Source organism: Lithobates pipiens, unplaced genomic scaffold (assembly GCF_037356315.1).
Source record: "Lithobates pipiens isolate NorthernLeopardFrog02 unplaced genomic scaffold, aLitPip1_a1.2 Scaffold_28, whole genome shotgun sequence".
In the NCBI taxonomy this organism is placed as follows: Eukaryota; Metazoa; Chordata; class Amphibia; order Anura; family Ranidae; genus Lithobates; species Lithobates pipiens.
In genome coordinates this window covers 181,737,784-181,809,872 of record NW_027507789.1, presented here as the reverse complement: position 1 = coordinate 181,809,872, position 72,089 = coordinate 181,737,784, and the positions used below count along the sequence as shown (strand labels likewise).

The following is a 72,089-nucleotide window of genomic DNA, read 5'->3' as shown; positions in this document are numbered from 1 at the left end:
ATACGTAGTGTGATAATGCTCAATACATAGGAGCTTCAACTATTAACCCATGAAAGGTGGCCTGTAGGTCGACTCCATCGACCACTCATTTTCGGCTCATCATGTACATTCCTCCAGTGTGCAGGTCACCCGACCAGTGACTTGTATTCTTGAGAATACCGGTATTCGAACCAAGGAGACCAGGTTTTGTGATGTCGTGCTACAGCTTCCTCTGATTGTGCCTTAGTATCTTCCAGTTCACATATATGGGAAACCTTCAACAACCACTCCCTCAGAGAAGGGGTGTGCGTGGTCCTCCAATATAGAGGTATAAGCGACCTAGCCGCATTTAATAGGTGCCTTGACAGAGAATTTGCGTGTTTTTTCAAAGAGAAATCAGAAATGTTGAGAAGACAACATGCAGCATCTAAGGTAATTACGGTCTCCGTGATTCGATACACCAACCTCCTAACATCATCCCAGAATGTACTAATTCTATCACAACTCCACCATACATGAAGCATGGTACCCCTCTCCTGGAGACAACGCCAACATAAATCGCTGGATTGGGGGTACCATTTATGAGTCTTGTCAGGTGTGACATACCAGCGGGTAAGTATTTTATATGCAGTTTCCTGCATTCTTGTACTGATAGAGCATTTGTGGGCTAATATGCAGGCCTTCTCCCATTGAGCATCTGAGAAGTCTATTTCCAAATCTGCCGACCATCTCTCTCTAAACCGATCTCTCGGTCCCGTTGCCAGATGCTGCAACCAATCGTATGCGGTAGAGGTAGTGTTTAATACCTGTTCCCCTTTAAGGCACACCGACTCCAACTCCGTGAGTTCTCTAATAAAATGTTCCCTACGAGGTGACTTGTTAACAAAGGACCGTATCTGAAAATACGTCCATAGAGGCAGTAAAGGGATGTCATTATCCGACTTCAACCTTACAAAGTCCTTCATCACCCCCCTATCAAAGCAGTGCATAGCTAAGAGTGGAAGTCGTCTGTCAGTGGGCCTTAGTGTTTGATTCCCCAGTCCTGGAGCGAAGTCAGGGTTATTTTGTAACGGAGTAAGCGGGCCTCCAGGGGATGAGAGCACGTGTTGTTTAGCCAACTGATGGAAAACTTCAAGGGTGGTCCCTATTAAAGGGTGTTTCGACATTGCCAGGGGGTACATGGCCCTAGGGGTCCATGGGGAGAAAGACAAAGGTACCGGAACTGATTCCCTCTCTAACATCACCCAATCCTTTGCAGCAGAATGACAATGCCAGTCCACTATTCTTGCAATATGGGAAGCCCGGTAGTAGTTCCGAAAATTAGGTATTCCCAGCCCACCCAGACTCTTGGACTTCATCAGTAGAGAGAATTTGATACGGGGCGTTTTATGGGCCCATAGAAATCTCAGTAATATGGCCTGGAGAGATCTAAAAAAACTCTGCGGGATCCTAATGGGTAGGGCTCGGATTAGGTATAAAACCCTAGGCAGGACGTTCATTTTGCATGTGCAGGTTCACTTTTTTTGCACAACAAACCACCTCTAATTTAGCTACATACACTCACTGGACACTTTATTAGGTACACCTGCTTGGTAACACAAATTGCTAATCAGCCAATCACATGGCAGCAACTCAATGCATGTAGGCCTCTAGACATGGTGAAGACGGCTTGCTGAAGTTCAAATTGAGCATCAGAATGGGGAAGAAAGGGGATATAGGTGACTTTGAACGTGGAATGGTATTTAAAAACTGCTGATCTACTGGGATTTTTGCACACAATCATCTCTGGGTTTACAGAGAATGGTTCAAAAAAGAGGAAATATCCAGTCAGTGGCAGTTGTGTGGATGAAAATGCCTTGTTGATGTCAGAGGTCAGAGTAGAATCGGCAGACTGTCTCGAGATGATAGAAAGGCAACAGTAACTCAAATATCCACTTGTTACAACCAAGTTATGCAGAATACCATCTCTTAATGGACAACACATCGAACCAAGCTGATGGGCTAAAGCAGCAGAAGACCATATCAGGTGCCACTCCTGTCATCTTCTGTAAGAACAGGAAATTGAGGCTATAATTCACATAGGCTCACCAAAATTGTACAATAGAAAATTGGAAAAATGTTGCCGCATCTGATGAGTTTAGATTTCAGCTGCGACATTCACATGGTAGGGTCAGAAATTGGCGTAAACATGAAAGCATGGATCCATCCTGCCTTGTATCAACGGTTCAGGCTGGTGGTGGTGAAATGGTGTGGGGGATATTTTCTTGGCACGCTTTGGGCCCCTTAATAGCAATTGAGAATCGTTTAAACACCCCGACCTACCTGAGTATTGTTGCTGACCATGTCCATCCCTTTATGACTACAGTGTACCCATCTTCTGATGGCTCCTTCCAGAAGGATAATATACCATGTCACAAAGCTCACATCATCTCATTACTGGTTTCCTGAACATGACAATGAGGTCACCTCCACAGTCACCAGATCTCATCCAATAGAGCACCTTTGGGACGTGGTGGAATGGGAAATTCACATCATGGACGTGCAGCTGACAAATCTGCAGCACCTGCGTGATGTTATCATGTCAATGTGGACCAAAATCTCTGAGGAATGTTTCCAACACCTTGGTAAATCTATGCCATGGAGAAGTAAAGCATCTCTGAAGGCAAACAGGGGTCCAACCCGGTACTAGAAAGGTGTACCTAATAAAGTGGCCATTGAGTGTATATGTAGTTTCGTACATGCACAGAAATATTGATGTACACTTTGGCCGCACTTTCTGAAAGTGACTACTAAGTAAGTGTACTTCACCATAACCATAAGACTAGGTTTAGTGTTGTAGTAAGCAAAGGTCCTACCCAATTGGCATGCAACACTGTTTGAAAATAACTTAACAAAGATAAAGCACAGGTTGCAGGGAATGCCTTTAATTTGACTTCAAACTCTGTGCCCCTAACTATTGACTTCTAATAGCACCATTAACCTACCAAATAGCTTCTTCCGCAAGACATAGATTAAAGGTAAAAAGTGAAAAAGGTTCAAAGGGCAGAATATCGAGAAGTAGACTATTGTGGAGAAAAGTAATTATTAGCGGGACAGAGAAACAGAGCCATAAACAGATGTTCTGCCATAAATTGCAGGGTCCGTAGTAGAACAGGCTGTTCCTATCTCCCAGAGGATGACCCCCGTATTATCCCCATCAGACAGGTATAATAGAGGGTTGGTGTCTCCGTGGCGTCAAAGCCTACCTGCTGATAACTAGGTTGGGTTGGTGACATCATGGAGCTGGCAGTCATGTGATCACCCAACGTGTTCGTCTAGTCCGGCGAGCTTGCAGGCATCACTAGGAAACAACCTGCATTTCTCAACAAGGAACTCATTTGTTTAGCAAATCCATTGATCTTGTAACGTATCTGGCAGAATATGCTGAGACTGCAGGGAAGCTTCGGAAATCTCGGCACTGCCCGTTTCCAAACAGCTCTTTATGAGCCTCTGCCTAAATCACCGAGCCATTCGCATGAGACCCTGCTTTCATTTCTCTGAAATTTTGGTAAAAAGGTGGATTCTGGTGACATTTTGCCATACTTTAGAGTCAACAGTGGAAGGGGGGAATTAACCACTTGCTTACAGGGCACTTAAATCCCCCTTCTGCCCTGACCGATTTTCAGCTTTCAGCGCTGTTGCACTTTGAATGACAATTGCACGGTCATACAACGCTGTACCCAAATTACATCCCCCCCCCCCCCAAATAGAGTTTTCTTTTGGTGATATTTAATCACAGCTGATGTTTTTATTTTTTGCTAAACAAAGAAAAAAAAGATGGAAAATGTTGAAAAAAAAAAATCATGTTTCATATAAGATTTTACAAACAGGTAATTTTTCTCCTTCATTATTATGCACTGATGAGGCGGCACTGATGAGGCGGCACTGGTGGGCGCTGATAGGCTGCACTGGTGGGCACTGATAGGCTACACTGATGGGTACTGATAGGCACAGTTAAGGCGACACTGATAGGCACAGATAAGGCGGCACTGATGGGGACAGATAAGGCGGTACTGAAGGGCACAGATAAGGCGGCACTGATGGGCACTAATAAGATGGCACTGATGGACCCTGATGAGTGGCACTGATAGGCAGCACTGATGGTCACTGGTAGGTGACACTGATGGACACTAGGTGGCACTGATGGGCAGCACTGTTGATGAGGCACTGGTTGTGGGCACTGATAGGTGACACTGTTGGCACTTATAGGTGGCACTGTGGGCACTTATAGGTGGCACTGTGGGCACTGATGGGTGGCACTGTGGGCACGGGTAGGCAGCACTGTTGTCTACTGCTAGGTGGCACAAGCAGGTGGCACAGTTGGGCACAGATGAGCTGGTGGCAGCTCTCCGGGATCGGGATTGATGTCCCTCTCACAGCCGCCAGTGATTGGCTTTTTTTTTCTCCTCACGCTGTCAGCACAGACGAGAAAAAATTGCAGCTTACCGGCTCTGTTTACACCACATGATCGTCTGTCATTGGCTGATCATGTGGTAAGGGGTCGGGATCGAGCCCTTACTCTGAGTTGTGATCAGCGAGTCTCACAGACTCGTTGATCACAGAGCACGCCGCACATGCCCTGTAGGAGGCACGCAGGCCGCTCGGGCATGGGAGGATGTTAATAGACATACTCCCGGCAAAACAGGTCCGCTCTGTAGCCATCATTTGGTCAGAGCGCGGATCTGAACAAGTTAAAATATAACTATAGGATGGAATGGAGAGGGATTAGAACAACTGTCAGTTATTATTGCTGTCTGTATCCCCATTAGGGAGATTCACCCTCTTTATTTGTCCTGTTTACCATTATCATCAAAAGAGATAGTAAAAAAAACAAAAAAAACAATTGGGTTGTCCCTAGAAAAGTAACAGAGGGGCAATTTTCCAATGGGGAAGTTCTGGTGACCTGAGGTCCCCAAATAATTCCCTTAACTACTTCCCAAGCACATTTACTGCAGCAGAGCGGCCCGGCGTATCTGTACATTGTTTGCACTTCCTGGTCTGGGGCACGCGCGCCCCCCGACGGCGACCTGCTCCTGCTGTGATTGGACACAGCTGGAAACAATCAGTTCCCGTGATCCCACAATTGCTCGGAGGAATAACAGAACAGCGCTCTGCCTATGTAAACAAGGCAGACCGTTGTTCTGTCACAGAGGAAGAGAGAGATCTGTGATTAAACACATTTAACCCTTTGATTGCACCTGATGTTAACCCCTTCCCTACCAGTGTCATTAGTGCAATGACAATGCATTTTTTTTAGCACTGATCTTTATATTGGTGTCACTGGTCCCCAATGTCGCAGTCCCACTAAAAATCTTGAATTTCCATCCTTACTAGTAAAGGAAAAAAAAAAAAAAACAGGTCCCTAAATCTAGCACATAGTTTTAAGAAAAAGTGTGTAGCACCCAAAGTAAATGAACAGCGATGAGATGAGAATATTTTGTTATAAATAGAAAGCGCATTGAATTAAAGTCCAAAAAAAATTCTAAAGTGAAAAAAAATATAAACATATGTCCAACCTTGTGGATGGAAATCAACAATAAAAAAACAATGTAGTAAAGAATATAGATTTAAATGCACACTCCGCGCATTGAAATAAAGTCCAAAAAAAGTGTTAAAGTGAAAAAAAAATATATAAGTCCAACCTTGTGGATGGAAATCAATAATTAAAAACCAAGTGAAAAATATAGTTTTAAATGCACAGTCCTTTGATAGGATCGAAAATATTAAGTTATTGGTGAAAACACAATAGTTCTGTGCAAAGATGTGCACAAAATTTTGGTGGTGACTTGAAAGTGAAGAGGTGATCCACATTTATAAAAATGATTGTGTTGGCTTGTAATTTTAACATAACATTTTTATCATTTTTCAACATAAAAATAAATGTTAGTTAATTTACGTTGATATTTTAAGCACCTTACTTAACCACTTTCCGCCCGGTCAATAGCAGATTGACGTCCGGGAAGTGGTTCTGTTATCCTGATTGGGCGTCATATGACGTCCTTCAGGATAACAGCCGCCGCTCGCCCGTGGGGGTGCGCATCGCGATGATTGGTGGAGCGGTGTTTCAGTCTGACACACCGCTACACCGATCTTGGTAAAGAGCCTCCAGTGGAGGCTCTTTACCACGTGATCAGCTGTGTCCAATCACGGCTGATCATGATGTAATCAGGAAAAGCCATTGATCGGCTTTTCCTCACTCTTTTCTGACAGACGCAAGTAGAGGAGAGCCGAGTGGCGGCTTTCCTATCAGGGGGGGTCTGCACTGATTGACCCCTCGGATGCCCACACTAGACCACCAGGGAAGCCCCCAAGACCACCATCGAAGTGGGCAACATGGGGATGGCCAGGTATGTACTCCATGGCCATCCACATGTGCAAATGATGCCCAATCTATGCCAGTCAGTGCCCACAAATGGGCACTGACTGGCACCATCATGTACCAAATAAAATCAGTGATACCCAGCAATGCCACCCATCAGTGTCATCAGTGCCACCCATCAGTGTCCAGCAGTGCCAACTATCAGTGCCAATTAGTGCCTATCAGTGCCCATCAGTGCACATCCGTGCCACCTATCAGTGCCACCCATAAGTACCCATCAGTGCCACTCATAAGTACCCATCAGTGCCACCTATGAGTGTCCATCAGTGCCGCCTATGAGTGTCTATCAGTGCTGCATACCAGTGCCACCTATCAGTGCCCATCAGTGCCGCCTATCAGTGCCCATCAACAGTGCCCTTCAGTGCCACCTCATCAGTAGCACCTCATTGGTGCCACCTCAACGGTGCACATCAGTGCCACCTTATCAGTGCCCGTCAATGCAGGCATATCAGTGCCCGTCATTGAAGAAGAAAACATACTTATTTAAAAAAAAAATTTAACACATTTTTTCAAAATTAGCGGTCTTTTTTTATTGCTGCGCAAAAAATAAAAATTGCAGAGGTGATCAAATACCACCAAAAGAAAGCTCTATTTGTGGGGGGGACGTCAATTTTGTTTGGATACAGCGTTGCACGACCGTGCAATTGTTAGTTAAAGCTTCCCAGTTCCATATCGCAAAAAATGGCCTGGTCATTAAGGGGGTAAATCCTTCCGGGGCTGAAGTACAAATTACTTTTCTAAAAGGCTTTAAAAAACGTTAATACATTCTGTATTCTATGTTCTTTACTGATATACTGTATACAGTGTGTGTTTCAGTTTGATTTGTAAGCCAAGAACTCTTTCTTTTCTTTCTTTGTCTTTTTTCACATGTTTACATTTACATTTGATGCTGCTTTAATAATATTACATTTGTACTTTATAAATAAGAAATGTTCATTTGTTTTGAAAGCCTGTTTCATGAGACTATTCCTTTTTTTTTAAAGCATATTAATGTATTATTTTTATATAAAAAACCTTCAAACATATATCAAATACATTTGAAAAATTTGTTTTACCAACTTAAAATGAATTTAATAAATAAACTGATGGTGCCAAATAAGTACCTGAAATAAATAAGTTAAAGTGGAGGGCCACCCTGAAAACGAAAAAATATAAAAAATTCCAAAAAAATATAAAAAAAAAAAAATGAAAAAAAATTTTTTTGTTTACTTACCAGAAATGCCTGTTGCTAGGCACTTTCTCCTAATCTTCCTCTTCCTCCTCCGCGGAGATCTTCTGTCTTCTCCCTTCGTCGCGGCGTCTTCTGGGTAATGAGTCGCGCTGTGTTCTGGGAACTGTGTGTTCCAGAACACAGCGCGTCCCATTCAGAAAGCGCTGCGGGACTCGCGCATGCGCAGTAGCGGCGGGACTCGCGCATACGCAGTAGGAAACGGGCAGTGAAGCCATCAGGCTCCACTGCCTGTTTCCCTTACAACGAATGGCGGCGCCGGGACCCGAGAGCCGAGGGACGGGTCGGCCTCGGGCGGCCGACATCGCGGGCGCCCTGGACAGGTGAGTGTGTTTATTAAGTCAGCAGCTGCAGTGTTTGCAGCTGCTGACTTTTTTTTTTTTTTTTTTTTAAACGGACCTCCTCTTTAACCACTCAAAGACCAAGGCTCTTTCTGAGATTTGGTGCTTCCAAGTTAAAAACGTTTTTTTTTTTTGCTAGAGAATTACTTAGAACCCTCAAACATTATATATATATATATATATATATATATATATATATATATATATATATATATATATATATACATTTTATATATATATATATATATATATATATATATATATATATAATTTTTTTTATAACACCCTAGAGAATAAAATCGCGGTTGTTGCAATCCTTTTCATCGCACCATATTTGTGCAGCGGTCTTACAAGCGCACTTTTTTTTAAAAAAAATAAGTCAACAGTAAAGTTAGCCCAATATTCTTTTATATTGTGAAAGATAATGTTACGCCGAGTAAATTGATACCCAACATGTCACGCTTCAAAGTTGGTTCTCCAACCACCCCCCTCTGTGTACTATGGATAGATTCATGCATTGCATGAATCTATCCATGGCCGCTGTAGCCACCCCCCATTCATGCATCCGGCACAGAACCGCCTCTCAGCCAATCAGGAGGCCCAGATGTAATACCAGGCACCTGATTGGCTGAAGGTAGACGCGATCTCGTTGGCCACCTAGCAAAGCAGGAAGAAGACACGCATGGAGGACACGGTCCCATCGCTGTGCTACCCGTCCCACAGCTCGCCGCTTGTCCCGCTGCCTGACCCACCACTATGATGAGGTAATTGTCGGGCAGACAGCGGGCGGGCGGGGGGCACAGTGGCTGTGTATTATGGGCACAAAGACTGCAATTGATGGAGCACAGTTGGCTGCATTTGCGGGGCACAGAGGCTGCATATGATGGGCAAATTTGGCTGCATATGATGGGTACAGTTGGCTCCATATGATGGGCAAAGGTGGCTGCTTTTGCTGGGCACAGAGTCTACATATGATGGGCACAGTGGCTGCATATGATGGTCACAGTTGGCTGCATAAGATGGGCACAGTGGCTGCAATTGGTGTTTTTGTTTAAGTATTTTTCTGAAATTTTTAGTTCGTTTGCGCCCCCCAAAAAATGTTGAGTGGCTGCATATGATGGGCACAGTTGACTGCATATGATGGGCACAGTTGGCTGCATATGATGGGCACAGTGGCTTCATATGATGGGCGCAGTTGGCTGCATATGATGGGCTGAGTGGCTGCATATGATGGGTACAGTTGGCTGCATATGATGGGCACAGTGGCTGCATATGATGGGCACAGTTGGCTGCATATGAAGGGTACAGTGGCTGCATATGATGGGCACAGTTGGCTGCATATGATGGGTACAGTGGCTGCATATGATGGGCACAGTTGGCTGCATATGATGGGCACAGTGGCTCCATATGATGGGCAAAGGTGGCTGCTTTTGCTGGGCACAGAGTCTACATATGATGGGCACAGTGGCTGCATATGATGGGCACAGTTGGCTGCATAAGATGGGCACAGTGGCTGCAATTGGTGTTTTTGTTTAAATATTTTTCAGAAATTTTTAGTTCGTTTGCACCCCCCAAAAAATGTTGAGCACCAGCCAGCTACAGCCACCAAGAGTTTGTGTAAAACCCCCGGACACCATCACCGCCATAATATGTACTATGGTATACTATATGTACTATGGTATACTATGGTGGAAGTGCTAACACCTTTGCAGGGCAGTGGTTGGGGGGGGGGGGGTGATAAAAATGCAAATTTTTAGTTTCCACCAAACACAAGTATCAACAAGACCTGAAATAAAGCATCTCAATGAGTGTGTCATAAATCTGGCAAGTCGACTGTTGGCTGTCAGAATAAAATAACCTGGTGGCTGTGCAGCTGCTTTATCACTTTGCGCACCCATCAGTGGACCTGGGACCGGCATTGCAGGTGCCGCCAGGTAGAGGGAAGGGAGATCAGCAAATGTCCACTCACTGATCTCCCCTTCCTCTTAATGACCCAGAAGTGGCGTGTAAAATTGGATGAAAAACTTCAGGGAGCAGACACTAGTACTGGCGTCAGGCCACTGTCCGATACTGGGTCAGCAGTGGCATCCATTGTCATATGTTTTTATGATTCATTTTATCTTGGCTTTTAACATACAATTCCAATAAATACTACACTATGGAGACTTCATTTGGCTCCCGGTGAGCTTTATTTTTTACACCTTCCCAATGGCGGCCCCCAAATTTTTTTGAGGGGCGCAAAAAAAAAGAAATCATTATTTGCTGCCACTGTGCCATCAAACGCTGCCACTGTGCCATAAAATGCTGCCACTGTGCCATCAAACGCTGCCACTGTGCCATCAAATGCTGCCACTGTGCCCTCAAACGCTGCCACTGCGCCATCAACTGCAGCCACTGTGCCAAACACTGCCACTGTGCCCAAACACTACCACTGTGCCATCAAACACAGCTAATGTGCCAAACGCTGCCACTGTGCCAGATGCTACCACTCTGCCATCAAACGCTGCCATTGTGCCCTCAAGTGATGCCACTGTGGCATCAATTGCAGCCACTGTGCCCATCAAATGCAGCCACTGTGCCCATCAAACACAGCCACTGTGCCATCAAACGCTGCCAGTGTGCCCATCAAATTCTGCCAGTGTTCCCATCATATGCTGCCAGTGTGCCCATCAAATGCTGCCAATGTGCCCTTGAATTCCCCCAGTGTGACCCCCGCCGGCTCGCCGCCTGCCCGGCACTTATCCCGTCTTGGTGGGGCAGCGGGCGACGGCGATGAGCGGGGTGCTTCATGCGTCTCCTGCCGTCCTCATCTCCCGTCCTCTCCTACTGATAGGTGTCCAATACTCACGCCTGTTGTTTCAGCCAATTAGGTGACAGATAACAGACCCGAGCACCTGATTGGCGGAGAGGCGGTTTAGTGTTATCAAAGCAAATAGTCATTCGCTTTTCTAACACAGCTGAGTGACCTAGGAGCGGCTACTAGCATGGCACTCACAGGTCACCTTTTTTGACACCTATTAGAGCCTATGGCTCTAATCAGGTGCTTCAAAAAAACACCCCCGCTGCTGGAATTCAGGCATCCTGTGGCCGAAAAGGGGGCGGGCGCTTGAATAGGGGGTGGCAGTGGTGGCCATAGATAGATTCATGCCATGCATGAATCTATCTATTGGTGATAGAGGGGTGGCAGGAGAGAGGGGGCGATGCCTGTGCCGCCACTGAGCCTTCCCCCACAACAGATGGCGGATCTACACTGAGTGCGTGTTTGCTGCTGTAAGGGCAGCCAGCTTTTCAAGTGAGTGTCCATTTCACAGGGGTGCGATGGATGATTCCGGAGCACTGTACTGGATCACCTCTTCATTTTTCAAGTCACCACCACATTTTTTTGCACATCTTTGCACAGAACTATTGTGTTTTCACCAATAACTTAATATTGCTGATCCTATCATGGGACTGTGTATTTAAATCTATATTTTTCACTTGGTTTTTAATTATTGATTTCCATCCACAAGGTTGGACTTATATATTTTTTTTTTTCACTTTAACACTTTTTTTGGACTTTATTTCAATACGCTCTCCATTTATAACAAATTATTCTCCTTTCATTGTTGTTCATTTACTTTTGGCGCTACAAACTTTTTCTTAAGATTATTTATAGTTTTGGTATATTACTTATCTGTGTCAGCTGCCGCCCCACCACAGCCCAGAGATACATCTTTTTTATTTCTATCCCATAGTTTTTAGATGCGATAACTTTTGTGCAAACCAATTAATATGTGCTAATTAGGATTTATTTTAATCAAAAATATGCAGCAAAATACAAATTGTCCTAAATTGATGAAGAAATTAGATTTTTTACATATTTTTATTGGGTATGTTCTATAGCAGAACGTTAAAAAAAATAAAAATAATAATAATAATAATAATAATAATAATAATAAATATATATATATATATATATATATATATATATATATATATATATATATATATATATATATACATATATATATATATATATATATATATTTATTATTATTATTATTTTTTTTAATTGTTGCTCTTTTTTTGTTTATGGCGCGCAAAATAAAAACCGCAATGGTGATCAAATATCACCAAAACAAAGCTCTATTTATGAGAAAAAAGGATCATCAATGTCCTTTGGGTACAGCATTGTACGACCGCGCAATTGTCAGTTAAAGTAATACAGTGCCGTATCGCAGAAAAATGGCTTGTCGTTAAGGGGGTAAATGCTTCTGGGGCTGAAGTGGTTCATTTGCAGGGATTTCCTCTCACTTCCTGTTTAGCTATGGCACAGGAAGTGAAGGGAAATCTCCGATATGGGACACAGATGGCAAAAAAAAAAAAAATCCTCTGGCTCTATCAAAAATGAAAAATGAAAAAAAAAATTGCCTATAGTTTTACTTTAAGGTGATGGTTTACTAGGATGCAATGAACTTTAAATGGCTCCTGATGTTTACTAAAGCTACTTTCAACTATTTTGAACTTGTTCCTGGGCCAAAAAATGTATCACTTTAAATTATTATTTAAACTTTTAAAGTTTATTAAAGCCTCATTATTTTACTTTTTTTTTTCTTTTTTTTTTTTTTTACGGTAATTAAAAACAGATACAAAAAGAAAGAAAATTAAACATTTTAAAGCAAGAGTGCACAAATAATATACATACTGTATACACAGAAAAAAACCCACACAAAATAAGAAAAAACCTATAAACACTTAAACTTAAACACTTACGGTAATAAAAATGAATAAACTACCCTAAATACAGCTCTCAAAAAACATTCTTTAAAAAAAAAATTTTTTTACCGTAAATTTTACAAAAATCAGTTTCACTGAGATCAAACCACTGATTTCTAGTCTCTTCCACAGTAAAAAAAAAAAATGACACACACTGCAACCAAATTGGGGTAGAATTCAGTTAACCACCGTAGCTGTATGGAGGCTGATTTACTTATGGCTTTTTACACTCACTTCAAAATGTGATTAGCTAACCGAGATATTAGCATGGCTCATGTCTCCTACCTTCCCTCCTCCGGGAGTTCCCCGCCATGCTGTGGCTCTATCCTCCGATCCCTACATCACTGCTAAATTCTGTAGTGATGTAGGTGATGGAGGAAGGAACCACAGTACATGGAGTGGAACAAAGGCATCCCATACTTCTGTAAGTGTGCAATGCCCAAGACACTGACTAAGTGCCGATTCACACAGGGGCGACGCGACTTGCAGCGCGACTCACAGACGCGACCTGCACACGACTTCAGCAGCGACTTGCAAAACGACTTCTGTATAGAAGTCAGTGCAAGTCGCCTGAAGTCGCCCCAAAAATAGAATAGGAACCTTTTTCTAAGTCGGAGCGACTTGAGTCGCTCTGATTAGAACGGTTCCATAGTACAGAACGGAGCGCGACTTGTCAGGCGGCTAAGTCGCCTGACAAGTCGCGGTAGTGTGAACGGGCACTGAGGCTGTGGCACAGAAACAGAGGACAGGTGGGTCCTTTTAAAGTCCAAATCCAACCAAAACATTAACATTAGTTCGGTCCATAAAGGGCGCAGGGCCGGCCCACCCAAAGTTCACAAAGTTTGTTTGCCAAAGAAAAAAAGCTACTTTAACCACTTGCCTACTGGGAACTTTTACCCCCTTCCTGCCCAGGCCTATTTCGCCGTTGCATTTTGAATGAAAATTGTGCGGTCATGCAACATTGTACCTAAATAAATCTTTAGCATTTTGTTCACACAAATAGAGATTTCTTTTGGTGGTATTTAATCACCACTGTTTTGTTTTGTTTTTTTGCTTTTTTTTTGCTGAAGAGACAAAAAAAGAGAACATTTTGAAAAAATAAATAAAAATGTCATAGTTTGTTATAAAATTTATCCGCAATAAGTATAGGCGCAAACACTTGAGAATATACCTTATTCTCACAAGAGTATTATAAAGTTCATAAACAAGTCCATGGGACTGGGGAATGCACAATATATATACAATATATATAGAAAATTAAAAAAATGATATCTAAATAGTCCATGCAGGAAGGTCAGCCTCCAATGAAGAACAGAAGCTGGGTTCCAGCTGGGCTGAAAAGACAAAGAGAGAGGCGCCTCTAAGTGCAGGATGTAAAACAATTTATTGGGCACATAAATTGGCAACTCACATGTCTGTCAGTATAAAACAGGCACATCAATGTAAATCCCACATTGGGTAATCGGCAGACTGGCAGCTCCTAAAGCCCCATACACACACTATCAGTTTTTCCTTCAGATTTACCAAAACCATATAACATGAGGTCAAACCTTAGGAGTTTCAATTTGTATGCAATCGGACAGGCCCTTCCACTACATGGTTTTGGTAAATCTGAAGACAAAAATCAACCGAAAATCTGATGTGTGTATGGGGCATAAGGGTCCAGCTCTATAAACACTGTGTTCCTGAAAGATCCCCACCAGATGGAGGGCCGGTCGTACGCTGAAGAGGCTCAGAACGAGGCTTGAACAGCAGATAGGCAAGTGTCGTGGGGAGATAACATCACCGCTTGCCAGAACTGATAGGCAGAACTGATCGGCACTGAGGAGCACTCATGGGCACTGATAGGTGGTACAAGTGGGCACTGATAGGTGCCCACTTGTACCAGCTATCAGTGCCCATCAGTGCTCCTCAGTGCCCATCAGTGGACACTGGTGGGCACTGATTAGCAGCACTTGTGGGCACTAAAAGGTGGCAGTGGGTGGCACTAATTAGCAGCACTGGTAGGCACCAAGGCAGGGACCAATGTCCCTGTAACAGAAGCCGGTTAACGACTATATACCTTTCTCCTCACACTGACCGTGAGGAGAAAAAAAAGCCGATAACCACCTTCTTTTTACTTCCGTGATCAGCTGTCATTGGCTGACAGCTGATCACCTGATAACGGGCCTGCTGTGATTGGCCCTTTACCCGGTGATCACAGAGCATGCCGCCCACGTGCCACAGGGGGGGCACAAGCAGGGCAAGCACGGGGGGATGTCCACTGACGCCCTCCTGGCACTGGAAGCCCATGCTGTAGCCATCATTCTGCTATAGCACAGGTGGAAAGTGGTTAACATGTTAAAAACGGTTAGTCATGTTACAATTTCTTTCAAAAATTATCTATTAGGTCCGTAAATGTTTGAAAAACATGTGATTTGAGGCTGAGGCTCCAATTGGTTTGTTTCAGGTTGTCTCCAGGGTGCAGAGCACTGTGCCCCCCTGAACCCTCCCACTTTTGAATTTAGTGAATCAATATACGTCATCGTGTCCAGGGCTGGTGCAAGGATTTTTGACACCCTAAGGCCTAGGCGAAACCTAATTTTGCCACCCCCATTGGCTCCACCTACTTTGCCCTGCCCGTGTGACAGGAGGCGGCGCTATACAGGAAGCATAGACTCTGCTTCCTCTAGTGCTGGCTCCAGTGCTGCGCTGTGCCACTAATTACAATACCGGCCAGACGGAGCAGCTGCCTGGGATTGAGTTAGTTACATGCTGCAGCCTGCAGACCATGCAGCCACGGAGGGAAATCAGTGGCCGAGCGCCCCTAGGCAGCAGTGCGCCCTAGGCAGCTGCCTAGCTTGCCTAGTGGTAGCGCTGGCCCTGATTGTGTCACTTCCAGTTTCTGGCTTCTCGTCCCGTGGAATGCAAGGTGTCCTCTGTTAAGTGTGGACCTGGAGGGGTTTTATTTGTGCCTCCCCAAAAAAAATTTGCACCAGGCGCCAACTGATTTTGGAATAGAGAGAGGAGTAAATATATCTGTCAATTTTTTTACTGCTGCCTGTGACCCCGTTGGGGAGATTACACTTAATTTCCTGTTAATTTCCATGTGACAGAAGAAAAAAAATAGGAGGGGAGCGGTTGTCACCAGGACAGGAAGACACAGTAAAATAAAAATACCTGGCAGAGCTTCTAACTCTTCCCATTAATTAATTCCCAATAAAAAGGTTTTCCATTCCTCTCCCAAAATGTAAATTTTTTTTGTTTCACAAATAACTGTAAATCTGTTAACTAATAAATGATATAGACCAGTAATACCAGTTCTTTATGTAAATGGTCAAAGGAGGACCTGTCACCATTTCAGCACCCAGCCCTTCATATAAGCACAGGAATGGCCCAAGGGATTTTAAATCCCTTGTTTATCTCCCAGTCCTACCCCGCCCTCAAAGGCAGACTCTGTATGGGCGCCAGTTTCTGCCAAATGGGTTTTCATCACCAAGTTGTCTCCCAAGTGCATCTATTTCCAAGGCAGTTTCATTGATAAGATGATAAAATCAATGTTTAGGGAAAGATCTGACTCAATAGGAAAGGCTTATTAGGCAATCTTATTCTCAGGGATGTTTTCTCACTCATTGGAGGTAGCCTCCCTATTGGTGAAAATATTTTTTGGGGATTTTCCTTTGTGTGAGGAGTTGACTGTCTCTGGAATAAATTTATATATAGGGATATAGAGCTATAGATGTACTATAAATACTATAGAACAGTAAGGCTCCGTGCACACTGAAGCTGATAAACTGCAGTTTATTGGAGTTTGGGCGTTTTTTGTAAAAGCCCATAAACTCCACTCTATGTTAGCCTATGTGTCCATGCACACATGGACGTTTTTCAGCTTTAATGAGCAGTGGAGTTTATGGGCTTTTTTCTGAACGCCAGAAATTCGCGTTCAAAGTGCCGTTTATCAGCGCCAAAAAACGACAAATGCTGATAAACGCTCATAAACGCTTGTAAACGCTCATAAACGCTCGTTCATTAGTGTTCGGCATTCTATTTTTCAATGCATTGTGGGATTTTTGGAGTGTCCTCTGTGTATTTTTATAAAAAACGCCCATTAACGCTAACGCTGTAAAACGCTCATAAACGCTCATAAACGCTAGTATAAAACGCTGTTAAAAGAAGGTTTTTCAACCAGCGTTTTCTGCCAGCAATCTGGCGTCCAGAAATAGCTTTTTTGAGCTTCAGTGTGCATGGAGCCTTAGCACAAAAAATATACTGTATGTGCCAGTATATATATATATAATTTTTTTTATTATAAATAAAAATATATTTATAAAAATACAGTATTGTGCAAACATTTTAGACAGGTGTAAAGCCTGTTTTAGCGTGCACACCCTAAGGCTCCATGCACACTGGAGCTCATAAACTGCAGTTTAATGGAGTTTGGGAGTTTTTTTTAAAAGCCCATAAACTCCACTCTATGTTAGCCTATGTGTCCATGCACACATGGATGTTTTTCAGCTTTAATGAGCAGTGGAGTTTATGGGCTTTTTCTGAATGTCAGAAATTCGCGTTCAAAGTGTCGTTTTTCACCGCCAAAAAACGACAAACGCTGATAAACGCTCATAAACGCTTATAAACGCTCATAAACGCGCATTAATTAGTGTTCGGCATTCTATTTCTTCAATACATTGTGGGAGTTTGGAATGTACTGTGGGATTTTTGGAGTGTCCTTTTTTGGAGTGTATTTTTATTGAAAACGCCCATAAACGCTAACGCTAATAAACGCTCATAAACACTAGTACAAAACGCTGTTAAAAGCAAGTTTTTCAACCAGCGTTTTCTGCCAGCAATCTGGCGTCCAAAAAAAGCTTTTTTGAGCTTCAGTGTGCATGGAGCCTAATGCAATAGGCTGCACACACCTATGAAATCAGGTGCTAATCATCAATTTCATACAGTGCCTTGAAAAAATATTCCTACCCCTTGAAATGTTCTACATTTTGTCATGTTACAACAAAAAAAAACGTAAATGTATTTTATTGGGATTTTTAGGTGACACATAACTGTGAAGTGTATGGAGAATGATAAATGTTTTTCAAAATGTTTACGAATAAATATTTGAAAAGCGTGGTGTGCATTTGTATTCAACCACTCTTTACTCTAATAACCCTAACTAAAATCTAGTGGGACCAATTGCCTTTAGAAGTTACCTAATTTAGTAAATAGAGTCCATGTGTGTCATTTAATCTCAGTATGAATATAGATGTACTATGAAGCACTCAGAGGTTTGTTAGAGAACCTTAGTGAACAAACAGCATCACGAATGCCAAGGAACACACCAGACAGGTCAGGGATAAAATTGTGGAGAAGTTTAAAGCAGGGTTAGGTTATAAAAAAAAATATCCTAAACTTTGAACATCTAACGGAGCACTGTTCAATCCATCATCCGAAAATGGAAAGAGTATGGCACAACTGCAAACCTACCAAGACATGACCGTCCACCTAAACTGACAGGCTGGGCAAGAAGAGCATTAATCAGAGAAGCAGCCAAGAGGCCCATGGTAACTCTGGAGGATCTGCAGAGATCCACAGCTCAGGTGAGTGAATCTGTCCACAGGACAACTATAAGTCGTGCACTCCACAAATCTGATTTATTATGCAAGAGTGGCAAGAAGAAAGCCATTGTTGAAAGAAAGCCATATGAAGTCCCAATTGCAATTTGTGAGAAGCCATGTGGGGGACACAGCAAAAGTGGAAGAAGGTGCTCTGGTCAGCTGAGACTAAAATTAGATTTTTGGCCTAAAATAAAAACTCAATGTGTGGTGGAAAACTAACACTGCACATCACCCTGAACACACCATCCCCACCGTGAAACATGGTGGTGGCAGCAGCATGTTGTGGAGATGCTTTTCTTCAGCAGGGACAGGGAAGCTGGTCAGAGTTGATTGGAAGAAGGATGGAGCCAAATACAGGGCAATCTTAGAAAAAAACACACGATCGGACTTGCCGGCAGACTTGGTCCAGCGGACAATCTGGAGGTGGAGGTCCACCGGACTTTCCGAACGAGCGGACTTGCACACACACGAACGGACCTAGTCTGCCAGACTTCCCAATGGACTTTCGGCAGAGGTCCGATGGACTTTCCAAATGAAGGGACTTGCCCACACATGGACTAAAGTCCGTTCATTTTGAATGTGACTACAGGTACGGACGGGATTAGAGAAGGAATTCAATCTCTCTGCTTTCATACGCGAGATTGACACCTTGCGAGCCCCGTTGCCTTGTATGGATTTTAAGGGTAACCCCCTACGCCGAAAAAACAGCATGGGGGGGTCCCACCAAATTCCATACCAGACCCTTATCCGAGCATGCAGCCCAGCCAGTCAGGAAAGGAGGTGGGGATGAGCGAGCACCCCCCCTCCTGAACCGTACCAGGCCGCATGCCTTCAACGTGGTGGGTGGGTGCTTTGGGGAATGGGTGTGCCCTGCACCCCCCACCACAAAGCGCCTTGTCCCCCTGTTGATGAGGACAAGGGCCTCTTCCCGACAACCTAGGCCGTTGGTTGTCAGGGTCTGCGGGCGGGGGGCTTATCGGAATCCGGGAGCCCCCTTTAACAAGAGGGCCCCCAGATCCCGGCCCCCCACCCTATGTGAATAAGTATGGGGTACATGGTACCCCTACCCCTTCCCCTGGGGAAAAAAAGTCAATAAAAAAACACACTAGACAGGTTTTTAAAGTAGTTTATTAGGCAGCTCCGGGGGTCTTCTTCCGACTTCAGGGGTCTCTTCCAACTTCTCCATGCTTTCTGGCCTCTTCTCCCACTCTCCGGTTCTTCTTCCGGGCTCCTCCACTGCCTTCTTCCAGCTCTTTTACTAGCGTTGGCCCGGTCTTCTCATTCGTCGTCGCCGTTGTTGCCATCGCTGCCGCCTTCTTCTTCTTCCTTCTTCTCTTCTTCCGATGTTGACACAACGCTCTCTCCTGCTGTAATGCTGTGGACACGCTGCGTATCGACTTATATAGGCATCGGGGCGGGGTCACTGGGTGATGTTACTCTGTGACCCCGCCACATATGACGTCACATTCCCAGCATTCTCTGGCCGGCCGGGCTGCGTGCTTGGATAAGGGTCTGGTATGGACTTTAGGGGGACCCCCACGCCATTTTTTCAGCCTGGGGGTTACCCTAAAAATCCATACCAGACCTAAGGGACATTGTCGCCTATCTCTCGCGCTCGCTGCAATAGGGAAATGTGTTTTTCCTCTTGCAGCCAGCGTGAGATTAACAGTACCCTGCTGCCGAGAACCAGAGCGATAGGATCGTGCTGGAAACATTCTCGCGGGCAGGTGCTGTAGTTGCCATCGCGTCGTAGTTGGTCCGTCGGACCAGCATACAGACGAGCGGACTTCCCGACAGGAACTGGGTCCGGCGTTTTATTTCTAGGTCTGCCAGACTTTGGGGAAGAAAAAGTCAGCTGGAACACACACATGATCAAATTGTACGACGGATTCCAGTCCGCCGGACTAAGTCCATCGAAAAGTCTGGTCGTGTGTACGCAGCATTAGAGTCTACAAAAGACTTGAGATTGGGGCGGAGGTTCACCTTCCAGCAGGACAACGACCCGAAACATACAGCCAGAGCGCAATGGAATGGTTTAGATCAAAGCATATATATGTGTTAGAATGGCCCAGTCAAAGCGCAGACCTAAATCCAATTGAGAATTTGTGGCAAGACTTGAAAATTGCTGTTCACAGACGCTCTCCATCCAATCTGACAGAGGTTGAGATATTTTGCAAAGCAGAATGGGCAAAAATGTCACTGTCTAGATGTGCGAAGTTGGTAGCGACATCCCCAAAAAAACTTGTAGCTGTAATTGCAGCGAAAGTTGGTTCTAACAAAGTATTGACTCAATTTAAAACCATTTATCATTTTCCTTCCACTTTACAATTATGTGCCACTTTGTGTTGGTCTATCACATAAAATCCCAATAAAATAAATTTACGTTTTTGGTTGTAACATGACAAAATGTGGAAAATTTTAAGGAGTATGAATACTTTTTGAAGGCACTGTGTCTTCTGTGTAAAGAACCAGGAGACCTGGTCTGGCCCACACAGAGCCCTGATCTCAACACCATGGAGTCTGTCCAAACTTCCTCCATTGCCGCCATTGCTATGGCAACGTGCAATACGAGTCCTCTGTGCTTTGTACACACTGCACAGGCACGAGATCGGGAGGTGCATGCTGGGTAGTCAGCTGCACCATATCCCGAAAGAAACTCCACCATCCCAGAAGATGCTGGGACTATGACATCACAAGGGGCGGGGACATCACCCAGTGACCCCGCCCATTGTCCCTATATAAGTCGCTGCACAACGCGTCCCTGTCATTGCGGCCAGAGAGAGCGTCGAGTCAACATCTCAAGGAAGAAGAAGAGAAGGCGGCGGCGACAGAAGACCGGGCCACCGCTAGTAAAAGAGCTGGAAGAAGGAGCGGAGGCCCAGCAAGAAGAACCGAAGAGGGGGACAAGTCCCCCGAAGTCGGAAGAAGAGGCGGCGGCCACAGAAGACCGGGCCACTGCTAGTAAAAGAGCTAAAGGAAGAAAGCGGAGGCCCGGCAAGAAGAACCAAAGAGGGGGACAAGACCCCTGAACTTGGAAGAAGACCCCCGGGCAGCGACGAAGAAGGAAGCCGGGCTCCTCCGCTAGTAAAAGAGCTAGCAGAAGATAGTGGAGGAGTCCGGCGGGAAGACCACCAAGACGGAAGAAGACCCCCCGGAGCTGTGCAATAAATTACTTTGAAACCTTGTGTTGTGTTTTTTTTTCCCCAGGTGAATGGGTAGGGGTACATTGTACCCCAATACTCATTCACATAGGGTGGGGAGCCGGTATCCCGGATTCCGATAAGCCCCCCTACCGCAGACCCCGGCAACCAACGGCCAGGGTTGTCGGGAAGAGGCCCTCATCCTCATCAACATGGGGACAAGGTGCTTTGGAGTGGGGGGCCACAGGGCCCCCCTTCCCCAAAGCACCCCCCATGTTGAGGGCACATGGCCTGGTAGGGCTTGCTCGCTTGTCCCCACCCCCTTTCCTGACCTGTCGGGCTGCGTGCTCGGATAAGGGTCTGATATGGACCTTTGGGGGGACTCCCACGCTGTTTTTACGGCATAGGGCTTCCCCTTTAAGTCCATATCAGGTGACGGGGCCAGTGACGTGTCAATCTCGCCGCCGAAGGTGGCGACATTGACTTCCTTCATTAGTCCCGGCTACCTGGAGCCGTGTTCAAAATGAACGGACTTTCCTCCGTGTGCGGGAAAGTCCGTTCATTTCAAAAGTACAGCAGACTAGCACACAGACGGCCGGATTGTCAGCCCGGCGGACAATTTTTGAGTCAAAACTACTTTCTAAGTCCGCTAGACTTTTGAGGAAAAAAAGTCCGCTGGAGCCCACACACGGGTGGATTGTCCGGCGGACTCTGGTCCGGCGGACTTAGTCTGATCGTGTGTACGCCGTATAAGTCATTCCAAAGGTGTTCTATCGGGTTGAGGTCAGAACTCTGTGTAGGTCAGTCAAGTTCCTCCACCACAATCTGGTTCATCCATGTCTTTATGGACCTTGCTTTGTGTACTGGTCCAAATCATTTGGTGGAGGGGGGATTATGGTGTGAGGTTGGAACTCTTAAGATGTCAGCATACCAAGACATTTTGGACAATTTCATGCTCATAACTTTGGGGGAACAGTTTGGGGATGGCCCCTTCCTGTTCCAACATGACTACACACCAGTGCACAAAGCAAGGTCCATAAAGACATGGACAAAACATTCCCATAGACACACTCCTAAGCCTTGTGGACGGCCTTCCCAGAAGAGTTGAAGCTGTTATAGCTGTAAAGGGTGGGCCAACTCAATATTGAACCCTACGGACTAAGACTGGGATGCCATTAGGTTTGTGTGTGCTGTCGTGTTGCATGTTTTTATTTATTTTATACAAGTGTTTTATATGAATTTCATTGTGATTAGTTACAGTGACAATAAAGAATATCTATCTATCTAAGTTCATGTGCATGTAAAGGCAGGTGTCCCAATACTTTTGACAATATATTGTATTTTCCATGGCAGAGAATGCAGCATAAAGAATGAGTCTCCACAGGACCTGGGTAGGTTTTTTTTTTTCCGTTGATCCTAATATCATAGAACGAATAGGAGACTTTAAGAGTGAAGTTGTGTCTCTGCATACATTTCCTCCTATATGACTCGTCTGTGTGTTTTTTGTGTTAATCATGATATATAAGTCTTGCTGCATGAGTAAAGGCTTGAAGCGGCATGAGTAGGAGGAGGGGCGGTGTAAGTGCACCTTGTTATATGGGTGTGGGGAAAGTGTAGGGCACAGGCACACGCCTGCTTTTATGACCCTGTGTGTGTCACTCTCTGACTGGCAGCACGACACAGGAATGCGCTCCATACATTGCTGTATATATGTCCTACGCAAACCTAACTTACCTGTCTGCCTTTGATGCTGCAGAGTATTGTTAGTCAGCCTTATACTATGTGTCCCTTTGTGACAAGAACTACAATAAAGGTACAAAGTGATCCATGGTGGAAGTACACACAACAAAGGGCTATATCTAAACCTTAATAATGCAAAAATACGTTATGTAGCAGAGTTGTCACCCTAAATGTGTGTTCTCATGGTGGACTACAAGAGGAGGTGTTCATGCAACAAGTGCCAACCCATCCTGCATCATCAGTCTGCACTGAGATTATGAATCCCTGTCAATCTGACCAGTGATGGGCTGTCTGGAGGAATCTATCTATCCATTTATTTATAACTCTATTATCTATCTATCTATTTATTATCAATCTATAAATCCCTCTATATATGTATTTACCTCTCTATTATCTATCTATCTATCTATCCATTTATTTATAAGTCTATTATCTATCTATCTATCTATCTATCTATCTATCTATCTATTTATTATCGATCCCTCTATATATTATTATCAATCCCTCTATTTATGTATTTACCTCTCTATTATCTATCTATCTATCTACTGTATCTATGTATTATATATCTATCTATCTATATATCTATCTATCGATCCATTTATTTATAACTTATTATCTATCTATTTATCTATTTATTATTGATCACTCTAAATATTATTATCGATAATATATGTATTTACCTCTCTATTATCTATCTATCTATCTATCTATCTATCTATCTATCTATCTATCTACTGTATCTATTTATTATTTATCTATGTATCTATCTATTTATCTATCTATCTACAAAAATGTGAGGGGTGTACTTACTTTTGTGAGATAATGTATCTATATATCGATTTATTGATCTATCTATCTCTCTATATATGTAGTTACCTCTCTATTATGTATATATCTATCTATTTATCTCTCTGTTATCTATCTATTTATTATCTATCTATCTATCTATCTATCTATCTATCTATCTATCTATCTATCTATCTATCTATCTATTTATTATCGTTCTATCTATCGCTCTAAATATGTATTTACCTCTCTATTATCTATCTATCTATCTATCTATCTATCTATCTATCTATCTATCTACAGTTGTGCTCATAAGTTTACATACCCTGGCAGAATTTATGATTTCTTGGCCAATTTTCAGAGACTATTAATGATAACAAAAAAACTTCTTTCACACATGGTTAGTGTTTGGCTGAAGCCATTTATTATCAATAAACTGTGTTTACTCTTTTTAAATCATAACAGAAACTACCCAAATTACCCCAATCAAAAGTTTACATACCCTGGTGAGCAGTTTGAATGTCTATTAAAGGTAACCCTCCTCAGCTGTGATCTGTTTGCTTGTAATTAGTGTGTGTGTATAAAAGGACAATGAGTTTCTGGACTCCTAACAGACCCTTGCATCTTTCATCTAGTGCTGCAATGATGTTTCTGGATTCTGAGTCATGGGGAAAACAGAGAAGGAGATAAGATTCTTTCTAAACAAGGTGTTTATTTGGTACATGTAGCCCCTGAGGATATCTGTTCGGACAAAAGGAGTAAATTGGAGCTTTAGGATTTTTTCTTTGCATATTTGGGCAATTTTATTTTCAGTTTGCTGTTTTTTTTATTTTATTTTTCATATCTCACACTGTTTTTTTGCATTCCATTTGTAGTGCTACCCCCTCAGGAGCCGCTTGGTAATTTGGGTTCTCTGATCTGCGTCCTTACTCCAAGAACAACCTCTCCAACACACCTGGTTGAATGAAAGTCACTTCAATCTCTTATAAGAACACAAGTATAGATATCTTTAACTTGGCTGTGATGTAATACCAGGAGATAGACACAAATGAAATTGTAAATGAACTAATTGTATTGGTACATATAAGAGCAAATGACGGTAGGAGTATACATAAGCATACAAAGAGTGAAGATTCAGACACAGTCTGTTAGTGTATTCACTATGCCAGAGTAACTTAGAATAGAGTTCTGTACCACTAGACTGGTGCCAAGCCACAAATCAACAAGTCAACAATGAGCAGTGCATATAAACATTATTTGCAGTGTGGGTAAGAATACTTATATTTTGGTACGACATCCCTGAGAGAGCAATGCAATGGGCAACGGGCAACGGGCAATGGGCAAAGGTCTTTGTGTAGCAACTGTAAAGGGGAAATCTTTAGTCTTTACTCTTCAGCCAGCTAGTGTTGGGGCTCAGTTGTACCAGTGGTGCACTTGAGAACAATCCCGGTCAAACATCAGCAGTGGTCCCTCTGATCAGATGTCCGCTCACTTCTGAGTTGCCTGGGGTGACTCCAGTCCTCAGCACAGCATATCCTGGTAGTGGCTTAGTCCCTCAGCATGCAGGTCACACTCAGAACTCCCGAGATGTAGGCACAAAGCATGGTAGCAGGTCCTATGCTCCCTCACCGCACACTGCTCTATCCCCAGACCTCCAGTGAATTGTCCGGAAAAGGTCCTCAGTTCTCCTTCTACTGCAGGACATGGTGTGGGCTGTAGTTCAAGACCCATTACTTCCATTGAGCAGGGCTACTAAGGAGACTACTACTCTCATGATCCTCCTCCAGTCTTTTCTGATTGGTCACTCTGCTGCTTGCCAGGAGGGAAGGGGAAGCAGGAGCAAGTGGGGGATCACACAGCCCACTCTGACTGAGTGAAGCGAAAGTGGGGGAGAGGAAGCTGCAGCCATACAAAGTGTAGGTGGGGTGCAGCACGGTGTGGCAGGAATAACACACTCAGGCCCAGTGCAATGAAAGGACCTGTATTGAATTAATGCAGTGGCAGTTCACAAATAACCCGGTGGGAAGGCAGCCCAACCTAGAACACTCACTTCCAACAGTGTATAGAGAGCAGGTTTCAGCCGAACTGACAATGCCTATAGAGAGGGGAAGAATGCGGCCTGGCCATCTTGGACTCAAACAGGCAGGTATCCAGAGGAGCTGCAAGCGCTAAGCTTCTCAGGAACCTTTCCCTGCTGCTAATTCTGTCCCTACCAGGCGTGGTACCTGTCCCTACTCTACCAACATGCAAATGCACATCAAGCCTGGGAGCCAGGGCCTTAAATAGACTCTGCCTGACCCAAGATGTCTGCTAGAGTCACATGGGGCGGCAGCATCTAATTGAAGGCTTACCCTGTCACCCAGGAAATCATGAAGGAACTATGTTCTTCCTGATTTCCTCTTCAACTGCAGTGCATTTGCAGTAGAGCACCACCTGCAGTGGAGAAAATAAACTGCACCCGTCTACAAACACAGCGGCGGGGGAGAACAGGCGAAGCAGAGAACAGCACAGGAGCACAGCTACTAGCACTCGGTATAGCATGGTCCTTTATCCCATAGGGTCCCGACACGCTTACAAACACATACACACATATTTTGGCCAATTTTTTTTGACAGTGTCTAATTAATCTACCAGCATTTCTTTGGGGTGTGGAAGGAAACCGGAGTACCCGGAGGAAATCCACACAGGCACAGGGAGAACTTCATGCAGATGGTGTCATGGTCAGGATTTGAACCAATGACCCTTTTGCTGCTAGGTGGAAGTGCTAACCACTACACCACTGTTCTTAAAGGAGAATTAACCCCAAAAAAATGTAATTAAATTCACAAGCAACTTTTTTTTACCACTACTATTGTTTAGATTGGTTTTTAAAATTTACAAATGCAGCAATTTATAATTTGGATGAAAGGTTTAGCACTGGGAAACACTTTTTGAAAGATTAAAAAGTAAATTTTATATACAACTTTATAGATCAGACCAAAATGAGGGACAAATGAAGAGGAAAGCGGGACAGAGGGACATTGCTGCAAATCAGGGACAGTCCCTTGAATTCAGGGACAGTTGGGAACTATGGAAGAACTACTGTAACTGAAATTGCTTAAAAAAATATAATGCTGGTTCCCATAGAAAGGCTTCAGAACACACAACGATACACTGCAGTATGCTGTGTATGGGGCTGTAGACCATTCAGAGTGCCCATGCTGACCTGTGGCTTCAGCCAAAAGTGCCTACAATGGCTACCTGAGCACCAGAAATGGACTATGAAGTAATGGAAGAAGGTGGCCAGGTCTGAATTCAAAAATGGTTTGAGAGAGAAACACGAGTTTGAGGTGTTGACTTGACCTTCAAATTATCCAGATCTTAATCCAATCGAGCATCTGTGGGATGTGCCAGTGGCGTAACTAGAACCTTCAGGGCCCCGATGCAAGAAACCATGAAGGGCCCCCCTGATCCCCAGACAGGGCCCTTTCCTCCAAGCCCAGTGGCGGAACAACATGGCCCGGTCGGAAGTGGGTGGCTGCATATAACCGATTTCTCAATTTCCCCTGCTTCTCCTCCTCTCCCTCCCGCAGGCATATATACACACACACATATATATAAATGCACATATACACACACATATAAACACATGCACATACACCTACATACTTACATGTACATGCGCACACACATGCATACACACACATACATGCACACACATACATGCATGCTAACACACACATATAAACACACATACATACAGATAGCCTTTTAAAAATTGGCAGTGCTTTACCTTACCGCTTCCTGACGGGTACTGCACCGTAGGGGGAGACATAGAGCATAGCACACACTGCTTTCACTTTAGATCAATTCAGTGTGACGAGCTCCCCGCAGTGCCGATTACAGTTCGGCTGAGGATCAGTCTCAGCCACCCTTGTTCCTCCTCCTATCGAGGTATACAGGGGGCCCTCAAGGGTCATGGGGTCCGGAAGCCAAGGTGACCCCTATACTTCCGCCACTGGTGTGCTGGAAACACAAGTCCAATCCATGGAGGCCCCTCTTTGTCTCCCTGCAAAGGTAAAGCATAATGGGCTACTAGCCCATTATGTGTCATTTACCTGACACAGGAGTCAGCGATGTCACCGCTGTCCCCTCTTCCACGGAGCGTCCATCTTCTTCCGGGTTTCGCTGCTCCGGCCACTCACAGCGCCGGAGCATCGATGACGTCACTCCCGCGCATGCACACGGGAGCCGCCACTAACGGCATATCGCCGTTAGCAGCAGCATGCTCAGTGCGCCTGCGCGCCGCTGTCTACGTAGACAGCGGTGCCTGTCTTTTTTGCAAATATCTCCTAAACCGTGTAGGTTCAGGAGATATTTCATGGACCTACAGGTAAGCCTTAATCTAGGCTTACCTGTAGGTCAAAGTGGTCTGTAAGGGTTTACAACCACTTTAAAGAGTCTTCTACTGGAGGCTTGGTGGCAGATACCACAGCATACCTTCGGAGGTCTAGTGGAGTCCATGCCTCAATGGGTTATGGTGGGTGGTCATAATGTTATGGCTAATCAGTGTATATTGCATGCATATATAATTTTGTCAGAAGATTTTTGCTGAAATGATTAGTATAGTAACCGGACCTCTTTAACTATTTCTTACAATACGTAGAGTTTCTCATTCCAAATCATAAAAAAAAAAGTCGAGAAGGAATATCAGTCTAGGAGACACGTGATCTAGGGAGCATGTTGTGAGCCCCTGGATGGATTTACTATTGTCAGACAAATTTAATGACTTCTAGTGGTTTACTGTCAGCCAGCAGTACTGTACAGTGCAACGTGTCTTACCTAACCTGTTCTGTAATATTTACAACCGGCTTGTACTTTGCTGGGTTTTAGTACACACCCAAAAGCATGGATACCAGCCTCCCTTAATAGCACTTAGATGGGATCAGACTTACTTCCCAGAGGGGATTGCTGTACATCCTATTGTACTGTAGATTTTATCTTCTACTCAAGGAAAACTCCAGACAGATGTAAAAGCTTTAATTAATGAAGTTGTGGACTTATCAAAAAATAGTAAATTTAGTCATACATGCAACAAGGGTACATGCCTGAATTTATTTTATTATCAAACTCCTATACAGCAGCACTTAGCCTGGGAAAGGGAAAGTGATAGGGTCAGTATGGCCCTACTGTGGTGCACATGTGCTGACAGTGAACAACATGCTGACCTGAGAATAGAATGAGCAGAGAGATTACTTCACTAGTGTGCTGCTGCTCCGTCAGTGTCCAATCAGGAGGTTGGGGGTGGAAGTTGAGGACCGGATCCTGCTGTTTGACAGCAGTGTTTGGATCATAGGACTGGCTACACAATATTATAAATCCACACAAACACGAAAGCCTCTTGCGCTTGGGAGTGGACTCATACAATGCACATAGGCTATATCTCAGTCCTGACTTGTATAAATGCACTTCGTCTTGCTGCCCTCTTAAAGCGGAGTTCTGCTTAAAAAAAAAAAAAAAAAAGAAAAGTCAGCAGCTACAAATACTGTAGCTGCTGACTTTTAATAATCGGACACTTACCTGTCCCAGGGTCCAGTGATGCGGGGGAACGAAGCCCCGCTCGTCTCCCCCTCCTCTCTGCATTGTAACTGTGGGCGCCTGGCTGTGGCTTCACAGCCAGGCGCCCACTGAACAAATGCGTGAGCCGTGCCGTGCACCGTGACTGGCCGGGCAATTATTTGGGACCTGTGACGTTTCCCAGATGATTGCCGAGAGGGAGGGGGAGAGAGGTGATCTCCCTTCTGGTGCCGCGGTCCTCTCCGAAAAAAATGACATGCCAAATGCGGCATGTCAGGGGGTCACCTCCCTTAAGGCTGGGTTCACACCACAGCGATGCGGGAACGCCGCGAATCCACTGCGTTTTCCCGCATCGCATTACTCCCGCCGGCAGTTCACACTGCCCTATGCGAACGGCTGGGAGTGTCAATGATATGTTAATGACACCCCCAGATCCGTCCACATATCGCAGTGCGATCTGCCGACTCGCACAGGAATCGGATCGCATGGTGTGAACCCCCATGCGATCCGATTCTGTTGCGGACCAAAAAAAGGGTCCCGTGCGAGTTTGCTGCGGGAGCGATGCAAATTCAGCCATACTATCTGTATGGCTGAACTCGCATCGCTACAGAGATCGGATGTGATTTGCGGTGCGAATCACATCCGGATCTCCCCCCGCAGCAGTGTGAACCCAGCCTAAAGCGGAAGTTCCATTTTTGGGTGGAACTCCGCTTTAAGATTGGGGAAGTCTGGAACAACTGAAACCACAAAAAGACAGAGAGGGCACACAGACCTAGTGCAATATCCCAAAACCATTTCTTTATTAAAGTAAAAATTGTAAGTAGCTCCAAAAACTAACGCATTTTGAGGACTGGCCTCTTCCTCAGAGCCAAAACTTTTCATCGTCTTGTGAGTATATTACTTCCCGTTTTTACATTAATAAAGCAATGGTTTTGGGATAATGCACTAGGTCTGTATGACCTCTCTGTCTTTTTTGTGGTTACAGAATTAAAAAATCCTTTGATGGGTAAAACATTTAATTTTTTTTTTTACTTTTTATGTAGCTGTGTGCCTGGATTTCAGCATTAAAGTGAACCTGTCAGCCATTTTGAACTTTAAAAAGCATACGTCCTGGATATATTTGATTTTTATCACACATAAAATACTGAAGGTTCACATTCTGCCATTGTATGTGTTAGGGATTGATAGGGACATAGTTACATAGCCAGTCAGGTTGAATATAGAGACTAGGCCATCTAGTTCAACCAATAAAAGAGAAAAAAAATCATACAATCCTATGTACATAATCTATACCCACAGTTGAGCCAGAGGAAGGCAAAAAACTCCAACAAAGCATGATCCAATTTGCTCCAGCAGGGGAAAAATTCCTTCCTGGTCCTTCGAGAGGCAACCTAATTTTCCCTGGATCAACTTTACCTATAAATGTTAGTATCCAGTAGGGCTGGGGAAAAAATTGATTTAAATCTTTAATCGAGTTGAGAGGTCAAATCGATTCAAAATTTCAGGAAATCACCAGGACCGGACGCTGCGGACTAGGCAAAAACCGCGGCCTCGCCCTGAAAACTCCTGCCCGCAGCTCCTCAGGACGGGCGCAGTGTCCATCAAAAAAAATAAACTCGATTTGAATCGTGAATCACGTTTTTTTTTATAAAATCACAGATTTTTATTTTTTTTACAAAATCGCCCAGCTCTAGTATCCAGTTATAATATATATCTTCTTAGGAAAGAATCCAGGCCTTTTTTAAAGCATATAAGATCTATCATCACTACACTAATACCTCAAGTTGAATCAAAAACCCCTTTCTCCTACCCCTTTGGGACCTCTCCGGAGATATCACTGCATCTGATTTCCCACCTCTGCCCTACTGCCTTGGCCAGTACAATGAAGTCCAGAATCTAACCATGACCATGACTCTTTCAGACAGGGGCTTTGCTAGGTCTACAAAAGATCTGGGGCAAGAGCTCATAACAGCGAAGTAAAGAAAGTCATACGCTTGGCGGGCATGCACATGTATATACTATACACGTGTGTGTGTGTGTGTGTGTGTGTGTGTATATATATATATATATTACATTATATATTATAAATTATCATTACATCAGTGTCCCCAGAGCCTCCCTCTTACATCAGGGTACCCAGAGAACTCCCCTTACATCAGAGTCCTCAGAGCACCCCCGCCCCCTACCTTACATCAGAGTACCCAGAGAGCCTCCTCTTACATAAGGTTTCCCAGAGAGCCTCCCCCTTACATCAGGGTTCCCAGAGAGCCTCCCCCTTACATCAGAGTCCCCACTGTCATGCGGCCTGGATCCAGAGAGGCCGTGGCCCAGTGGTTGAGAACCCCTGCACAGACTCTGGGCTATGGGCCCCAGATTCGAGGCTATAGCCCCAGAAACCACCCCCTAGTGATGCCACTGCTTTCAGACATCCTCATGTCATTATGATGGGCATCCCATTGGCAATATATTGTGTGTGAAAAACAGCACGGTGAAGACATTAAATGCTCGCGCTGGTCTGGATTCTACCAGTATCTTAAAGTGACTCTTTAAGACACTTCCTCATATCACTATGGACCTTTACCATTTGCCTACTGGGCACTTTCACCCCCTTCCTGCCCTTTCAGCACTGTCACACTTTGAATGACTTTGCATCTTACAACAATGTACCCAAATGAAACTTTTTTTTTTTTTTAGACATGTAAGGTCTTTACCCTCTTTTGGTCTAATTAGGACCTGCAAGGCCAAAGATAGCTGACATCCTTTAATATGTGGTGGGTTGTGAGCCATAGTGGGTATAAAGATGGTGAAAGTCATTGAATGACAGACACTTTTTGGATGCAAATTTTTTTATTTTCTTTTGACAGTCATTTTTATGTATTTTGGGGGAAAGAGGACAAAGGCCAGGACACCCTTAGATAGTTTCAAACTCAATTGGCAGACTCTGAGACTTCAATAGGAGCACAGTCATGCAGGGAAAGGCCACAACAAGAAGCCACATCTGCACTTGCAGGAATGCTGTCTCCTATGGTAACAGTCCTTTAACAGTTCCTAACCCAAACGTAACAGTTCTTTCAGCTTCACTACAATTGCTCCTTTTAGTTCTTCAATACTGAGCCCCTGGTCTCACTAGCCCCACTGACTCACTGACTATGAATCCCTTGAGCTCTTCCAAGGTTTGTGGTGGTAATCACTCAAGCGTTACCCTTGCTTCTATGCTGGGTCCCTAGCTTGGCACTCCAGATACCTCTCAAGCTTCACCCCTGTTAACCGGCTAGGCCCCTGGCTTGATACACTAGCCTGCTCTGCAAGTGTCTCTTCCGCTGGTTGGGTCTTTGACTTGATCACCGCCTGAAGTTTCCTGATTCTCTCTCCTTTCGGTGAGAATATGGTTCAGGTACTTGCTTCAGTTACTCACTGTAGTCCCTGGTAAAAGCGATTGGTCCCTTTGTGGCAGCAGCTTCCCTTCTACCTTCTACCACTGACAGGTTCTCCGGTCGGCAGAACCGTCACTTCTGGTTGGACTGCAAGCCACAATCCCAACCCTGCGCTGCTCTCTCACTTTTAGTAGGCCCTCAGACAGCCTAACAGCCAGATGCCCCCAGGATAGGCTTAATCTCCGGCCTAGCAGCCCAGGGCGTATGTCACACGTCCACCCAGACGGCCGTCCAGGTGGCACAGAACACAGATCACCTGACTCCACCCAAATATATAGGTTCTCCCAGAAGGCCAAGGGATTCAAGAAAACCCCTGCCCATTGGCTGAGATACCCCATATACCCATAACCTGACCTTGAATTGCCCTTCTCATATCTAGTACCACCAAGTGCTCGGCCACCAGTGGTAGAAGAGAAAAGTACAACAAGGTCAAACTTAGGGAGAAATCAATAGATCCCTATCAATCGACCAAGATAGCAATACCAACAGTAGGGCACTATTCTTTCCACTGACATCAACAATGGGGCACTATTACTCCCACTGACACCAATGATGGGGCACTATTCTTCCCACTGACACCAACGATAGGTTACTATTCTTCCCACTGACACCAACGATGGCGAAATATTCTTCCCACTGACACCAATGATGGAGCACTTTTCCTCCCATGGACACCAACGATGGGGCGCTATTCCTCCCAAGGTCACCAACAATGGGGTATTATTCCTCTCATGGACACCAACGCTGGGGCACTACTTTTCCCACGGTCACCAACAATAGGGGCACTATTCCTCCCATGGACTCCAATAATGGGACACTATTCCTCCTGATACCAATGATGGGGCATTCATATTGATGCCAGAGCATTTTATACTCCCACTGGCTACAGTTCGGCCCCTGTTCTAGGGGACTGCAGAGCAGAGATATACTTACCTAATCTGCTGATACTGCTGAGTGCAAGACTGGTCCCTGCCACTCCTGCCCCCCCCCCCCCCCCCCGCACGCTAGAGGTCTTGTGAATAGACTGTTCCTGACGTCATTACACCCAGAGCAGGTCTATGGGCATGATGAAATCAGGAACAGTCAATTCACAAGACCACTAGCGGCTGGGGATTCCGTTTTTACCCATCCTTCCTATGCTGGCGCCCTAAAGCAGCTGCCTAAGCCCTACCACCACCAAAAAATAATTTCAAATATTTGTACAAAGCTAATGTTACCAAGCCTATAAGATTCTAACACCCCAATATCCTAAATGTTAAAGCGGAGGTCCACCCTAAAGTGGACCTTCCGCTCATCGGAACCCTCCCCCCCTCCGGCGCCACAATTGGCACCTTTCAGGGGGGTGCAGATACCTGTACAGTACAGGTATCTGCACCCACTTCCGGGATAGCTCTCTACGGAAAGGGGCGTAGATTACGCCCCTTTCCGCAAGTGCCCCGCTGCCTGCTGGGAAACACAAAGATCCCAGAGGCAGCGGGGACCGTCCTTATTGCGCAGCGCGACTCGCGCATGCGCAGTAGGGAACCGGGAAATGAAGCCGAAAGGCTCCATTTCCTGATTCCCATACCCAAGATGGCGGCGGCAGCACTGAAAGACGATCTAGAGATCGGCTTCGGGTGCCGACATCGCTGGCGCGCTGGACAGGTAAGTGTCACTATTTTAAAAGTCAGCAGCTGCAGTATTTGTAGCTGCTGGCTTTTAAAAAAAAAAAAAACGCGGAGTCCCGGCGGACTCCCGCTTTAAAAGAAATGTACAGTAAAAAAATGGTATTCTCTATGAAAGGGCATCATATCATTGAGAAATTAAAGGCACCCCAAGACCCTTTTGCTACAGACATGCAGAGGTACAATATAGGAACTGTCATCGCTGGTCTCTTGAGTTGCTAGCTGACTGGTCGCTATGCTAATCCTGTGGTTTCAGTATTCTGTGATCTGGACAAGCATGTGTATCAGGTAAGTCAGAGTATAGTCGAAAGTCCTTATCTGCATACCTGCGCTGTGTTAGCGTCTCAAGGTGCTGACATTGGTTAATATTGAAGAGGATTAAATATAAAGTAGCTGATAGAAGGTTTGTCATTTTGTTGAGCCATAGTTTTGTTGCCTTTTGGTTTTGCCCTTTTTATGAGACCTCTCACAGTTGTACCCTTCTACTTACGTGTAGTACTGCTCTAGCATCCAAGTCTTTCTGTACATTTGCCATTGGCTGCCTTGTAGAACAGATGAGAAGTATGAAAAGGCAATTTGATATTGAAACCACTGTTCATTTATTATTGGTAAAATAGTAGAGCCACACCAATGGATTGGAGTCCAAAAGTATATATTTCATCATAAAAGTCCAGGACAGCAAGTCCCTGAAACATGTTGGAATCTTCATCTCAGACTTTTATGATGGAATTAACATTTTCCGACTTCAGCTGTGTGCAACCCCCCGTGTTCCCTCATCTCCTGGATTTGGTCTGAAGTTTCATGTGTGGCTCTTTCAGGTATGAGAGCTGCCTGACAAAAGGACTCTACATAATAGCTTATACCTTGTATTGGATCAATCTGTCTTGGGATCCAATTGGGTTGATTTACTAAAGGGCTGTTTACGTTCAAGGGAATTTGCCTCAGAGCTTATTTAATGTGGCGACATTTCACTTTTCAAAGAATACCCAATCACATACAAAAAAAAAACTGAATTTTGACTTGCACGTGATTGGATGATGGAAGTCAACAGAGCTCCACCTCATTCACTAAGCTCTGGTGCAAAGTCAACAGATTTGCCTTTAGTAAATCAACCCTATTGCCTTTCAACTACACCATTCAAGTTTATCAGTGTTGTCTGTTGTCTCGTATTTCCATTCTTTGGTCAAAAGGACAGAGAATAAATTACATTTCTCTAACAGGGACACAGAAAACAACCATAGCATTTCTTTTCACTCCTTATGCCACATACACACGATTGGACTTTTTGACGGATTTGGTTCGGCGGACTATCCAACGGACTTTGCAGAGGAGGTCCGCCGGACTTTCAAACAAACGGACTTGCCCACACACAATCACTCCAAACATCTGATGCATTAGAACGCGATGACGTACGACCGGACTAGAATAAGGAAGCTCATAGCCAGTTGCTTATAGCTGCCCTAGCGTCGGTTTTAGTCCGTCGGACTAGCAAACAGACGCCCGGATTTTTCGACCGGACTAGAATAAGGAAGTTCATAGCCAGTAGCCAATAGCTGTCCTAGCGTCGGTTTTAGTCCGTCGGACTAGCACACAGACGCCTGGATTTTTCGACCGGACTTTTCGTTGGAAAGATTTGAAACATGTTTTATTTCTAGGTCCATCTGACTTTTGGGAAAGAAAATTCCGCTGGAGCCCACACATGATCAAATTGTCTGACGGATTCCGGTCCGCTGGACCTAGTCCGCCAAAAAGTCCGATCATGTGTACGTGGCATTAGGCTGGCCATAGATGGTTTAAATCTCAGACAGTTCAGCAGGAACAGGCCGAGATTCAAACCATGTATGGGCAGGCTGAATGTATCCAAGTTTATTGATCGATGAACTTGGGTACAACCAGCCTGCTGGATTTTACATCCGATGATTGCAAGCGGCTGTTATAGCCGTCCCGCCGGGAGAACACAATAGCTCGTGGGAGTGATTCCCCTGTTAACACTGTCTTTGTTGATGGGGGAATTAAATGAATTTCTTTCCTGCAACTCTATGGCTGGTCTTCACCCTTGTACACACGGTCGACAGATTCCGACAACCAAATCCGTCGGATTTTGTCAGTCGGATTTTGTCTGTCGGATTTTGTCCGACGGATTTTGTCCGAAACTGTTGCATACACACGGTCTGACAAAGTTGTCGGAAAATCCGACGTGATGACGTTATTTCGTTACGACGGGACTACGTTCAGGCTAGTAGCCAATAGCTTTGATGTAGGAATTTGATCTGAGCATGCGTGGCACTTTGTCCAATCGGAATTCTCTACACATGATCGGAGTATGTCCGATCGGAGCATTTTGTCGGAAAATTTTACCAACAAGTTGGAAAAGTTGGTCCGTCGGATACTCCGACGGAAACAGTCCGATGCAGACCACACACAGTCGGAATATCCGACAAAACAGTCCGATCGGACACATTCTGTCGGAATCTCCAACCGTGTGTACAAGGGTTTAGAGTAGATAAGGGTATGTCAGGTTTTCCTTGCTGTCTAGGTACTATTGGGAGATTTCCCTTTACTTCCTGTATTGTTGACAAGACAAGGCGTGAGAAGAAATCTACCCAACAGGGACCCAGGCAGCAGGGAAAACCTGATAGAGGTTCTAACCCTTTCCCACTCTATACAAAATGTTTGAGTGAAGTTAGGCTTAACTGGTGGGTGGTTGAGGGGCATTTAAGGATGCGATATCTTTTATGAATTTGTCATTATTCTGGAGTAAGCCATACATTTGGAGTACAAATCTTCTAGTCCCAAATACTTAGAGAGTTACCAGCGGTATTAAGCTGGGTAACCACAAAAGGGAGAAAGCTCCAAATAAAAATTACATAGAGCTAGGAAGGATTACAATCAAGGATAATGGAGATTTGCCTCCGAGGCATGGGAAGAACCTAGCTGAATTCCAAATTTCCAGGGCATATATATATATATATATATATATATATATATATATATGCCTTTACACGCACATGAACTTTAATGAAATCCCAGTCTTAGTCCGTTGGGGTTCAATATTGAGTTGGCCCACCCTTTGCAGCTATAATAGCTTCAACTCTTCTGGGAAGGCTGTCCACAAGGTTTGGGAGTGTGTCTATGGGAATGTTTGACCATTCTTCCAGAAGCGCATTTGTGAGGTCAGGCACTGATGTGAATGAGAAGGCCTGGCTCGCAGTCTCCGCTCAAATTCATCCCAAAGGTGTTCTATCGGGTTCAGGTCAGGACTCTGTACAGTTCAGTCAAGTTCCTCCACCCAAAACTTGCTCATCCATGTTTTATGGATCTTGCTTTGTGCAAGGTATCAGCATACCAAGACATTTTGATAACTGCATGTTCCCAACTTTGTGGGAACAGTTTGGGCATGGTCTCTTCCTGTTCCAACATGACTGCACACCAGTCCACAAATCAAGGTCCATAATGTGCGTGTGCGTGTAGAGGCAGGCATTCCAATACTTTTGGTAATATAGTGTGTATATGTGTATATATATATATATATATATATATATATATATATATATATATATATATCTAACAAAAGTGAGTACACCCCTCACATTTTTAGAAATATTTTACTATATCTTTTCATGTGACAACATTGAAGAAATGACACTTTGCTACAATGTAAAGTAGTGAGTGTACAGCTTGTGTAAATTTTCCTTCCCTGATGTCATGTGACGTATTAGTGTTACAAGGTCTTAAAAAAAAAACAGTAAAGTTAGACCAATTTTTTTGTATAATGTGAAAGATGATGTTACACCGAGTAAATAGATACCTAACATGTTATGCTTTGAAATCGCGCACATTCGTGGAATGGCAACAAACTACAGTACTTAAAAATCTCCATAGGTGAAGCTTTAAAAAAAATGTAACAGTTACCAGGTTAGAGTTACAGAGGAGGTCTTTTGCTAGAATTATTGTTCTCACTCTGGCAATACCTGGCTATACCTCACATGTCTGATTTGAACACTGTTTATATTTGCAGGCGCGACGTATGCGTTTTCTTTGCTGCGTGAGCACGTGGGGACGGGGCGCTTTAAAAAATGTTTTCTTATTTATTTATTTATTTTTTATTGATCTATCTATCTGTGTATATATGTAGTTTACTCTCTATTATATATCTACCTATCTATCTGTGTTACTACAGCTGCAGGCATAACCCCAGTTTAACCCCTTCAAGCTAAGAACGCATGTTTGCATACAGTCGGCGTGAAGGGGATATACAGTATCAGCCCTCACATTTTTGCAAATATTTTATTCTATCTTTTCATGTGACAACATTGAAGAAATGACACTTTGCTACAATGTAAAATAGTGAGTGTACAGCTTGTGTAAATTTTCCCTCCCTGATGTCATGTGAAGTATTAGTGTTACAAGGTCTCACTTTACTACAATGTAAAGTAGTGAGTGTACAGCTTGTATAACAGTGCCAATTTGCTGTTCCCTTAAAATAACTCAACACACAGCCATTAATGTCTAAACCGCTGGCAACAAAAGTGAGTACACCCCTAAGTAAAAATGTCCAAATTGGACCCAATTGGCCATTTTCCCTCCCCGGTGTCATGTGACTCGTTAGTGTTACAAGGTCTCAGGTGTGAATGGGGAGCAGGTGTGTTAAATTTGATTTTATCGCTCTCACTCTCTCATACTGGTCACTGGAAGTTCAACATGGCACCTCATGGCAAAGAACTCTCCGAGGATCTGAAAAAAAAGAATTGTTGCTCTACATAAAGATGGCCTAGGCTATAAGAAGATTGGCAAGACCCTGAAACTGAGATGCAGCACGGTGGCCAAGACCATACAGCGGTTTAACAGGACAGGTTCCACTCAGAACAGGTCTTGCCATGGTCGACCAAAGAAGTTGAATGCACATGCTCAGCATTATATCCAGAGGTTGTCTTTGGGAAATAGATGTATGAATTTTGCATAGGTTGAAGGGGTGGGGGTTCAGCCTGTCAGTGCTCAGACCATACGCCGCACACTGCATCAAATTGGTAATGTATGGCTGTCGTCCCAGAAGGAAGCCTCTTCTAAAGATGATGCACAAAAATGCCCACAAACAGTTTGCTGAAGAAAAGCAGACTAAGGACCTGGATTACTGGAACAGGATGTCCTGTGGTCTGATGAGACTAAGATTAATTTATTTGGTTCAGATGGTGTCAAGCATGTGTGGCGGCAACCAGGTGAGGAGTACAAAGACAAGTGTGGTGCCTACAGTCAAGCATGGTGGTGGGAGTGTCATGGTCTGGGGCTGCATGAGTGCTGCCGGCACTGGGGAGCTACAGTTCATTGAGGGAACCATGAATGCCAACATGTACTGTGACATACTGAAGCAGAGCATGATCCCTTCCCTTTGGAGACTGGGCTGCAGGGCAGTATTCCAACATGATAATGACCCCAAACCCACCTCCAAGGTGACCACTGCCTTGCTAAAGAAGCTGAGGGTAAAGGTGATGGACTGGCAAAGCATGTCTCCAGACCTAAACCCTATTGAGCATCTGTGGGGCATCCTCAAATAGAAGATGAAGGAGTGCAAGGTGGGCCCACGAGGTTTAAGACAGTGATGGAAAATAATGGTGGCCACACAAAATCTTGACACTTTAGGCCCAATTTGGACATTTTCACTTAGAGGTATACTCACTTTTGTTGCCAGCGGTTTAGACATTAATGGTTGTGTGTTAAGTCATTTTGAGGGGACAGCAAATTTACACATTTATACAAGCTGTACACTCACTACTTTACATTGTAGCAAAGTGTAATTTCTTCAGTGTTGTCACAAAAGATATAGTAAATGATTCACAAAAATGTGATGGGTCCACAAGTTATACATTTACTCTGTAGACAATACCAACAAATTAACCAAACAACACGTTTTAAAATCTTTTGCTTTAGCAGCAAAAACACAATATTTTAATTTGCATTCACACAATGACATTCCTCAGATCCCCTTCCTCCTAATCTGAAAAATTATTCTCACCCCCTCACAATCCATAACATTTTCCAAAATATTACAAAAATAAGTTAGAACCTCCTGCGCAATTTCTTTAAACATTGCAAAGACAAGTGGAGTAGCTCAGATCATAAAAGATTAACAAAATATTTTTTAAAAAAGAGAAGATCGCTTCTTTCTTTAATTTGTCATAAAAGTTATTTGTTTGGACAAAGCCCTACCCCTCCCCAAGAGAATCGTTATGGTAGGAAAAGTTGACGTTGGTTGAATTCATAACCAAGTTTACGGTTGGTTTTCTATGGTCTTTGGACTGGTGTAGAGCCTAATTTAGCATAGTATTAAACTATACTACATGTCCTATATGTGCTACGTAGGATCTTCTAGATCTTCAACAAAAAGTTCTCCAAAGAAAATAATTGCTGATGACCAATTACGTTACAGCGAGGAGATATGTCCTGTGCTATTTGTTTTGACGAAATTACGGGTTTGATGATGATGCATCATTAATGATCTTGGAAAGAACCTGGTCTGGTAAGATATGTAACAGCGGAGAATTTGTTTGGAGAATTGTTATTGTCTTGATATCCATAATTAGGTCATTCCATGAGGTCCATCAGCATGGTATTTTTGGGGGAGTCAAATTGTTTTATTTTTTCGTGGGTGGATATTGATCCTTCAAATTTTATTTACAAAAGTCCCATAACTGGTGCCTTATATTAATGCCACTTAAATATTAAGAGTCTTTTGCTCAAATAAAGTCTATGCAATCCCTTCAGCTAGGGCGATGTGGGCTTTGTTGCCAATAACTCATTCAAGTTATCTTAAGTCAATGTCACTTAATACACGGGATTAGGTGGCGGTTGGTGCAAGGCATCAGGAGGCTGTAGATGTGGTCCTGGTTGGTTCTGTTGGTTAAACCATTGATTATAGTTCTCAATATAGGTCGGGGACGAGCAGTGAGGAAGAGTTTGTTGCTGGGGAGTTCGGCTTCGGCTGTTTTCCCAGTTAGGTGGGGAGGACGGTGAATTGCAGGCCATGAAGTCGCTGTTATTAGGACTGTGTTCCAAACCTGGTCCTTCGCCGTTTTTATAAAGTTTTTTGAACTTGGACCTGCGATTCTGGAACCAGATTTTCACCTGAGAATAGAATAGAAAAGAATAGCTGTTAAGGAGAGACGTTTTACATGGTGTAGGTCTAATGATTCAATGCATTCATATTTTTTAGAAAATGCTTACTCTCCTACACTACAACTGACTACATTCTAATTTCCGGTTACATTATTAGGATGCATCCCATTTCAGAGCATGCCCAGCAACAGCACTAGCAGCTCTTCGGTATTGATAGCTGAACTTGGTTTCCCTGTCTTCAAAGTTAGGCAGTGTGTGAAATACTGAATACATGCTAACCTTCTGCCACAAGGGTCCAATCTATCTCTAAACAGCCCCAATGAATCGGAAGGCTCTATGGGAAGTGGGCACCAGCCGCATCCATGGTAATACTGATCAAATAAAACGTTTGTGGAAAGAACTTCTGCCTAGAGTTCCCCTTCCATATCATTGTACATACTTGCTGTATTCCTGCTAGATTTGAATTTTTGCTGTTCGTTGGCTTTGACTAGCAAGAGCTGTTTGTTACATTACACAACTATTGCCGAGGGGCAGTTGCGTGTCTGTGTACATAACTGGCAGAACAGCAAAACTGTGCTTGTCGAATGTAAATTTACTGTCATTTTAATTTTAACCCTTTTCCAGCATTTACTGTACAGGCAGGATGAGATGATTATTAATAGGAGTCCATTAACCGAAAGGCCAGTGCTGGTTTCCAACTGAAAATGCTAGTTTCCTGGTTGTTATTGGGAGCCCCAGGCTTCAATACATTCTGAGTCAAGAACTTTAGAGGAAAGTCAGAACTCTTTTTATATATATATATATATATATATATATATATATATATATATATATATATATGCTTGTTCCATGTCAGTTACATAAAGCACTGAAGACAAATGGTGCAAGACAATTTCAGAAGTGGAGGTCAGCGATGGAAGTCTCTATGTCTATTTCATGCAGAAGAAGGCAATGGAAGCTTCCATTTATATTTAATGAAAGCTTGGCTAAAAGCATGCCTCATCTACATTCCTCTATACAATTGGTCACTTCCTGTGTGCGGCCATATTGTCTGTCATAACAGGTTTGTTTGATTGGTATGGGTTTGCCTGAGGTTCACCTAGCATTCAGCATTATAAGTGACACCAAATTCCTTTAAAAGCGATCTTAAATATGCAATGTATGCAATAATGGAGATCATTTTTTATATTTACTATTAGCTAACTATATACCTAAAACTTTACAATTAAAAAATATTTATCTTTATTAATTGCCTCCTTACAGTGTTTTCTCCAAATCTACAGGTAAAACACGGTTACAAAAGCCATACCAATATGAACTATCCAAGCAGGACTTCATTTATATAATTCATATATATTCTTAGTCATTATTTATATATTTTTTATATATTTAATATTATCTAACTATATATCTAAAACTTTACAATTAAAAATATGTATCTTTATTAATTGAATTCTTTACAGGCAAACTTTGATATATCTTGGCCATGTTGGACTAGGGTAGATTTACTAAAATTGGAGCTCTCAAAATCTGGTGTAGCTGGGCACGGTAGCCAATCACCTTCTAACTTCAACTTGCTCAATTAAAGCGGGAGTCCACCGGGACTCCGCGTTTTTTTTTTTTTTTTAAAGCCAGCAGCTACAAATACTGCAGCTGCTGACTTTTAAAATAGTGACACTTACCTGTCCAGCGCTCCCGCGATGTCGGCACCCGAAGCAGATCTCTAGGTCGCCTGTCGGGTCCTGCCGCCGCCATCTTGGGTATGGGAATCAGGAAATGGAGCCTTTCGGCTTCATTTCCCGGTTCCCTACTGCGCATGCGCGATTTGCGCTGCGCAATAAGGACGCTCCCCGCTGCCTCTGGGATCTGTGTGTTTCCCAGCAGGCAGCGGGGCACTTGCGGGAAGGGGCGGGCACTTGCAGAAAGGGGCGTAAGTTACGCCCCTTTCCGCAGAGAGCTATCCCGGAAGTGGGTGCAGTTACCTGGATTATCCAGGTAACTGCACCCCCCTCCCCCCTGAAAGGTGCCGATTGTGGCACCGGAGGGGGGGAGGGTTCCGATGAGCGGAAGGCCCACTTTAGGGTGGACCTCCGCTTTAAGCTTTGACAGTAAAACCTGGAAGCTGAATGATTACAATGCAGAATATTCACCAGATTTTGCACTTTCCAGTTTTAGTAAATAACCCCAGAAGGCTTCCAAATATGGATTATAATACCTAGGACAGACCATTATTGAATAACCATGATCCAAGCAGGACTCCTAATATATATAATGCCTATATGAGCGTAATCTTTTTTTAAACTTTTTTTATATATTTAATATTATCAAACGAAATATCAAAAATGCTAGAATGAAAAAAATTACCTTTAGTAACTGCCTTCATTACAGTATTTTCTCTTACACCACTAAATAAACTTTGATACACCTTGGTCATAGAAGGCTTACCAGTATTGACTATAATGCCCAGAAGTATAGACCATTATTGAATGTCTGTGATCCAAGCAGGACTTTTCACTTTAATAATACATAAATAGTTTCATTATTACTAATTAATAAACCATTAATTAATGCTTGGTAATTAACACCAGGCTGTCATTTAATTAATACACCAGAATTCCCATAGAACATACAGTTGATACACCTTGACTTTTGATGGATGCGCAAATAAGGATAATTTATGATCCTGATGCAAGCCGTGGTTAGTTAATACAAGGCAAACCTAACATTGCTTAACCATGTTCCAGGCATGTTTTGATCAAAGCAGAACTCTGGTCAAAATGTATTTTTTGCACATCCGTACTTTACCGGTTAACTGCTTGTTTTGTGCTAGGGGAGAGGACAGCGGAGATATACTTCCTGCACAAGACTGGCCCCTTCGACTCCTGCTCCCCCAAGCTGTCCAGCCATTTTAATAATGGACTATTGCTGACGTCAGCACACTCAGAGTACACTTCATAGACAGGAACAGTCCATCGCTGGACTGAGGGGGAGCATGGTTTTCCAGAGGATTGGTGGATCAGGTGAATATGAGCTTTCTCCTCACCCCTAGAAAAAATTTATAGACCCATGCAGTGCAGACAAAGCCCCGCTACATGGTGAAAAAAATTGTTGCCCAGAATTGGGCTTTAAAATGGTATGTACACCCTATCCAATAATTTCTGTTCCCTTCTGGTATGCTAGATATACCATTGGATGTGTTATATGAGTCTCACTCTTTATCAGTCACATTGTTAACCGCTATCTCAGAGAACTACAAATCCTTTCCTCTTAAGGTACGGAGAAGAGAAGAGGGGGAGCTATTCTTTAGTCCTGTGCTAGGCTGAGAACGCTGTTCATTTATAAATACAGTACAGTGAGTGAGCATTGTTACTCTAGGACAGGAGATGGATCACCAGTTGACAATAAAAGTGATAAAAAGTCTAAAATGAATACAGCCATCACATCTAAGGACTGATAAGTAGCAATGTATTATCTTTTTGTACTTTAGTTTACATAGGCTTTCATTTACTTGTTATTTTAAGGACTATTTCATAATTTATCATTCACAGTCCTAGCAACACTCAATAGTCCTAGCAGGACTCTCATTGAAACAAAGGACGCGATAGGCTTGATTGCTTAGCGAAGACAACTGCCATGGATTAACCACTAAGCTTTTATGTTGTGTTTCTGGGAAGTGTTTTGCTTTCTCTCCAAATCCTTCCTACCCCCACACTTGCTCTACACCTCTGTCCCGATATTCCCCCGCCCTGTGACTCATTCCAAGCTCTTCTCCAAAAGGACCAAACCCAGTTTCACAGCAACATTGTGTTTTGTAAATCGGTATGAGGAAGCCTTGAGGATACCACCTCCCTGACCATAAACACCCCACCCTGACATCTCCCACCCATACCTCAGTTGACACTAACAGAACGAGGTAAAGATTCAGCCTGAAGGTTGGTGGGACTGGATCTTCCTCCCCTCCGATCTCCCTCTGACAAGGTCATGCTTTTACAGGGTGACCTAAATTGAATTATTTATAAATAACACAGAAGAACTGGTTGGCTGACTTGTAGCTGGACAGGGAACCTAGGTATTAAATTGTATCTATAGCCAAAACTTTTGTTTGCTTTAGATAGGGTAGTGACGGAAAAGAGGCACTGTTGGGTTTTTATTGCTCTCTGTTTCCATGCTAGATAGAATTGTCCTTTGTAGATATCCTGGTTACCATTGTCACCAGACAGACATGGGAAATCGAAACATTTTGAGTGGTCATCAACACAAGTGCAATAGATAAGAGGATATTAGAAGGGACTTTCAAGGTGCTGAAGGTAAATCTTCCAATGGGGAGACCCGTTCCGATGGCAACTATCCAAAAAGGGAATTGCCCTCACTTTGTTGAGATTACCTCTCACTGCCTGTTGTTTCCTTGGTAAGAAAGTAGAGGGAAATCTCCCCCATGAAGCGGACGGCAAAAATAAAATGGGACCCTTGGCTTATATACCTCCAACCTTCGGACACTTGAAGAGTGCAGATAAGGGCAGTGGGCTCTCTGACGGACCACTTGGGCAGTTTTCCCATGCCCCCTCCCCTCTTTTTTTTATTTTATTTTTTGGTTTCCATATTTGCTATTTGGTATGGGGTACAAATGTGACCCTTATCGGCTGTCCGGTGGGTTGTGCAAATGCTGAGCCATTTTGTATTTCTATGTCCCCTGCATGGGCCTCCCGTGTGCCCTGGTAGGGTGGTTTATCTCTGTGTGACAGAAAAGTTTTTATGGTTAATTATTGATTGAAGTTGATACAGTAAAACCTTGGTTTGAGAGCATTTTGCAAGACAAGCAACATTTTTAAATAAATTTTGACTTGATATACAAGTGATGTCTTGATATAAGAGTAGCTTCATGTCACAACTCTGTATAAGAGAGAAGAGAGCCGCCTCTTAGCCCTTGTACACACGGTCGGACATTCCGATAGAAAATGTCCGATCGGACCGTGTTGTCGGATAATCCGACTGTGTGTGGGCTCCATCGGACTGTTTCCGTCAGAATATCAGATGGACAAAGTTTTAGAGCTGGGCTATAAAACTTTCCGACAACATGATCCGATCGGACTTTGTCCCGATTGTGTGTAGAGAATTCCGATCGGACAAAGTGCCACGCATGCTCAGATCAAATTCCTAGACCAAAGCTATTGGCTACTAGCCTGAACGTAGTCCTGTCGTAACGAAATAACGTCATCACCTTCCGAACGATTGGATTTTCCGACAACTTTGTCCGACCGTGTGTATGCAACACAAGTTTCGGACAAAATCTGATGGATTTTGTTGTCGGAATGTCCGACCGTGTGTACAAGGGCTAAATGTAGCAATATGGTGACATTTAATGAAGGTACAACATTTAGCAACTCACATGGCTGATGATTAAAACAGGCACATCTAATTATGCAGGCACCCGGAGTAAATCTGTCCACATAGACCATCCTCCGCACCACCATTAATGTCATCCCTTCCACACTGCGCTCCACGAGCGGTTCAAGCCAGGCTTTCAGATTGGGGTTGTCTTCCTGGTCACGATTGCAGACTGACAGCGGTGAGAGCCGGTGGTGTGGGGGATGGTCTATGTGGACACATTTACCCCGGATGCCTGTGCCATGTGCCTATTTTAATCATCAACCATGTGAGTTGCTAAATATTGTACCTTCATTAAATGTAACCTTATTACTACACTTAGAGGCGCCTCTCTTCTCTTTTATACTCTGTAGCTCCTGCTGGATTTAGCTTCTAATCCCCTTGTGGAGGCTGCCATTTGTGGATGGACATTTTATGGTTACGCAACCTGGTCACATTGCTATAATGTTTTTATATGGACTATAAACTGAAGGACTTATGAATAAATGGTTGTGGAACAAATCATCTGAATTTACATTATTTCTTATGGGGAAATTCTCTTTGCTATAAGAGTGCTTTGGACTACAAGCATGTTTCTGGAACAAATTATTCTCGCAATCCAAGGTTTTACTGTATTACAATACGCTATTTTGCTGGTCATGCTTGCCAGTTATATATTGATATTACCCACCTGTGCTGTGGAATCTTATCTTATCTCTATTTTGATACTATTCTTTGTGTACGAGTTGTATAATCTCCCTTTTTTCATAAAACCTTAATAAAAACATTGAGCCTAGGTTCGCACTTGTGTGGTCCGGGGAACTGCATGTGATTCGGACAGAAATCGCACTGCATTCCTATTCAAATCCCATGCGATTCTTTGCAGTGCAGTTTGAGTTCATTCATTTTGTAAGGCTCAAATTGGACCGCATCCCCTTTTTTTTTGCCACGCTGGAATTGCATTGCATGGGTGTCAACACCCATACGATCCGATTCCGCCAATCGCACTGTGTTTTGCAAGCTGTTTTATGATTGTCATTATTTTAGCGTTGACACCCGCAGCGGTTTGCATAATTGGAATGCGATTGTGATGCGGTGTGGGAAACGCAAAGGAATCACTGCACATCCCACACAACCTAGGCTGAAATAGAAAAAATAAAATGACAGCTATTTAAACCTTTTCCTACTCTATCCAAAATGAAAAAGAAAGCTATACATAACCTTTAAACTAGACCCCTACATAATCCTACAGATACACACCATGTACACCATATACAGTCTAGTAGTTATGTAGAATATTCAACATTATTATTAATATAAACATTGAATTATATATTAAATATTATACATTTAAATTAAAAACATAGACTTCATAAACATACATAATCACCCCCGTGCCACAGCAATGGTCTGATGCTGCAGCTGTCCCCCCGAGAACTGAGTGATCACATGACCACTGATTGCTCAGTTCTCTGACTGCTCTGAGTAGAGAGCGATGACTGTCAGTCACCGCTCTCTTCTCTGCTCCTCCAGCGCACACTGGGGCACCGGGCTGGGGAGAGGGCAGGCTCAGTTGGTTCAGGCTCTCTGGGTTTGGAAATGTAATTGATTGCTTTGGACAAAAACACTGCGCGCCATTTATTTGCATTTAATCCTTCTTCAAACCCACCTCTATAAAATGTGAACCATTACCTCCATATCTAAAAATATTTGTAATATTTACAATGCTTCTCTTTAACTTCAAATAAGCTATCAATCTATAGTGTGTGATAATTCTAATTTTTTTTTTAAGCTAAATTACTTTATATGAATTGATATTAACAATTTTGAGGGGGTTATCATTGATTTAAAAAGACACTGCGCTTTTTTATTGAAATATAAGTTGCAACGCATGGCCTTATTCAGTAGTACTTTTAGTTGAGTACTTTAATAGTACTTTGAAATTGAAGCATGTTATGTACGTCCTTACCCCTGCAATAAGTATTGGCCTGTGCAGGTCTACAGCTTCATAATGCCACCCAAGGTACAGAGGACAGCAGCTTCCATACTAGGCTTCAATCACAGGTCACAGAATTTGTTTTAAAGTGTTTCTAAAGGTTCAATTTTTTTCCTTAAAATAATAAACACATCATACTTACCTGTTCTGAACCCCCGACCCTCCTCTTCTTGGGTCCCCTGCCAGTGCTTCTGCCCCCCCCCCCTACTTGCCGAGTGCCTCCTCCCAAGCTGCCTCTGTGTGTTCCATAGGCGTGGCTCAGTCCCGCCTCTTCCTCACTGGCTGTGATTGACAGCAGCAGGAGCCAATGAGGAAAGAGACACCCCGGAGAGCTGTTGCTCTTGTGCACATTGCTGGATTGGGCTCGGGTAAGTATTTCACAGTCAGTTCTCTGACTGATACATATCTTGTGCAGTCTGCACCAGACATCGCTGGTCCTTACTTCTATATCAGCAACACCAGAATGGAGCCCATCTGTCCCACTGCTGCAGATACTCTGGGTTACACCTACATTCATGCTCCCTGTGTTCCTGTTGGACTCTATTACCACAGCTTCCGGACCAGGCATTCATTTCGGCCCTAGCACCCTGGCGGTGTGTGTTTGTTTCACACTAAGCAGATATATGTATCATGCATCCGGCCCTGATGATTGGATAGATCCCATGAAACGCGACGGACTTAACCTAGATGCAACACACATATACTTACATGGTCTTTGGATCTAGGCAATACTGTGGATTATAACTGTTGTATTATAGTGATTTTTTATTATTGAGGACAATATTATTGTATATTCTATTCATGCTTTTAACATGTAAATGATTTGGATACATGATTTGTTATATTATGTGCCACTATTGCATGTATTATCTGCTATGTACCTACTCAATCATGGCAAACAAATAAATACTTGTTCATGTTTTCACTTTGACTCCTTGGATTAGCTACAATATACACACCTCATTTAAAGTCCCGACCCTCTTTCTTTATGGGTAAGTATAAGGGGGCTGGGGGGGGGGGGGGGGGAGCTGCAAACTGAAGGTTTTTTACCTTCATGTATAGAATGCATGAAAAAAAGTCAACCTTTAATTTTATCATATTTTGGACTAGATAAATTACTATTTGTAAATTACCATAAATTATAAACAATTATGTAAATGAAATGTTAAATTGGCATCAGAATATTTTTGGATGTAATGTAAATGGTGTGTAACCCTCGTATAGTACATTTGCCTTGAATGATTTTGTTAAAGCGGATAGCTCTGTTTAATAATCCCAGATCCCTTTCTTGAAAATAGAGAGGAAGTGTCTTTGCTATCAGTAGATTTGAGCTGGACCTTAACTCTTTTGTAAATTCCCCAAGGGTAGATTTACATATGCAAACCATATTAACCAATCAGAAGTCAGCCTTCTTGAGTCAAACTATAGTAGACTGATAGCTGATTTTCGATTGGTCACCCAGGACATAACACTATTCTTTGGAGTAGATACAAACTGGAGATGCCTAACCCCACACACCAATTTCAAATCTGGAGTGCAGTGAAACAAAGACCGATAGGCCTATTAGGAAAAAAATCCCAATTTCCATTTTGCTACACCAAAATCTGAAGTGCAGTGACACAAAGACCAATAGTCCTATTAGGAAACAAATCCCAATTTCTATTTTGTTACACCAACTTGGAAACCTAATATTAAGGCTGTGACTGGGCAACATGGGAGCTGTAGTTCTTCAATGGCATTCCATGGCAGTAGAGGAGGTACTGTATATCTTGTAAACAATCACAGTTGCTCAACAAAAGAACAAAGTGTTTTGACAGTGACAGCTCGGCCTTCCTTTGTTATTAAATGATGTATGAGTAATAAATAACCAATGTCATTCCTGTGGACAGGTACACACCTGAGCTTGCGTGCACGTTAACTGGATCACACAAATAAAAACATTTGCACTTTGTTTCATAGTGAAAATCCTATTGTAAAGAACTCCACCTTAAAAAAGTCTTTCCGCAGCAGAGTTGTTTCGATTTGTTAATGTAATTTATTAACAATTTCCGTGAAATCTTTGAGCATGAGATCCATAATCTGAAATGCAGGTGACCTCCAAAATCCGACAGGAAAATCTTAATAAAAAATATTAAAAATAAATAAATTGTTGCCTTACAGTACCAAAAATTATACCTCATGTAACTTTCATGGTGCTTCAAAGCATCTTCAAAGCCTTCCTAGAAGTCTATGACAATGATCACCTACAGCACCTGCAGTTTTTGAGGGGCTTTTATTCAGCTTTAGCTTTGCTTTGTTTTGGAGGTTTTTCAGGTATGGGATATCCCAGGATGCACTGGGAGACCAAAAAGCCAATGAGAAAGACATCATCAGCAGTCACTTCTGGTTCATGTGTATATATTCTGGAAGTGTCTGGTGCAGACGTCACATCTGGTGTGCAACATGGAGCAGCAGAAAGGTGAGTGGGGTAAAGACTGGAGCAGAGCAACTAGCAGACAGAACACATAGTGAGCAACATGGGAATGCTATAGTGCAGGGATATGCAATTAGCGGACCTCCAGCTGTTTCAGGACTACAAGTCCCATGAGGCATAGCAAGACTCTGACAGCCACAAGCATGACACCCAGAGGCAGAAGCATGATGGGATTTGTAGTTTTGCCACAGCTGGAGGTCCACTAATTGCATATCCCTGCTATAGTGGAAGGTGAGCGGGGACCGGAGAGAGAGAGGACTTGGGCTTTTTACTGAGTGGGGTGAGTGGGGGACCAGCTGCGCTTGGGGTTACTACTGAATGGGGGATCATCAGAGCTAGGGGTTACTAATGACTGGGGGATCAGCAGAGCTAGGGGTTACCACTGAGTGGAGGATCAGCAGAGCGGGGGGTTACTACTAAACTGGGGATTAGGAAAGCTGGGAGTCCTACTGGGTTGGGCATCAACACAGCTGAGGGTACTAACAAGCAAGGGATCTGCTAAACGAGGGTACTAATAAGCTGGGGATCTGCTCAATGAGGAAACCAATGCTGAACAGGGATACTAAGGAGCTGGGGATCTGCTGAGTGGGAGTACTACTGAGCCAGGGGTTCTACTGGGCCTCAAACCACACACAGGGCATCTGCCAAACTTCATTAAAGCGGGAGTCCGCCGGGACTCCGCGTTTTTTTTTTTTTTTTTAAAAGCCAGCAGCTACAAATACTGCAGCTGCTGACTTTTAAAATAGTGACACTTACCTGTCCAGCGCGCCCGCGATGTCGGCACCCGAAGCCGATCTCTCGATCGTCTCTCGGGTGCTGCCGCCGCCATCTTGGGTATGGGAATCAGGAAGTGGAGCCTTTCGGCTTCATTTCCCTGTTCCCTACTGCGCATGCGCGAGTCGCGCTGCGCAATAAGGATGGACCCGCTGCCTCTGAGATCTGTGTGTTTCCCAGCAGGCAGCGGGGGACTTTCGGAAAGGGGCGTAATCTGCGCCCCTTTCCGCAGAGAGCTATCCCGGAAGTGGGTGCAGATACCTGTACTGTACAGGTATCTGCACCCCCCTCCCCCCTGAAAGGTGCCAATTGTGGCGCCGGAGGGGGGGAGGGTTCCGATGAGCGGAAGGTCCACTTTAGGGTGGACCTCCGCTTCAAAAAAGCATCACTGGAGCATCACAGAAGCATCAAAAACACATCACAGCAGTATGTTGAAGCTGTAGGCATTTTAATGTGGGTTAAAGTCGAAAAAGTGTAAATGAGCTCGATTTTGTCCAACGGATTTTGTCCGAAACTGTTGCATACACACAGTCGGACAAAGTTGTCAGAAAATCCGATCGTACTTAACGTGATGACGTTATTTTGTTATGACGGGACTACGTTCAGGCTAGTAGCCAATAGCTTTGGTCTAGGAATTTGATCTGAGCATGCGTGGCACTTTGTCCGATCGGAATTCTCTACACATGATCGGACAAAGTCCAATCGGATCATGTTGTCGGAAAGTTTTATAGCCCAGCTGGAAAACTTGGTCTGTTGGATACAGTCGAATCAGTCCGATGGAGCCCACACACTGTCGAATTATCCGACAACACGGTCCTATTGGACATTGTCCATCGGAATGTCCGACCGTGTGTACAAGGGCTTAGACTATTAGAAGGGCCAACAAAATCAATTTAAAGAAAGGATATATCTATGTTGTAAAGACAGTTATTTGCAACTCAGTGCAAACAGGCAAAACTATAAGTATGGTCAAAACTCTTCGTTTTGAATAGGGTGGAGAAGCGTTAAAACTCCTGCCAAATTATCTTTTGCTATATCATTGGGGAGATTTACTTTTACTTACTGTCCCGGAGATGCAACAGTAAGATAGAGGAAATCAACCAGAACTAGGGGAATCCCCCATTCAAAGATTTCCTCTTACTTCTTAGTCTGGGGCCAGCTTTGATTTTTACACACACACTGCAAGGAGACCTACTTTAACCAGTTAAGGACCAGCCACAGGAGACGTGACGACTGAGCCGATGCACATGCCCGGCGGCCGTTCCTGAGAGAGACAGAACAGAGATCTGTCAATGTAAACAGGCAGATCTCTGTTCTGTCAGGAGAGAGGAGACAGATCTGCTGTTCATACTGATTATGAACAGAGATTGGTCTCCTCCTCCGGACAGTTCCTTCCCCCCACAGTTAGAAACACTCCCTAGGACACACATCGCTGGATCGCTATGGAGCTCAAGTAAGTATATAACACATATATGAGTTTTTTGTTGGTCTACATTAAGGATCTAGTCTTGCAAAGAACAATCGTTCCAGACTGATATACATTGTTAAATAGACAACTGTAAATTGTAAACTCACAACCAAGTACGTAACCTTAGGGTCCCACAACCAAGTATGTAACCCTTGGGTCCCACAGTGTATGCGTTCATTCAATGTCCTTTTTTTTGTCTCTTACAGAGTAACTCTAATATACAGACATATATGTTGATGTAAGTCAGTCAGTAGTTGTAGGTGGTATTCTTTTTCCACCATGTCCGGTTTTTGCCATGGCTCTAGAAGTATCTATAATAGCCATCAAAAATGTTTAGATAACAGAACTGTCCCATTCTTACTATACCTCTCTATACTGTGAACAGGGTGGCCCCCACCGGAGGCCCTGGATGACTTTTTTAAGGTTGTGGCCCTCCCATATTTTTTGGACTCTCACCGTGAGATCTTGGAGGGGGACATTACTGTGGTAGAAGTATTGGCCGTAATCAAAAACCGGATGGCTGCTCTTATTATAAAAAGTTTGCCCCACTGTTGGCACCCCACCTTCAAAAAATCTTTACTTCTCTTTGTGACGGGGTGGCACTCGATGCAGATTCTAACAGAGCTCATATATGCTTGATCCCTAAACCGGATAAGGATCATAGGGATGTGGCAAACTATCGCCCGATATCACTGATTAATAACAACTTTAAATTATTCACAAAAATATATGAAAACCGGTTGAATACATTTTTGGTGCAAAATATCCATATAGATCAAGTTGGATTTGTTATGGGGCAGCAGGCTGCAGACCAGATCCGTTGGGCCATAGATGTGGTCTCTGTCCTGTGCTTTAATTGGGATGGGATGGACGCTAAGAGAGGAATGTTGCTGTCTTTGGACCTTCACAAAGGCCTTTGATTCCCTTTCCTGGCTTTTCCTTTTCCACATATTGAGAAAATATTTAAGTATTATCAGTACGCTATATTTAAACCCTTCGTGTAAAATTCACGCATGTGGTCGTAAAACGGATCTTTTGCAGATAAGTAGAGGAACTAGGCAGGGATGTCCTCTCTCGCCTCTCCTCTTTATTTTGGCAATAGAATCATTGGCCGTAGCCATTCGAGCCAACCCCAATATTCACAGTGTCTCTGGTGGCGGCAATAAATGCGATTTCTTTGCCGACAATTTGTTTCTATTTATAACAGATCCTATCACAATCCTTCCCAATTTATTTGCTACACTTTCTAGGTTTGAAGGTGTCTCAGGACTGCACGTTAATCAAGCAAAATCAGAAGCGTTGGACATAAATCTTCCTGACTCGTATGGGAGACGGTACAGAGGTCCGTTCCCTTTAAATGGTGTACACAAGCACTTTGTTATCTTGGAGTTAAACACACTCATGACATTTCCACACTATTTCAAGTCAACTATATCACCCTTTATAACTCCACTGAACAAGAATTAAAGAACTGACAGATACATGTGCTTTCCTGGATGGGTAGAATAGCGGCCATTAAGATGACAGTTCTCCCTCGAATCCTATATTATTTTCTGTCACTGCCAATTCCAATACCATTTACATTCTTTAAAGAACTTTAATCACTGGTTTACAAATGAATTTCTGGTTGTGATGGATGTAGGGTGGCCCACTAAAGTCTGTATATCTCCAAGTGTAGAGGTGGACTGGGAGTTCTTTATTTTTTGAGGTACTTAAGGGGTGCTTAATTGGTACTAGAATACCAAATTTTCTCTGCAACATACCAACCGGACTGGATATGATTAGAAGCACAAGCTAGTCCCTCACTGTCTATAGACCTCCTGATGTGGCTCCCAACAAGAGAGCGTCGGGCTATTCTGAGTCCTTCCTTATCCCACTCCCTACGTCTCTGGCACACGGTGTGCAAATTGTACCCACTGAGGTTTCCCCCATTCCCCTGTGGCCCCTATACTTAATAACTTGCATTTTCCTCCAGGACAGAATCCCCAACAATTCAGGTTATGGGTTAACAAAGGCCTTTACAGAATAGCATGTTTCACTGATTAGGCAACAGTCTTATTTTCTGGACACACCACAGATGCCCCAGATGGAATCCTTCCGTCTGTACCAAATTATGCATTTTTATAAAAATCCCTTTATACAGATCAGATAGACATAACCAATAGGGCCTTACTTTAAATCAAATGCATACACGGATCAAAGTCACGTTGGGGGATCTTGGAGCTCTATGTCCTCTTCAATACTCAACAGACTAAGCCCTCATGTCACACGGCATGGGAATCAGATCTAAGCGAGACTATAGAGGAGGAGGTTTGGGGGCAGTGGTCGACCATGGTGCACAGAGGAATACTCAATACTTCCTTGGTGGAAGCATATTACCATGTGTTGTCCAGATGGTACCTGGTCCCAGCGAGGCTGGAAAGATTGTAATTTGTGACATCCCCCCTTTGCTTCAGAGGATGTGGGTGAGAGTGCACTATGTTTCATGTTTGGTGGTCCTGTCCAAAGGTCCAGCACTTTTGGATCAGAGCATTCACTCTGGTCTATTCAGTGACAGGATAAAATATACCTAAAAATCATGCTCTGTTTGTGGACCTGATGGACGAGATCCCTAGACATCTCCGAACTCTCATCTTTTTCATTTTTTCAGCAGCTAAAATTACTATAGTGCGAGCATGGGAAACCCCAGTTCTTCTTCTTTTCACCCCTCCCCTTTTTTTCTTTTTCTTTTCTTCTCTTCTCTTTTTATGTTCAATGATATTTACCTTATGGATGCAAGTGGAGAGTCCTAGAGCTTCTCATTTTTTCGAAGTCAATGTGGCAGTTACGTAAAGTGAATTGAAGTACCAGATCAACCTTGGTGATAAGTACTCCGATCTCTAGTTATGCTGTAGGCGCTACAGTTGGATCAACTGTTGCAGGAAGGTTTTTGGAGTAATGTCACTGAATTGTTTATGCCACAGAGTAATTATGATTATTCCATATATGCCCTGGGCAGGCAGTAGCCTAATTCACTTGAATTTACCTTTTCAATTGATTTTTGTATTATAGTTACAATGACCTGACACTTGGTTACCCTTGAGGGTGCATGGATCTTTCTATATCCGTATGATACCATTTGTATGCTAAGAAATTTGTTAAACTTTTGACTAAAAATCTATTGCAAACAAAAATGATTAGCTGTTGCTCGTTGCCAAGGGAAATGTTTATGGCTACCTAGCTACCGAATGAGCCCAAAGACTCAAGTCATTCTTGGCCATGAATAAACTTTCAACATTTCTTGCTCAGTACCAACAGAGGCCCATACAACTTAGCAAGGGGATAATAAACTCACTTTACAGTATTGATTATTAAAAGGTCAGTCCACCCAAACTAATATTTACATTTTAGGTAGATTTTGGAAATGTTTATTACTTGACAAATTCTTATATTATTTGAGATCTCTGCATTGAATTTCTGGATCTGCATACCTGCTGTAACCATTATGAGGATTAAAATATTTTACTTTTTATATTATTAAAAATGAAAGGAGGAGTTGGGACACAAAAGGTGGGTGGGAAAAGCTAAAATGTCCATATGGACAGGTTGGCAAGGATGACAGGATAATATCATTGTATATCTAAGACATTTAAGAAGCCAGTAGCTGACTCAGCCCACAATACTCCATTTATCATTAAAATATTACCTTGGGGTGGTCCTTCTTTGTTATGCCACATAAAGGTGGAATTAACCTGTAGTCCTCATTTCTGTGTGTTAAGGTAAAAAAGTTACCAGAGCCAGACCCCTTGGGGGAGTGATGCTTTTGGTATAAAAGAAGCAGGTGGGGGGGATGGGGGCCTCTCTCAGAAAACAGATGGAGTCCTATAATTTGCCGTCCTCTGAGTCTTCCCTTTCTCATGCTTGTGGGCTGACTCCTGGGAGTAGTAGGATCACAGCAAAACATCCATCTGTGTTGTCGATTGTTACCACTGTACAGCAGGGAGGATCCAGTGTACTTTCCGAATTTTCAGTGCCTTCGGGATTGGCTATCAATCAGAATTCAGTTTATGGAATTCTGATTTGCTAAGATAGTTTATTGCCCTTTGCACACCACCTTAATAAAGAGGAAACTTTACCCTTGTTGATAAGCTGGTGCAAAACAAGTCATCATCTGGGGTTATGTGTAGAACCAAGATTAAGATTAACAAAAGACAACTTCATTGTTTGCTATGGGTTACTGCATTTGTGGTAGGCCCTCGTCTTTACTGCCTGCTAGTATTTTACAACAACCACAACAACTACAATTATTCAAAATACATTTGTTGTGGGCGATAATTAGGAATTCAGGTAAAGAGATCTCGCCAAGAGATACTCAAGGGGGATTCCACCCACTGAAGTCCACCAAAAGCGAAATATTGAATTTTGTTTTTACATTTTGGTAAAACTTACAAAATATAATAAAAGGTGAAATCAAATTTTAACATACTGGTGTCTTAAAAATGAATACATTAATGAAACGGACAAAGAGCAATGGTGTACCATAATCCATGGCAACTTATTACATTTTAGATTTTATTTAGAGCTGTGAAGACATTACATAGGTTTGTTATATTACATACATTTCTAAGGCAATTGTATTTTGATATGCATTTGTCCATTTTTTAGATATTGTTTATTTTTTTACTTTTATATATGCACCCATTTTAAATTTGTACACGATACTATACTTGCACATAGAGAATTAAATAATTTTGTGTAGACTGATAAAACCATAGTCATGTCCAGGCTTATTTCAAAGGAAAAGTGCAAAACATAGGAGCACACACCAGCCAATCAGAAAATTGTAAATGCTATCCCCCCATTGGTTTTAAGGGGTCATTACTGGAGCAACTTACTGTACTGTATCTGTTTATCACTGCCCGTCTTAGTTTGTCATTATAAACACTTGTTGCCATTACCTGTGTCTGTGTAAGCCCCAGCTGGGCCGCCAATTCTGCCCTCTCTGGCAGCGCCAAGTACTGGGCCTTCTGAAAGCGTCTCTGCAGTGCAGCCAGTTGATAACTAGAGTAGATGGTTCTTGGTTTCCGGATCTTTTTGGGTTTCCCATTGACCATTCGTACCTCGGTTTCTGGCTCTTCTTTTATTGACACAGCTAGAGAAGAATGAGATAAATAAGTATGCTAGCCAAAGCTTCTATTGTCCTTTAAAAGGCTTAATTCATATGTTTAAAAAGACCTGCCCAGGGCTATTTTTTCAATCACTCTCTAAATTTGCAAAGTTTTTCTTATGCAATGCTCATTAGTCTAATGAAATGCTTTAATTATGCAATGTTTTACCCAAAACACAAAGTCTTGGGGAATTTGAGAAACTCAGTGACTTGGTTTGTACCATTTATATCAGAGGTGTCTGAAAGAAAGGAGCCTGTTTTGTCCTCTAGTAGCCAATTACAATTTTTTTAGCTGTCAGTTTTCTAGCAGAAGAAAGGAAAAATTACACAGAGTGTAATAGGACTACTTTTACATGAGGCACTCAAAGATAAGAGAGATATTTTCCAATAGGCTGAAGTGGTAACAAGTTTGGAATATAAAAAGGTAGCTTGATCTCCCCAGTACCTACATACAAAGCTGCTGATAAGGCAGTACAACCGGTACTGATGTACTGGGCCCAGGACCACTCAGCTAAACAGGGGTAATCAGGGCAGCTTTATTGTTCATTTCTGCCTAATTTCTGGATAAAGTCAGTGCTGTTTTTTTGCTGCGCCGGGGGTGGGGGGGGGGGGGCTATATGGGGCCCCATGATTTCTAACAGTAACCCTATATAGTCTGGGAACTCTATCTCCTCAGGAAGCAGCCTGAACTCCTGTGAAACGCGTAGAGAAATTTGCAGACTTTAAAAGAAAAACTTTTAAGAATCAAGAAACTAACACATTTTATAGGGCTGTGTAAATTAAATGTTCTAAACTGGTGCTCTTTAAATCCAGATTTGGAGTTATGAGTTTTTAGATGGTGATAACAAGCAATTCTTAGAATGAAAGTACTTGCTACGACCCCTGGAGTAGCCTTAACCACTTCCCAACCGGCGCACAACGATGTACGTCGGCAGAATGGCACTGGCAGGCAAATTGCATACAGGTACGTCCATTTGAAATTGCCGCCCTGCCATCGCGTGCGCGCCGCCAGCGTACGCGCGTGTGCCGGCTGGGACCCCGTGAGTCCGGTCGGGAGTCCCGCGGACTCGATCGCCTTGGGGGTACCCGCGATCGTCTCACAGGGAGGCTGAACGGGGAGATGCGGAAGTAAACAGCATCTCCCCGTTCTGCCTAGCAACAAGTGACACTGATCTCTGCTCCCTGTGATTGGAGCAGAGATCAGTATTCACTAACATACAGCCACGCCCCCACAGTTAGTAACACGCCCCTAGGACACACTTAACCCCTACACTGCCACCCCCTGGTTAACCCCTTCACTGCCAGTGTCATTTACACAGGAATTACTGCATTTGTATAGCACTGATTGCTGTATAAATGACAATGGCCCCAAAAATGTGTCAAAAATTGTCCGATGTATCCTCCATAATGTCGCAGTCACAATAAAAATCGCTGATCGCCACCATTACTCGTAAAAAAAATAATTATTAATAAAAATGCCATAAAACTATCCCCTATTTTGTAAACGCTATAAATTTTGCGCCAACCAATCAATAATCGCTTATTTAGATTTTTTTTTACCAAAAATATGTAGAAAAATACGTATCGGCCTAGACTGAGGAAAAAAAATGTTTTTTTTATATATTTTTGGGGAATATTTATTATAGCAAAAAGTTAAAAATAATGTGTTTTTTTTTTTCAAAATTGACGCTCTCTTTTTTTGTTTATAGCGCAAAAAATAAAAACGGCAGGGGTGATCAAATACCACCAAAAGAAAGCTCTATTTGTGGGAAAAAAAGGATGTCAATTTTATATGGGAGCCACATTGCATGGCCGTGCAATTGTTAGTTAAAGCGACGCAGCGCCGAATTGCAAAAAGTGGTCTGGTCTTAAGCCAGCAAAATGGTCCGGTCTGAAAGTGGTTAAACAGTAGATACTCATCTAAGTACAGTTGAGCCAAAAAAGTATTAAATGTCTTAAGAGGCCAAAGGTTTTTGTTACTCCTACAAGTGACAACAAGAACATCAAGGCCATCCAATGCATTTTTGGGCCACAAATCTCCCTTCCTTGGGGCTTAACACTATGGAAGTCAGCAGAGCTTCCCCTCATTTACTAAGCTCTGGAGCAACTGCACAGCTGAGATTTGAACCACAATGAACTTATCCTGCTTGCTCCCTTTTAGTGTGTAAGGTTGACCCTTAAAAGTGTTTTGTTCTTATCTTATCTGTTCAATAAGTGCAAAAATAATTGCAGTCGATCATGTCAGAAATTGCATGAGCTGATTATATCATGTGCTTTCTGATTCTGCTGCACGCTTTTCAGTTACATTGTTCTCAGCTCTCTCTGTAAAACACAGAACACTGCCCCACTCACCCCATGGCATGGAGATGAGGAGAGAGAGGTGTTTAGTAGACTTCCTGTCCTAGGGGTGACAATGAAGCTCCTCTATAATACAGTATGGCGAGTGAGTGCTTGCACCATAGGGCAGGAAGTGTGTTACTGTCGGGACCACCAGGTGCAAGTAAAGGGGAAAAGATCCTAAAAAATAATACTAGTGCAACCACTACATCTAAAGACTGGTGAGCTGCAATATAACAAATGTCATGTTTTTGGGTTTAAATACACAGGAACATTATTCTATAATATCTATGTCTTTGCTTTAGGTATTTGTGGTTGCTAAGCATGTTTTATACCTAGAAGTATGTTTATACAGTTACATACATCTAGGAATGCTAACAAAACACTGTCAGTTAAGTATCCACTTTGTAGTGCCTGTCTTTTATCTATAGCATTATACTTTGTTTTATCCTGTTTAGCCCTTTTATTTTCAAACACTGCTCTCAAGCACTGCTTGTTATTGTCAGGGTACGCCACAGGTAGTAGAACTGTCTGCCAACTTTTTATCTGTGTCTTTTCTGATCATTGTGTTGTCGTGCTTCTAGATCTCGTCCCTATATATGTGCAGAGGTCCCTCTCTTTTTTTTCTCAACCAGGGTTCCATGGAACCCTAGGATTCCTCCAGAGGTTGCTAGGGGTTCCTTGAGCAATGACCAATGTTTGCCTGTTTGGTAAGTTTCCACTGACACCAATTATCTTTTTAGCTATTTGTAAGGAGGGGAATCTTCCCAATGACCACAAGTGTAAGGAGTATTCTTCCCACTGACCATCACACTAATGTATCATTAATTGTATATAGTCATTTTTAGCTAAGGTTCCTTGAGACTTGAGAGTTATTTCAAGGGTTCCTTTGTGCTAAAAAGGTTGAGAAAGTCTGGACTGTGATAACCAGCTTATGTCGAGTTTATTCAGAGTCATGTTTGATTTATCCTGAGGTCTATCACTAGGTGAGATGAAGTTGTAGACAAGCTAAAGCCCTTGTACACACGGTCGGAGATTCCGACAACCAAATCCGTCGGATTTTGTCTGAAACTGTTGTATACACACGGTCGGATGAAGTTGTCGGAAAATCCGACGTGATGACATTATTTCGTTACGACGGGACTACGTTCAGGCTAGTAGCCAATAGCTTTGATGTAGGAATTTGATCTGAGCATGCGTGGCACTGTGTCCGATCGGAATTCTCTACACATGATCGGAGTATGTCCGATCGGAGCATTTTGTCTGAAAATTTTACCAACAAGTTGGAAAACTTGGTCCGTTGGATACTCCGATGGAAACAGTCCGATGGAGACCACACACAGTCGGAATATCCGACAAAACGGTCCAAAAGGACACATTCCGTCGGAATCTCCGACCGTGTGTACAAGGGCTTAAACATGTAGTAGCAATCAGTCTCACATGAACGCATTATGCTCAAATCTCCCAAGTAGTTCTAAGGCAGTCTTTCTCAACAGAGGGTTCCATGGAACTCTAGGCTTCTTACAGAGGTTGCTAGGGGTTCCTTGAGCTGTGGCTGATTGACCTCCTATCTGAAGGTGAATACCTAGTTATGGGATCAAAGCTACTTGGCAAAGTCAACAGCATAACACCAATGATTTTTTAGTCAAGATGGCATTCTGGGTACTACTGTAAGGGAGATATTCTTCCCACGGCCTACAAGATAAAGGGTGTTCTTCCTACCGACCACCAATAAAAGGGGTATTATTCTCACTGGCCACCAATGTAAGGGACATTTTTCCCACTCTCGGACATTTTTCCCACCCTCGGACAATGTAAGGTTCATTCTTCCCACTGACCACTAATGTGAGGGGGGGGGGGCATTCCTTCTACTGACCACCAATGCAAGAAACTGATCTTCTCTCTGATCACCATTGTAAGGCACATTCTTTCCACTGATTACAATGTTAGGAACATTTTCCCCCTGACCACCAATGTAAGGGGCATTCTTTTTACTGACCCCCAATATAAGCAACATTCTTCTCACTGATCACCAATGTAAGGGATATTCTTCCCACTGACCCCTGATGAATTTGTTTTAGAAGGGGTCTCCCAAGACTTAAAATTATTTGTAGGGTTCCTCTGGAAATAAATGGTTAAAAAAGCCTGCTCTAGACTAAAGCCAGCCGTAGATGATACAAATCTCGGCCAGTTTAGCAGGTACCAGCCGAGATGTGGACCATCTATGGGCAGGCTGAATGCACCAAATTTTTGACATGAGATATTTGCTGGTGGCTGTACCCGTTAGCAATAATCACTGTGCTCTCCCGCAGGGATGGCTCCCTGCTCCCCCTCCCCTTCCGGGTGAACACAATGGCTGCACGGGGGGGGGGGGGGGGATTCCCCCATCAACACTAAGGGGTTAATTTTCTAAAGGTAAGGTTGCTCCAAAGCTTATTACATGAAGAAGCTCTGCTGACTTGCATTATCCAATCATGTGCAAGAAAAAAATATGTATTTTTTTTTTATTTTCCTTGCATGTGGTTGGATATTCTTTGCAAAGTGAAGCTTTACCTAATTTACTAAGCTCTGGAGCAACTGCACTTTGCAAAGTGCACAGGATATTTTCCTTTAATAAATCAACCGTGTTGATGGGGGAATCAAGCAAATTTACTTTCCTGCAACTCATGGTTGTAGGAAAGAAAATTGCACCATCCATGGCCGGCTTAATGGGGTGACTGCCAGCAAGTTACATCTGTTAGTAGCAAGAAATTAAAACTATATGTATGGTTTAGCTCCATTACAGATGAGGAAGATGCTGGTTTATTTAATATTGCAGGAGCAATGGCAAAGTTCCACCAATGAGCTTTCACAGACTGGGCTACAATAAGCTGCAATCTGATTGGCTGGTAGAGGTAAGTGCACTTTGTAATCATCAGTGCTTTTTATTCTTTAAATATAAACAGATTTATCTTAATCATAACCATTCCATTTGGGATAAACAGCCTTGTACATAGAAGAGCAAGGCACATGTTAGGAGTAAAAGCAGTCAGCGACTAAACAGTTCAAGTAGAGAAAGTTAGGCCACTGACTTTGTTATACTGTTCGGTAGAGGTTCCTGGACCATAAGCCTGGCTGAACATAATTACACAACCTTTACAAGTAAAACCAATGTGTTTCAGCTGGGTATGTAGCTTGGAATTCATCCCTAACAAAAATCTTTGCAGCCAATCGACTGGTCCTTGACAACCCTAATCAAAGAGATTAGGTTCAAAAAATATTCTAGAAATAGGTCATGTTGCAAGATCCACATAGCCATGAAAAGCAAAACAGTTTTAACACATAGAGAACATAGACCATTGATGGTACTAAAAAATACAAATTAAGAAGTTCATGGTGGATGGATTTGAAAAACTTGCACGCACAAAGGTTTTTTATTGATATACCCATGTTGTACTATGTCTCAACGCGCCATGTTTTTCAGGCTGAATAAACTCTCATGGGGGTTACATCATATCAACACAGCCAATCAAGATGGCCAAAGACAACGAGCGTGGACAAAGCTGGCAGAAATAAGATGACAGAACTGGCAAGGGAGCTCACAGATATTGCATCACTGAAGGGCAGATCAGTTTTGATGGGTTTAGTTACACTTTAAATAAAATATAGGCTCATACAAAACTTTTTCTTTTCAGTCAAAAAATAGAAGCATTGCCTTTAGCAACAGCAGTAAAGTCAGCTTCAATGGGAGGAACCACAGGGCCCAGTGGGTGACACGCTATCTGACAAACCTGGACGTATCTGATAGCACCGGTGCCCATAGCTCTTGATGAGAATGGTGTTTCAACACACTCGCTGTTGGAAAGGTAAGTACTTCTCTTTTTCTTTAACCGAAATCTGCTGCTATAAACTCACCCAACTGGTGACAGGTTGGCTTTAACTTTATATTTTTCTAATTTGTACTGTGGAAATAACAGCTGCTATCCTATTCAATAAAGAGTTTATATTCTCAGGTATGTTAACTCCTAACAACCAATCAGAATCAAGATAGTACTAGTCTGCCTTCAACAGAATTAATTCTGATTGGTTGCTACCACATACTACACTTAAGAGTTTGTTTTCTAAAAAACCAAATGTTTTCTTGGTTTTGGATAGAGCGGCGAAGGAACCCTATCAGGTTTTACTGCTATCCATTAGAAAGATTTCCCTTCATTTCCTGTCCTGCTGATGTGTTCACCAGACAGGAAGTGAGGGGAACACTCCAACATATACAGGAATAAAAATTCTTCTTTTTAGTAGTAGAGGAAGGCTAGAACCCCCTGATGGATTCTTATTTCTGTTGTGCCCACATTGCAGATTTTTGCTACCTTCCTTGTGGCAGTGCCATTGTCATTGGGAGAGAAAGTCCCATAAAGAGGGTAAATGATGTCCTAGTTGGTAAAAATGTGAGAGCTCTATTCCTTCCCCTCACAAACCAAAACTATAGAAAAAAAAAGCTTTGGGCTTGATATACACTTCAACAATAACAACTCTTTATTGAATAAGGTCACTGCCTGGCTGCTATAGGTATTTTTCCATTGTGTACAGTTATTGCAAATACCCATACCAACCATGACACATCATCACATCATGGAAATGCCAAACTTAAATTCGTTAGACATGCTAGTTACCTGGCTGTCATGCTAACCTTCTGGTTTTTAGAACTTTGGTTCACTAATCTAGATAAAGTGTGCAGATAATGTCCATTGCAGCAACATGCAGTTATTTGGGATTAGAAAGTTGGTTTGTGCCGTCTTCCATGACTAACTGGGGAAATCTGTATTCAGTCGCAAACAATTTTTGACTACCAATCACAAAAAAATGGTTTGTTTGGATATTGGTGGTTGTCATAACATTTTTAAATTCTAGCTATAGGCCTGCCAAGAAGCATGAGGTGACATCAGGAGAGTATGTGGAAGCCTTATCAATCTAAAAGTTGAGATGGGCCAATGTAGTCCAACCAAACCGCAGTAGCAAAGTCTTATTTGGCCTGTTGGTACACAAAGTACTCTAAAACCAACTGTTGCTGCCATGCCTTGCCTTTGCCAATTAGAGTATGCCTGGAAAATATATAGGAAGGTAATGGTGGCAAAACATGACAGAGAACAGATGCACCATACAAAGCCATTTTAGGCAAGAGATGACATCTTCCTAAGAGGGTAGGCTTAGTTAAGGTTTTTGAAGGGAGATACAGTTTTTGCTTTCAAGTTCCCTTAGCCATCTAAGTCCACCACTGTCAGGACCTGTATTTTAGCATTAGCCAGTGAGAGTTTGGTCTACTTGTTTGTACAGCGACTGTCTTAATATATCTAGAGAAAATATATACATTGAAAAAACTTTCAACAGCCAAAGAACCAATGATTTCCAGTCATGTAACTAAAGTGTTGTTTAGGCTCTAGAGTCTCGAGCTTAAATAACATTTTCTTAACCAAGGTGCTATCGATCCTTTGGGTTACACTTGAGTTTGCTTAAGGTTCCTTGAGTAAAAAATGTACCATCTGCCTACTGGCCAATATCACTCCACAGAGCCAGTGGTGTAAGATCAAGGGAGCCTCTCCTATCATCTCTCTGATAAATAGCAACTGGCACCAATGATCTTCTTAGCTGTCTGTATAAGGGTTAACCAATAGTGTAAGGATGCAATTTTTCCATTGATCCCCAGTGTAAGGGACATTCTTCTCACTGACTGGTAATGTAAGGGGCATTCTTCCCAATAACCACCAATGTAAGGTGTATTCTTCCCACTGACCACCAATGTAAGGGGCCACGCTTCCCTTTGACCTCCAATGTAAGGAGCATTTTCCCAATGACCTCCAATGTAGGGGGCATTCTTCCTACTGATCACCAATGTAAGGCCCATTCTTCTTAATGACCACCAATGTAGGGCCCATTCTTCTTAGTGACCACCAATGTAAGGCCCATTCTTCCCATTGACCACTGATGTAATGGACATTTTCTCCACTGTCCACCAGTTTGAAAAAAATTCTTCCAATGCAAGGAGGCACTTGACTGGCCTCCAATCTCCGATGTAAGAAGGCTCTTTTTCAGTGAATACCAATGTAAAGTGGTGCTACAGTTTTACTGTCTACATCTTGGACCACCATTTTTTTGGGAGGGCGGGGGGGGGGGGGGCTATTAAAAAAAATTGGGGTGTCAAATATGCATTGTATACCAGCTTTTTATCCTTTTATCCAACATGATATTAACTACCGTATGTACTGTAAGCTGTAAATATAATTTTTAGCTGGGGCTCTTTGAGACCTGAAAATGATTTAAAGGCTTCCCCCAGGCTAAAAGGGTTGAAAAGGGCTGCTCTAGATAGTCTAAATACAGTAAGTTAGGGTTAGGTAGCTTACATTAAAGCAGAGACCCTAGACGGCAAGCTGAGAGATACAAAGAGACAGTCAAGATTAAGACAGAGACAGACATTTTAGCCATAGGCAGATCTGGTCAGGCAGCTTGGATATGCTCAGACAGCGGTGTAGCTTAGATGTACAGTAGATAGACAGGCGGCTTGGGGAGACGCAGACAGGTAAACAGGAGCTGAGGATTAGAGAAGAGACAGGAAGGGAGGGACATCACACAAAATCTTCCTACTACAGGTATAAATTCACTCAGATTAAAGTTACAGACAGGCAGGCAGACAGGTCTCGCTAAGCCTACTCCCGTTCATGAGGTGTCAGACTAATACAGGGACGGACCCTTAAAATATCATAAAAATGTCAGATGAAGTGGCTACAGGGGACCAGCCCAGGAAACTGTGCATAATAAATTCCGACACAGTAGGCGAATGATAATTTTACAGGTTTTAAATGTACCAATAAAATGAAAAGAAAATATAACAAAAATGGGAAAAAATAAAAATACATTATTATCATTTGCAAAAATATTTTCTTAGAAAATATATCTATGTTTTAATGAATAAGGTAGAAAAAGCCCCAAAATATATATATATATATATATATATATATATATATATATATTATTATCCATATTAGTCAAAAAATGAGAGTTGAACCTTCAGTGATCTATATATTTTATAGCTGAGGTTTACATTCAATTAGGTTGCCCCTCTTGGAATGAATGATAGCTACTAAGTATTAAGTCAACTGGAGCTGTCAAACTGCATCGTCTTTCTGGCTTATCAATGATAAAACCCATATCCCATAGCGACCAATCAAAAAAATCCTCTCTTAGCTGATGTGACGAGAGTAAACTAAAATGGGATTGCATGCTATTGGTTATGGCCATAACAGTACATATTGTATTATATTATTGTATACCAGCCTTCCTGAACCTTTTTAACATAGAGGAACCCTTGAAATAACATTCTGCGCCCAGGGAACCCCTAGTAATAATAATTATATCTACAGCTTAATCACATTAGTGTTAAAGAAATTGCTCCTTACGTTTGTAGTAATTCCCCGCTTAGCTAAAAATTGGGGACAGAAGTTATTCACCTGATGGGCAGAAGTTGCTCATAGCTCAAGAAACCCCTACCAACCTTTGGAGGAACCCTGGTTGAGAGAGGCTGTTCTATACTATACTATACTATATACTCTAAAACTATACTATGCTATAATAAAACGTAGACAAAAATATAATGTTCTTGTTGTCAGTGACATAAAAAATGATACAATAATAAATATTTGGTAATAAGCATTTGTAACAAACTTTTTTGGTGGCAAGCAAAGCATATAGTAAATATCAAGAGGGTAAAACAGGTAGCGGTCTATAAAGGGACAAATAGAAGATGGCAAATTATAAAGAGGCATTATAATAATAGGAATCAGACCAGGGGGGAGAAGAGTTCTATAGTGAGTCTGTACCTTGTACACTCTTTATAATATCTCCCGTAGCCCTTGTTCTTATTCATATTATTCTAATGCCTCTTTAGAACTTACCATCTTCTATGTATCCCTTTGTTGACTGCTACCTGTGTTGCCCTCTTGATGTTTTTTTACCCTCTTTAATTTGTCCCTTTCTTTTTTGCTATCTTTTTTTTGCCCCTGTAGTCTATCAATCATCATTTCCGTGACCCCTTTCTCCAAGTTTCCTTTACATTCATATCTTTCTTCTTGGTACCCACTGACAGTCTGGCTTGGGCTACAACCATCCATCTTTTACTTCTCACAGATCTTTAATCCCAATAATCTCTTAATTTCATCTCCAAATTCTTCCTTTCTCCTCCTACTTTATAGCTATTATCTTCCCCTTTATTTTCTGTTGTTATTTTGACCATTTTTACTTGCATACTATTCTCTCCATCATATTCATCATCTCCTGTCATTCAATACTTTTAGATAATATCTACAGGCTCCGACTATAGATATTGTCTAATCTCTTTCATTTTAATGTTTTAAGCTTGATATGTCTATCAGGTGACACTTTTTAGTGCCCCTTTTTCATTTCCATACCTTGCTCCTGAGGTGGGGCCTCCCGAAAATGTCCATAAGATCGATATCCACCTCCATACTGGTAATCATCCTTGGGCATGAAGCCATCTGCCCCTACTAGCCCACCCATGGTAAATTGGGGGTGATGGTGATAGCTGTAGGCATTGAGCGACTGAGAATATGCCTGACTCTGATAGTAGTCATGTTGACCCCCAGCTAAAGGACCACTGTAGTAGCCCATGTCTGTGGCGGTTGACTCCGGTAGGGTGGGCGAGTCCTTTGACACAGAATGGCAACTCATAGAGGTGCTGAGGTCGGTTAATACGGCCATCTTCTTTTCATAGGTCCCACTCATGTTACGAAGAGCAAAGTCGATATCCCAGTAGACATTCACACGAACATCCCTGCTGAGCTCTCTTGCACTTCTGCCTGTACAATAAAGCCAAACCAAAGCTTCACAGACCAGTTCTGCTCCATAATTATAGGGTAGAGAAGGGAGGGTCTCGCATTCCTATTGGCTCCAGGAGGAAAGCCTTCCAGGCAAAACAGATTTCTTCATCAGCTCTATATTTATGTCTCAGCTTCTTGTCAGTACAAAAAGAAAAAAAAAACACACACACACACACAAACACATATATACTCGAGTGCATGCAACTGTATATTTAGATGAAAAAATGCAACTGTGTATTTATATAGAATAAAAAAAATTCAACATATATATTAGCTACATCTACAAAAATAGTATGAATGGTAACATTGTGCAGAATACAAAACTGTAAGTTTTGTGAGTTTAAAATGTAAAAAAACACACCCTGTATACAAGGCATTCATACAGTAAGTTGGTACAGTGGATGTGCTAAACTTGTATTGTTGATTTTGTTTCATGAGCTATATGTTTATACTTACACCATACATTGCAATAGTGTTTTATACTTTTCTATAAAAAAGTACTTTTTTTTCTATTATTATAAACTAAGCATGTTCTAATCAGCTTTTATTAAACATTTTTTTATTTAGAATAGAATATATATGTATATATGATAGATAGATAGATAGATAGATAGATAGATAGATAAATAGATAGATATATACATCTATATATAGATATATATCTATAGAACCATAGATCTATTAAAATATATATATATATATATATATATATATATATATATATATATATATATATATATATTTATGTTACAAAACATATTACAAATATTATAGTATAAATATTACATAAATATTACAAAATAATTAATACAAATATAATACTACAAATATTACAAGCAATATTACAAAATTGATCACAGATAATAGTTTCAGGGTTTCTAAAAAAAGAATTAATATATCTTAAACTATATATATATATATATATATATATATATATATATATATATATATATATATATATATATATATATATATGGTACATTTATGTTACAAAAATATTACAAATATTACAAAATATTACAAATATTATACTATAAATACTACATAAATATTATATATATATATATGGTACATTTATGTTACAAAAAATATTACAAATATTACAAAATATTACAAATATTATACTATAAATACTACATAAATATTACAAAATAATTAATACAAATATAATACTACAAATATTGCAAGCAATATTACAAAATTGATCACAGATAATAGTTTCAGGGTTCATAAAAAAATAATATATCTTAAACTATATATATATATATATATATATACATATATATATATATATATATATATATATATATATATATATATATATATATATATATATATATATATATATATATATGTATGTATATATATGGTACATTTATGTTACAAAAAATATTACAAATATTATACTATAAATATTACAAAACTATTACAAAATAATAATACAAATATAATACTACAAATATTACAAACAATATTACAAAATTGATCACAGATAATAGTTTCAGAGTTTATAATTTTTTTTTATATATCTTAAACTATATATATATATATATATATATATATATATATATATATATATGGTACATTTATGTTACAAAAATATTACAAATATTACAAAATATTACAAATTTTATACTATAAATATTACAAAACTATTAGAAAATAATAATACAAAAATAATACTACAAATATTACAAGCAATATTACAAAATTTATCACAGATAATAGTTTCAGGGTTTATAAAAAATAGTATAGCTATATTACTAAAAATATTAAAAATAATAACACACATATTACAAATATACTATCACAAATATTACAAATAATATTACAAAATTGATCACAGGTAATAGTTTCAGGGTTTAAAAAAAAAAAGAAATATATACATATATACACACTAAATTTATCAAAGACAATAGTTTCAG

The 72,089-nt window shown here is 42.3% G+C and overlaps 1 protein-coding gene across 1 annotated transcript; it reads right to left on the bottom strand.

Moving 5' to 3' along the window:
* Positions 1 to 40,536: 40,536 nt before the first annotated feature.
* On the bottom strand, positions 40,537 to 70,206 carry DLX3 (distal-less homeobox 3). The gene is given in 4 exon segments (XM_077460063.1): positions 40,537 to 41,751; positions 58,755 to 58,948; positions 69,736 to 70,155; positions 70,158 to 70,206. Coding segments are annotated over 4 exon segments (948 nt in total). The 5' UTR covers positions 70,192 to 70,206; the 3' UTR covers positions 40,537 to 41,451.
* Positions 70,207 to 72,089: the final 1,883 nt, after the last annotated feature.